Source organism: Pseudophryne corroboree, chromosome 8 (genome assembly GCF_028390025.1).
Source record: "Pseudophryne corroboree isolate aPseCor3 chromosome 8, aPseCor3.hap2, whole genome shotgun sequence".
NCBI classification, from domain to species: domain Eukaryota; kingdom Metazoa; phylum Chordata; class Amphibia; order Anura; family Myobatrachidae; genus Pseudophryne; species Pseudophryne corroboree.
The window spans coordinates 222194375-222266463 of NC_086451.1; the positions used below are offsets into that span (position 1 = coordinate 222194375).

The 72089-nt window shown below is 43.3% G+C and overlaps 1 long non-coding RNA gene and 1 pseudogene across 1 annotated transcript; both read right to left on the bottom strand.

The window, feature by feature from the left end:
• Positions 1-4727: 4727 nt before the first annotated feature.
• Positions 4728-35001, bottom strand: LOC134947634 (uncharacterized). Its single transcript, XR_010182667.1, has 3 exons — positions 34852-35001; positions 5771-5875; positions 4728-5254 (listed from the first exon to the last, which is right to left on the bottom strand). It is a non-coding gene; the product is annotated as an uncharacterized LOC134947634 (long non-coding RNA).
• A 34327-nt stretch (positions 35002-69328) lies between these two features.
• On the bottom strand, positions 69329-69445 carry LOC134951485 (5S ribosomal RNA; annotated as a pseudogene).
• Between the last annotated feature and the right edge of the window lie 2644 nt (positions 69446-72089).

Below are 72089 nucleotides of genomic sequence, written 5' to 3' on the forward strand. Positions count from 1 at the left end.
GTGCTGCATCAGTCCAGTCACAGTGTTGGTGTCCTCAGCTGCCATATGTCCAGTGCTGCTGTATAGGGTGCTGTGTTGTGCTGCATCAGTTCAGTGGTGGTGTATTGTGCTGCATCAGTCCAGTGGTAGTGTCCTGTGCATCAGCCATCAGTCATTCCAGTGACCAGTCACAGTGCTATACTCTGCTGCCATATGTCCAGTGCTGCTGTATAATAATAACAAGTCCCTTACAGTGTTGCTGTGTTGTCCTGCATCAGACCAGTGGTAGTGTCCTGTGCATCAGCCATCAGTCATTCCAGTGATCAGTCACAGTGGTATCCTCTGCTGTCATATGTACAGTGTCCTGTGCTGCATATTGTGTTATAAATCTCCAGAAAAATAATGGAGAACAAAAATTTGGAGGATAAAATAGGGAAAGATCAAGGACCACTTCTTCCTAGCGCTGAAGCTGCTGCCACTAGCCATGACATAGACAATGAAATGCCATCAACGATGCCCAATGTGATAGTAGAGGGCATGTAAAATCCAAAAAGCCAAAGTTCAGTAAAAAGACCCAAAAAAAGAAATTCAAATGGTCTGAGGAGAAATGTAAACTTGCCAATATGCCATTTACGACACGGAGTGGCAAGGAACGGCTAAGGTCCTGGCCTATGTTCATGACTAGTGGTTCAGCTTCACATGACGATGGAAGCCCTCATCCTCCCGCTAGAAAAATTAAAAGAGTTAAGCTGGAAAAAGCACAGAAAAGAACTGTGCATTCTGAGATGGTATCACAAATCCCCAAGGAGAGTCCAATTGTGTCGGCGGTTGCAATGCCTGACCTTCCCAACACTGGACGGGAAGAGGTGGCTCCTTCCACCATTTGCACGCCCCCTGCAAGTGCTGGAAGGAGCACCGACAGTCCAGTTTCTGATACTCAAATTGAAGATGTCACTGTTGAAGTACACCAGGATGAGGATATGGGTGTTGCTGGCTCTGAGGAGAAAGTTGACGATGAGGATTCTGATGGTGATGTGGTTTGTTTAAATGAGGCACCGGAGGAGAAACCTGTTGTCCATGGGATGAACAAGCCCATTGTGATGCCTAGGCAAAATACCAAAAACGCCACCTCTTCGGTGTGGAATTATTTCTCCACAAATCTGGACAACAGGTGTCAAGCCGTGTGTTGCCTCTGTCAATCTGTAATAAGTAGGGGTAAGGATGTTAACCACCTAGGAACATCCTCCCTTACACGTCACCTGCAGCGCATTCATCAGAAGTCAGTGTCAAGTTGTGAAACTTTGGGTAAGAGTGTAAGCAGTCCACTGACACCTAAATCCCTTCTTTCTGTTGTACCCAAGCTCCTGCAAGCCACACCACCAACTCCCTCAATGTCAACTTCCTCCTCAGCCATGAACGTCAGTAGTCCTGCAGGCCATGTCCCTGGCAAGACTGACAAGTCCTCTCCTAACCAGGATTCCTCCAGAGGATCCTTGAGTGGTATACCTGTTGTTGCTGCCACTGCTGTTGTTGCTGATGGGAGTCGATTGTCATCCCAGAGGGGAAGTCGGAAGACGACTTGCACTACTTCAACTAAGCAATTGACTGTCCAACAGTCCTTTGTGAGGAATATGAAATATGACAGCAGTCATCCTGTTGCAAAGCGGATTACTGAGGCCTTGACACTTATGTTGGTGTTAGACGTGCATCTGGTATCCGCCATTAGTGCATTGGGATTTAGATAATTGATCGAGGTATTGGGTCCCCGGTACCAAATCCCATCTAGGTTCTACTTCACTAGGCAGGCAATACCGAGAATGTACACAGACGTCAGAAAAAGTGTCGCCAGTGTCCTAAAAAATGTGGTTGTATCCAGTGTCCACTTAACCACGGACATGTGGACAAGTGGAACAGGGCAGACTCAGGACTATATGACTGTGTGAGCCCACTGGGTAGATGTATTGCCTCCTGCAGCAACAGCAGCAGCGGCACCAGTAGCAGCATCTCGCAAATCCGAACTCGTTTCTAGGCAGGCTACGCTCTGTATCACCGTTTTCCTTAAGAGGCACACCACTGACAACCTCTTACGGAAACTGAGGGACATAATCGCGCATTGGCTTACCCCATTTAGACTCTCCTGGGGATTATTGATATCGGACAACACCACCAATATTGTGCGTGCATTACAACTGGGCAAATTCCAGCAAGTCCCATGTTTTGCACATATAATTAAGTTGGTGGTGCAGAATGTTTTGAAAAATGACAGGGGTGTACAGGAGATGCTGTCGGTGGCCCGAAGAATTGCGGGCCACTTTTGACATTCTGCCACTGCGTGCCGAAGACTGGAGCGCCAGCAAACACTCCTGAACCTGTCCTGCCATCAACTGAAGCAAGAGGTGGTAACGAGGTGGAATTCAACACTCTATGCTTTAGAGGATGGAGGAGCAGCAAAAGGCCATTAAAGCCTATACATCCACCTACGATATAGGCAAAGGAGGGGAATGCACCTGACTCAAGCACAGTGGAGAATGATTTCCATTTCCATCTTGTGCAAGGTTCTCTAACCCTTTGAACTTGCCACACGTGAAGTCAGTTCAGACACTGCCAGTTTGAGTCAGGTCATTCCCCTCATCAGGCTTTTGCAGAAGCAGCTGGAGAAATTAAAGGAGGAGCTAAGACGGAGCGATTCCGCTAAGTATGGGGGACTTGTGGATGGAGCCCTTCATTTGCTTTGCTAGGATTCAAGGGTGGTCAATCTGTTGAAATCAGAGCACTACATTTTGGCCACCGTGCTCGATCCTAGGTTTAAAGCCTACGTTGTATCTCTCTTTCCGGCAGACACAAGTGTGCAGAGGTGCAAAGACTTGCTGGTGAGTAAATTGTCAACTCAAGCGGAATGTGACCCGTCAACAGCTCCTCCTTCAATTTCTGCCACCACTGGGGCTGCAAGGAAAAGGATAAGATTTCCTAGCCCACCCGCTGGTGGTCATGCAGGGCAGTCAGGAGCGAAAGCTGACATCTGATCTGGACTGAAGGACCTGCCAACAATTGCACAAACTGGCTTTATTTTACCTAAGTTGCCCCCTCTCCAGTGTGTACTCCGCAAGAGTGTTTAGTGCAGCCGGTAACCTTGTCAGCGATCAGCGTAGGAGGTTACATCCACAAATTGTGGAGAAGATGATGTTCATCAAAATGAATTATAAATTCCTCCGGGAAGACCTTGACCAGCAATTGTCTCCGGAAAGTACACAGGGACCTGTGATGGTGGATTCCAGTGGGGACGAATTAATACTCTGTGAGGAGGAGGATGTGCACAGTGAAAGGCGTGAGGAATCGAAGGATGAGGATGAGGTCGACATCTTGCCTCTGTAGAGCCAGTTTGTGCACAGAGAGATTGATTGCTTCTTTTTTGGTGGGGGCCCAAACAAACCAGTCATTTCAGCCACAGTCGTGTGGCAGACCCTGTCGCTGAAATGATTGGTTTGTTAAAGTGTGCATGTCCTGTTTATACAACATAAGGGTGGGTGGGAGGGCCCAAGGACAATTCCATCTTGCACCACTTTTTCTTCTTTGCACCATGTGCTGTTTGTGGACTATTTTTTTAAAATGCCATCCTGTCTGACACTTCCGTATATGTCCAGTGGTACTGCCATATAATTCCAGTGATACTGCCGTATATGTCCAGTGGTACTGCCATATAATTCCAGTGATATTGCCGTATAATTCCAGTGATATTGCTGTATAATTCCAATGGGAATCGTTTGTGTCGCTTGGCTTAGTCATACAGCTACGTCATTGCACCTCTTCTACATCTTTGCATGAGGTGCTGTTTGGGGCCTAGTTTTTGAAAAGTGCCATCCTGTTTGCCACTGCAGTGCCACTCCTAGATGGGCCAATTGTTTGTGTCGCTTGGCTTAGTCATACAGCTACCTCATTGCACATCTTTTACATCTTTGCATGATGTGCTGTTTGGGGCCTTTTTTTTATATCTGCCCTTTTGTCTGACACTGCAGTGCCACTCCTAGATGGGCCAGGTGTTTGTGTTGTCCACTTGTGTCGCTTAGCTTAGTCATCCAGCAACCTCGGTTCAACCTTTTGGCCTTAAAACAATATTGTGAGGTGTGAGGTGTTCAGAATAGACTGTAAATGAGTGGAAATGAATGTTATTGAGGTTAATAATACCGTAGGATCAAAATTACCCCCAATTCTGTGATTTTAGCCATTTTTATGTTTTTTTGCAAAAATCATTCAGATCCAAAACCAAAACATGAAAGGGTGGTTTTTGCAAAACCAAGCCAAAACCAAAACATGAAAGTGGAATTAGAACCAAAACCAAAACACAAAACATGAAAAGTGCCAGCCGCACATCTCTAGTTATAACTAACAAAAACTAATAATTGCAATATATAGTGACACTAATATATATATTTTAGTGTCACTACATATAGTGTGAGATATATATATATATATATATATATATATATATATAATATTTATTATAAAACATGGAAAGGTGGACTATATCTTGGCTGAGGTTGAAATTATAGAGATAAACCCAAACACCTCTTAGACATCCCCCCCTCACCCCCTCATCCCCCCCCCCCCCCCAAAAAAAAAAAAAAACACATACAAGCAAGCTGCAGTGTAGTTGACCATTGACTTTGGAAGACTATACAGAGGTATGCAGATTATCAACGCAAATACAGAATTTAAAGTAACACTGTTTCCATAAAACATTTTGATTGACAAACTGTTATACTTTTGGTTGTATGCATCAATAACGGTTTTGCTCTCTAACTCAGTCTTCAGAGGTTTGACGCTTACTGCATATGTATCGCTTGGATGTGCTGGGTTTCTTTGGATTTCACCCCTAAGAAAGATCCCATTGAATCCCACCCAGCATCCCCTGCAGCATGTGCACCAGCCAACGCATATGCAGACAAGACTCAGGGCCATAAACCCGGAAGTCCTGTCATCACAAAGGACAGCTCTTATTGGGAGAGCTGTCTCTTGTGATTTACTTCAAGCATACAGCGTTAATAAAAGCCATTATGCTTGCGAAGAGTATGATATACTTTGTTGTTTATTATCATTTTGTTACAGTTTTCCATGCTGTTCATGGGAGTTTCACATTTTCCCTTGATGTCTTCATCCTTATGCCATATTCGGATAAGTTCTTCTATGAGGCCAGTCTTGGTGGTGATCATCTTCTTCTTGTGTTTTTTCTTTACAACTGCCAAAAGAATCTCAATTGGATTTGCATCTGTGCTGTTACCTGGCCAGAGAAGGACATTTAAATGTACAAGGCTGCCACCTTCAAAAAAAAATAAAAAATTCCCTACCAATGTTTTTTTTTTTTAATAGAGGAGCTAGAATCTTAGGTAACACATGAAAAAAAGCTCATTGCACTGCAAAACAGTTTTGTAGCCAGTAAGTAATGAAAATTATGACACTGTAAAAAACTGGCATTGAGTCTAATTTACACACCTCTGGGAGTACTGTGTACTGTATATTAATTGTGATTAGGAACGGAAGGAAAAGTACACATATAATGCAAGAGGCTCACATGATGAAAAGTGTATGCAATTCTGAGAACAGCCAAGAGTCCACGTTAGGCTCCCTAACTACTCTGGACATTGATATAAGCAACACAATCTTTCTTAACAAACCAATTATGTGATTGCAGCCATTCTTTCTTTGTGTGGATATGGCTGCATCGTGCAGTCATTATTTGTAAGGTGTTTTCACTTAAGTATTACATCATATAAAAAGGGAAGGTATTATACGTTACCATTGTTGTGGAATTATCAGTGATTGTTTGACTCTACTTCCAAAACAAAGTCCTGATGACTCCTTGGTATTGTGATTCATCATCCATCTTTTTATCATTAGCGACCTGTCATGAGTAAAGACATATTTAGGGTTCAGTTGATCCACTAAATAAACAAGGCACATGATACACAGCGTTTCAGATTTCTTCAAGAAAAATGTTTACAATAATTACCTTTGCATGTTTTTGCTATCACTGTCCCTCTTTTGCCTATTGTATCTTATTTCTCATTGTAAATGTTTATTACATATTTGATATGAGCACACTTTGCTTGTGATTGCAGCCATCACTGTCCCACTTTCCACTGCACCCAGGGAAAACTGGGACATAGTTATCTGAACTTTCTGGGAAGCTTGGCAGCAGAGGCAATTTCCAATCAGCATATCTCAGTAAAGTGTTCTCTAAATAATATATATAAGTGGAAACAGAAACATACACTCTGAAAAGACATAAAGAAATGATATCTGGCAGTACTTCGTACAATAAGGGAGCTCTGATGGTTGATATTATCTGTTCAGAACATTTATTCATCACTAAATAAAATCTCACAAATGGGCTGGAGTGGTTCCATGCTCACTGTGTAGATGTATTGCGATAGCAGTTCATAAATCAGTAGTGATGAGCGGGTTCGGATCCTCGGGATCCGAACCCGCCCGAACTTCACCTTTTTTTTTCACGGGTCCGAGCGACTCGGATCCTCCCGCCTTGCTCGGTTAACCCGAGTGCGCCCGAACGTCATCATCCCGCTGTCGGATTCTCGCGGGATTCGGAATCTATATAAGGAGCCGCGCGTCGCCGCCATTTTTCACTTGTGCATTGGAAATGATAGTGAGAGGACGTGGCTGGCGTCCTCTCACTTTGTTTCAGGGGGCTGCAAATATATTTATTCTGGGGACCAGCAGTATTATAGGATGAGTACAGTGCAGAGTTTTGCTGACCAGTGACCACCAGTATTATATGTTCTCTGCCTGAAAAACGCTCCATATCTGTGCTCAGTGTGCTGCATATATCTGTGCTCACACTGCTTTATTGTGGGGACTGAGGACCACCAGTATTATATAGGAGGAGTAAAGTGCAGAGTTTTGCTAACCAGTGACCACCAGTATTATACGTTCTCTGCCTGAAAAACGCTCCATATCTGTGCTCAGTGTGCTGCATATATCTGTGCTCACACTGCTTTATTGTGGGGACTGGGGACCACCAGTATATTATATAGGAGGAGTACAGTGCAGAGTTTTGCTGACCAGTGACCACCAGTATTATACGTTCTCTGCCTGAAAAACACTCCATATCTGTGCTCAGTGTGCTGCATATATCTGTGCTCACACTGCTTTATTGTGGGGACTGGGGACCACCAGTATTATATAGGAGGAGTACAGTGCAGAGTTTTGCTGACCAGTGACCAGTGACCACCATTATTATACGTTCTCTGCCTGAAAAATGCTCCATATGTGTGGTCAGTGTGCTGCATGTATCTGTGCTCACACTGCTTTATTGTGGGGACTGGGGACCACCAGTATATTATATAGGAGGAGTACAGTGCAGAGTATTGCTGACCAGTGACCACCAGTATTATACGTTCTCTGCCTGAAAAACGCTCCATATCTGTGCTCAGTGTGCTGCATATATCTGTGCTCACACTGCTTTATTGTGGGGACTGGTGACCACCAGTATATTATATAGGAGGAGTACAGTGCAGAGTTTTGCTGACCAGTGACCACCAGTATTATACGTTCTCTGCCTGAAAAACGCTTCATATCTGTGCTTAGTGTGCTGCATATATCTGTGCTCACACTGCTTTATTGTGGGGACTGGGGACCACCAGTATTATATAGGAGGAGTACAGTGCAGAGTTTTGCTGACCAGTGACCAGTGACCACCAGTATTATACGTTCTGTGCCTGAAAAACGCTCCATATCTGTGCTCAGTGTGCTGCATATATCTGTGCTCACACTGCTTTATTGTGGGGACTGGGGACCACCAGTATATTATATAGGAGGAGTACAGTGCAGAGTTTTGCTGACCAGTGACCACCAGTATTATACGTTCTCTGCCTGAAAAACGCTCCATATCTGTGCTCAGTGTGCTGCATATATCTGTGCTCACACTGCTTTATTGTGGGGACTGGGGACCACCAGTATTATATAGGAGGAGTACAGTGCAGAGTTTTGCTGACCAGTGACCACCAGTATTATATGTTCTCTGCCTGAAAAATGCTCCATATCTGTGCTCAGTGTGCTGCATATATCTGTGCTCACACTGCTTTATTGTGGGTACTGGGGACCACCAGATTATTATATAGGAGGAGTACAGTGCAGAGTTTTGCTGACCAGTGACCACCAGTATTATACGTTGATCTATTACTGGCATATAATTCCACACATTAAAAAATGGAGAACAAAAATGTGGAGGGTAAAATAGGGAAAGATCAAGATCCACTTCCACCTCGTGCTGAAGCTGCTGCCACTAGTCATGGCCGAGACAATGAAATGCCATCAACGTCGTATGCCAAGGCCGATGCACAATGTCATAGTAGAGAGCATGTAAAATCCAAAAAAATAAAGATCAGTAAAATGACCCAAAAATCTAAATCAAAATCATCTGAGGAGAAGCGTAAACTTGCCAATGTGCCATTTACGACACGGAGTGGCAAGGAACGGCTGAGGCCCTGGCCTATGTTCAAGGCTAGTGGTTCAGCTTCACCTGAGGATGGAAGCAGTCATCCTCCTGCTAGAAAACTTAAAAGAGTTAAGATGGCAAAAGCACAGCAAATAACTGTGCGTTCTTCTAAATCACAAATCCCCAAGGAGAGTCCAATTGTGTCGGTTACAATTCCTGACCTTCCCAACACTGGACGGGAAGAGGTTGCGCCTTCCACCATTTGCACGTTCCCTGCAATTGCTGGAAGGAGCACCCGCAGTCCAGTTCCTGATAGTCAAATTGAAGATGTCACTGTTGAAGTACACCAGGATGAGGATATGGGTGTTGCTGGCGCTGGGGAGGAAATTGACAAGGAGGATTCTGATGGTGAGGTGGTTTGTTTAAGTCAGGCACCCGGGGAGACACCTGTTGTCCGTGGGACGAATATGGCCATTGACATGCCTGATCAAAATACAAAAAAAAAAATCACCTCTTCGGTGTGGAATTATTTCAACAGAAATGCGAACAACTGGTGTCAAGCCGTGTGTTGCCTTTGTCAAGCTGTAATAAGTAGGGGTAAGGACGTTAACCACCTAGGAACATCCTCCCTTATACGTCACCTGGACCGCATTCATCAGAAGTCAGTGACAAGTTCAAAAACTTTGGATGACAGCGGAAGCAGTCCACTGACCACTTAATCCCTTCCTCTTGTAAATAAGCTCCTGCAAACCACACCACCAACTACCTCAGTGTCAATTTCCTCCTTATACAGGAAAGCCAATAGTCCTGCAGGCCATGTCACTGTCAAGTCTGACGAGTCCTCTCCTGCCTGGGATTCCTCCAATGCATCCTTGAGTGTAACGCCTACTGCTGCTGGCGCTGCTGAGGTTGCTGCTGGGAGTCGATCGTCATCTCAGAGGGGAAGTCGGAAGACCACTTGTAAAACTTCCAGTAAGCAATTGACTGTCCAACAGTCCTTTGCGAGGAAGATGAAATATCACAGCAGTCATCCTGCTGCAAAGCGGACAACTCAGGCCGTGGCAGCCTGGGCAGTGAGAAACGTGTGTCCGGTTTCCACCGTTTTTTCACAGGCAACTAGAGACTTGATTGAGGTACTGTGTCCCCGGTGCCAAATACCATCTAGGTTCCATTTCCCTAGGCAGGCGATGCCGAAAATGTACATAGACGTCAGAAAAAGAGTCACCAGTGTCCTAAAAAATGCAGTTGTACCCAATGTCCACTTAACCACGGACATGTGGACAAGTGGAGCAGGGCAGACTCAGGACTATATGACTGTGACTGCCCACTGGGTAGATATATTGCCTCCCACAGCAAGAACAGCAGCGGCGGCACCAGTAGCAGCATCTCGCAAACGCCAACTCGTTCCTAGGCAGGCTACGCTTTGTATCACCGCTTTCCATAAGAGGCACACAGCTGACAACCTCTTACGGAAACTGAGGAACATCATCGCAGAATGGCTTATCCCAATTGGACTCTCCTGCGGATTTGTGACATCGGACAACGCCACCAATATTGTGCGTGCATTACATCTGGGCAAATTCCAGCACGTCCCATGTTTTGCACATACATTGAATTTGGTGGTGCAGAATTATTTAAAAACGACAGGGGCGTGCAAGAGATGCTGTCGGTGGCCCAATGAATTGCGGGCCACTTTCGGCATTCAGCCACCGCGTGCCGAAGACTGGAGCACCAGCAAACAGTCCTGAACCTGCCCTGCCATCATCTGAAGCAAGAGGTGGTAACGAGGTGGAATTCAACCCTCTATATGCTTCAGAGGATGGAGGAGTAGCAAAAGGCCATTCAAGCCTATACATCTGCCTACGATATAGGCAAAGGAGGGGGAATGCACCTGACTCAAGCGCAGTGGAGAATGATTTCAACGTTGTGCAGGGTTCTGCAACCCTTTGAACTTGCCACACGTGAAGTCAGTTCAGACACTGCCAGCCTGAGTCAGGTCATTCCCCTCATCAGGCTTTTGCAGAAGAAGCTGGAGACATTGAAGGAGGAGCTAAAACAGAGCGATTCCGCTAGGCATGTGGGACTTGTGGATGGAGCCCTTAATTCGCTTAACAAGGATTCACGGGTGGTCAATCTGTTGAAATCAGAGCACTACATTTTGGCCACCGTGCTCGATCCTAGATTTAAAACCTACGTTGTATCTCTCTTTCCGGCAGACACAAGTCTGCAGAGGTTCAAAGACCTGCTGGTGAGAAAATTGTCAAGTCAAGCGGAACGTAACATGTCAACAGCTCCTCCTTCACATACTCCCGCAACTGGGGGTGCGAGGAAAAGGCTAAGAATTCAGAGCCCACCCACTGGCGGTGATGCAGGGCAATCTGGAGCGAGTGCTGACATCTGGTCCGGACTGAAGGACCTGCCAACGATTACTGACATGCCGTCTACTGTCACTGCATATGATTCTGTCACCATTGAAAGAATGGTGGAGGTTTATATGAGTGACCGCATCCAAGTAGGCACGTCAGACAGTCCGTACGTATACTGGCAGGAAAAAGAGGCAATTTGGAGGGCCTTGCAGAAACTGGCTTTATTTTACCTAAATTGCCCCCCCTCCAGTGTGTACTCCGAAAGAGTGTTTAGTGCAGCCGCTCACCTTGTCAGCAATCGGCGTACGAGGTTACTTCCAGAAAATGTGGAGAAGATGATGTTCATCAAAATGAATTATAATCAATTCCTCCGTGGAGACATTCACCAGCAATTGTCTCCAGAAAGTACACAGGGACCTGAGATGGTGGATTCCAGTGGGGACGAATTAATAATCTGTGAGGAGGGGGATGTACACAGTGAAAGGGGTGAGGAATCGGACGATGAGGAGGAGGTGGACATCTTGCCTCTGTAGAGCCAGTTTGTGCAAGGAGAGATAAATTGCTTCTTTTTTGGTGGGGGCCCAAACCAACCAGTCATTTCAGTCACAGTTGTGTGGCAGACCCTGTCGCTGAAATGATGGGTTTGTTAAAGTGTGCATGTCCTGTTTATACAACATAAGGGTGGGTGGGAGAGCCCAAGGACAATTCCATCTTGCACCTCTTTTTTCTTTCATTTTTCTTTGCACCATGTGCTGTTTGGGGACAATTTTTTTGAAGTGCCATCCTGCCTGACACTGCAGTGCCACTCCTAGATGGGCCAGGTCTTTGTGTCGGCCACTTGGGTCGCTTAGCTTAGTCACACAGCTACCTCATTGCGCCTCTTTTTTTCTTTGCATCATGTGCAGTTTGGGGACAATTTTTTTAATCTGCCATCCTGTCTGACACTGCAGTGCCACTCCTAGATGGGCCAGGTGCTTGTGTCGGCCACTTGGGTCGCTTAGCTTAGTCACACAGCTTCCTCATTGCGCCTCTTTTTTTCTTTGCATCATGTGCTGTTTGGGGACAATTTTTTTAATCTGTCATCCTGTCTGACACTGCAGTGCCACTCCTAGATGGGCCAGGTGTTTGTGTCGGCCACTTGGGTCGCTTAGCTTAGTCACACAGCTACCTCATTGCGCCTCTTTTTTCTTTGCATCATGTGCTGTTTGGGGACAATTTTTTTAATCTGTCATCCTGTCTGACACTGCAGTGACACTCCTAGATGGGCCAGGTGTTTGTGTCGGCTACTTGGGTCGCTTAGCTTAGTCACACAGCTACCTCATTGCGCCTCTTTTTTTCTTTGCATCATGTGCTGTTTGGGGATTATTTTTTTAATCTGCCATCCTGTCTGACACTGCAGTGCCACTCCTAGATGGGCCAGGTGTTTGTGTCGGCCACTTGGGTCGCTTAGCTTAGTCACACAGCTACCTCATTGTGCCTCTTTTTTTCTTTGCATCATGTGCTGTTTGGGGACTATTTTTTTAATCTGCCATCCTGTCTGACACTGCAGTGCCACTCCTAGATGGGCCAGGTTTTTGTGTTGGCCACTTGGGTCGCTTAGCTTAGTCACACAGCTACCTCATTGCGCCTCTTTTTTTCTTTGCATCATGTGCTGTTTGGGGACAATTTTTTTAATCTGCCATCCTGTCTGACACTGCAGTGCCACTCCTAGATGGGCCAGGTGTTTGTGTCGGCCACTTGGGTCGCTTAGCTTAGTCACACAGCTACCTCATTGCGCCTCTTTTTTCTTTGCATCATGTGCTGTTTGGGGACAATTTTTTTAATCTGCCATCCTGTCTGACACTGCAGTGCCACTCCTAGATGGGCCAGGTGTTTGTGTCGGTCACTTGGGTCGCTTAGCTTAGTCACACAGCTACCTCATTGCACCTCTTTTTTTTTTCTTTGCATCATGTGCTGTTTGGGGACTATTTTTTTGAAGTGCCATCCTGTCTGACACTGCAGTGCCACTCCTAGATGGGCCAGGTGTTTGTGTCGGCCACTTGGGTCGCTTAGCTTAGTCATCAAGCGACCTCGGTGCAAATTTTAGGACTAAAAATAATATTGTGAGGTGTGAGGTGTTCAGAATAGACTGGAAATGAGTGGAAATTATGGTTATTGAGGTTAATAATACTGTTGGATCAAAATGACCCCCAAATTCTATGATTTAAGCTGTTTTTGAGTTTTTTTTGTAAAAAACTTCCGAATCCAAAACACGGCCGCGGAACCTAATTTTAAAAACAAAACACAAAACCCGAAAAATGTCCGGTGCACATCACTATAAATCAGCATTATTCATAAAAATAAATTGTCTCGCTTTAATGACCAAATAAGAGCAAATTACTGTACCTGAAATAAAGTTTGTGATACTTATACAAAACTTCTGAGCACAATAATATGTAAACTGTGCTGGCTGCTGCAACATGGACACAAACTATATGTGGCGAAAGCTCTTCTCTGCATTTTGATTTGTTTATTGTGTTTATTATGAAATTTTTTAGTAGTCTGATAAATCTCTGAATTCAAATATTGTGATTGTTTGACATTTTCTCCTGCTTTATCCTTTTCTGCCATCAAAATAAACATGGAAATGTTATTGGGTACTCAGTACTGTAATTACCTCATGGCCGTCTGGATAAGAGATTAGAACAATTTTCAAAACTGTTCTTATGAAATTTCACATCATTCCACTTTCAGCCTCAATATTTTGTACAATTCTACAGCACCGTTTGGTCTGAAGTGTTTGCAGTCCTAACCTTACCACACTACATGGCAGTGATAATGGATTGTCGCCGCCCCCAGCTCTATTCATAGAAAACAAATGGGATGTAGTTAATATCCCGCCGGTCGGGATCCTGGCGGTCACAATACCGACGCTGGGTTCCTGACCGCTCAGAACACCAAAAGCTGCGCCATGACACCCATAGAGTGGGAATAGAACATGTGGCAAACGATGCAAGCAACTGAGCCCGCAGTATGGCGAGCTCTCAAGGGGCTTTCTAGCGCTTGGCCTGTTGCCGGAATTCTGGAGGCCGGAATCTGGGTCTCAGTATTCTGACCACTGGGATCCCGGCCGTTGGGATTCCATCTCCAGCCCAAACAAATTATAATATAGAGCAAAATAGCATTCGCAGAATGGCAACTAAAAGTGGCATTCGGAGGCTGTACTGTGGGAACTTTATACAGTACTTCAATGACATCGAAAGTTCCTTTGTGCTATTCGGTACAGTAGGTGTTACATTTATCTTAAGCTTTGGTTATCTTTCCTATGCCTATAAAAAGCTCACTATGATTTAAGGGGACCTCCAACCGGAAAAAAAACTTGCCCCTCCCTGATTATCTATCCTACCAAATAGTAGAACTGATGAGCCATGGGGTAATAAATATGCATGGGCATATAAAGAAAGGAGGGAACCCTTATGCCGTCTCTGTCTCAGTCCCCTAGTCTCTAGCAAGCAGCGCTAGCACCACTGACAGTAATTCTGAGCACAAGGTGGTGCTCAGGTCTCCGGGAAAATGGCCACCGCACCATTTTCCCATAAACCTGTGCACCAACTAGTGCTCAGAATCACTGTCACTGACACAGCCGCTGGACTCTGGAGATGTAAGCATAGAATTAATGAGTGCAGGGTGTGATGTGTGGTCCCCTCTGGACCCAGGGGCCTGTGTGACCTGCACACACAGCACCCATTATAGATACACCATATACGCATTCCAACTAGCACCTACCCTTCATTGAAACTCTAGACTCATGGCCTGGAAAATCTTAAAAGTTTGCAATTAGACGCATTTTGTTACTATAGCTGAACATATTGACACATAAACATGTAGCCTGCATTACACCATTGTGGCTTGAAGCTGTTAGCAGTAAGTGCTAAAATTACTCAATCTTTTCACAGTAAAATGATGTAACAGAGGCCCAATGTAATTTTTCAAACACAGCCTGAGACATGGCAGTTAGGAAGCTGATTGGCTGGTCATTTATCACTTTTTATCTGTTTCCACTTTATCTCTTGTTAAAGCTTAATACATTTTGGCCAGAGTGTCTTATACATACAATACAATAGAGTTTGGCCAGTGTTATTAGTAAATGGGAAAGACTCATTTCCCAAATGTCATTATAGTGGGGTACTCCATGGCTATTTTGCTTTGGACAAGCAACTAAGAGTATGTCTGGGATAACCAGCAAAGACTGCCATAACTAGAGGACATAGTAACATATATCCCATTCAGGCAAATATCCACTTATATAATATTTAAGGTTTATTAAAAGAAGGCACTAGCAGGGATAAGGGTAAATACAAACACAGCAATGATAATACTATGGGTAAAAGTATAAAAAAAGTCACACTGCGGTAAATATAACAGGAACATACAGTATACGATTACAGTATGATACTGATCTATTAGTGACCACCCCTAGGCTTGAATCAATACTGTTTTGGCTCTTCCCCTATACTTCCAGCAAGGCAGTATTCCAGTTTCACTGTTACTCCACCTTAGGGGACACATAGATCCACCAGACCCAACAGAGACCCTGATGAAGGAAGAAAACTTGACTACTGTATGATCACAGTTCTTCAGCAGCCCTTTAATTCTCCACTCACTCCTGTGGGGGCAGTATACTCTCAATACAGCTCACAAACACCCAGGAATCCAAGAAGGAACACGTCAATACAGCAACATGTGCTCTTTATATAGAACTAAAGCAATAGTCCACACACCTGTCAAAATTCAAGGCAGCATTTGAATTGCTTAACTAAACGTAATGGGTGTTTTGAGGAGGTGGACTGTACTGAGCCAAGCAATCAGTACTACATTTGACTGAACCAATGGAGAGAGCAGACATTGCTTCTTAAGACAAAATAAATTTCACCCCTGGATATTACATATTAATTATTGAGCATCAGGTGGCTAAGCACAGAACAGGACAAATTAAGTTATCTAAAATTAAGATTTAAGCACAATTTACAGCAATCTATGATCTTTTAAATATTTTCTAATAAACTTTTTTTTTTTCAATACAATTTTTATTGTTTAAAGATAAAGGTATATACAATACAAAAACAGTATCGTCATGAAATCAGAACGTAAGAATCCAAATGTATAGAAGCGATCCTTGTGTTGTTGTAGACAGTAACCTATAACATAGGCCAATAGAAAACAACAACAAAGAAATTGCATGTTAGGTTACAGCTGAGGACTCAAGCATAATAAATTCTCTAAAACAATAATGACAGCAATAATGAAAACAATAGGGACAGAAGAGTGACGAGGGAGGGCTGGAAGGGAAAGGGAGATGTCTGATCTTAAATAAGAGAAGGGTATCCTTTGTAATATAGAAAGGCACAGAAAAACTTATCGAGTGAGTCAAAGTGAAAGTGCATGTGGTATTAAAACATAGCGAGAATGCGTAATAAGTGCCATTCTGTATTTTCATATACTTTCATAATACGATCCTGAGTAGGCAAATCTAGGGATTGTATAAAAGGAGACCATTTATCATAAAACTTTTCAACATGTTTACCAATATCAGGGAAAGTATTATTTCTATCAAAGTAGAGGTGTCGAAGTAGCTTTAGTTTAAGTTCTTGTAAGGTTGGGGAAGAGGGAGATATCCAATGTATAAGAATAATTTTCTTTGCAAGTGTCACAATGGTCACCAACAACGGTAAATGGAGGGAAAGGTTCTGATTGGGGAGCCAATTTTTCTAGTTTGCACATAGGCAAGCTAATGGATCAGGAAGTACGTGTGTGGAAAATAAAGAGTTTAAATGAACAGTTACCTTGTTCCAGAAGCGCCTTATCTTACCACATTCCCAAAAACAATGGAAAAAAGTAGCGTGAGAAAAGCGACATTTTAAACATGCATCAGATGTGTTTGATGACATATGATGTCTTTGTGCTGGGGAAATGTAAGCTCTGTGTATGGTTTTCCAATGCACTTCTTGAAGATATGAGGATTTCAAATATTTAAGAGTCTTATGACAGTGTTTAGTGAGTACCAGGGTGGAATCAATGTCAGGGATATCAGTATGCCATGTTAACGCTAGTGATTGCCATGTTTTTGTAGTAGAGGTAGGCAAAAGCATAGAATAAAGAAGTTTGGTACAATAGGGGATACTGTTGAGAAGGCGTAGAAGGGAATTAATAGAATCAGTAGAATGTAAATTCCTAGTACTAGAATCTAAAGAAAGAACATAATGTCGCGCTTGTAAAAACATGAAGAAATTAGAAGTGTGTAAAGAGTATTGTGGTTGAAGGGTGGAAAAAGTGAGTATATTGCCTCCAGGATCAAAGACCTGTGAGATGAGAGATAGACCTTTGTCTTTCCATGTGAGGAAAATTGGGTTGTAAAGTGAAGGAGAAAACGAAGGGTTTCCCCAAAGTGTGTTGTATGGAGAAGAAGATGGTTTTCTCGCTAGTTTTTTATTAATAGTCAGCCAAGCTTAGTAAGTGTCTTGAAATAAAATATGATGTAGAATATGGGTGGGAATGTCAGATTTCTTGGAATGAAGAAGGGCACTAGGAGAGTATGGACTAAAGAGTAGTGATGAGCGGATTCGGTTTTACTCGGTTTTACTCGGTTCTCAAAACCGAATCTTATTGGCTATCCAAAACACGTGACATCAGTGAGTCAATAAGATTCGGTTTTGAGAACCGAGTAAAACCGAGTAAAACCGAATCCGCTCATCACTACTAAAGAGTGCTGTATCTAAAGTGTAAGAAGTGTAAGAGGATTTAGAGAGTAACCAGTCGGAAATGTATCTAAAATGAGTGGCTAGAGTATCAAGTTTTAGATTTGGAAGGGACATACCTCCGTGAGATCTATGAGTTTGTAGTTTATGAAAAGCAATTCTAGGGCGCTTATTTAGCCATAAAAACTTTGAGGTAAGTTGATCAAAACGTTTCAGATCCGAGATAGAAAGACTAATCGGCAACATTTGTAATAGAAAATTTTCGGGAAGATGACGCTCTTAACAATTGCTATTCTACCTAGGATAGATAATGTGAAGTTAAGCCAAGAATCATAAAGTGAAAATATTTTCGAGAGAGTTGGAGTATAATTGAGTCTATATAGAGAAGAAAGATCAGAGGGAATACGTAAACCTAAATATTTAATATCTGTTTTGAGTGAAGGTAAAGATAAAGAGTCAGAGGGAAGCAGTGTGGTGGTATCTGGATCGCTAATTGTTAGAATTTCCGATTTAGAGGTATTTATCTTAAATCCTGCTTGGGCGCCAAAATTGGATATTAAGGAGAATAGTGAGGGTAGGGAGGTAGAAGGGTTGGTCAAAAACAGTAATAAGTAATCTGCGTAAAGGACAATTTTTAATGTGACATCACCGATTGAAATACCTTGAATATTAGGGGAGTTCCTGATAGAGATTGCCAAAGGCTCGATAGCTATAGCAAAAAGTAAAGGAGAGAGGGGGCAACCTTGACGTGTACCTCGAGAAACAGTAAAAGGAGTTGATAATTGGCCATTGCAGTAAAGCTGAGAAACAGGTGAGGTGTATAAAGTTTGAATAATTGAAATAAAAGATGAAGAGTAACCAAAAAGCAGCATAGATTTAAAAAGATGGGACCAAGTCAAGAGATCAAAAGCTTTTTCTGCGTCTAAAGCTAGTATGATATTATGAGCAGGTGAGGGAAGCGGGTTTAAGTGTAGAATCACAGAAATCACTTTGCGTACATTAGTTACAGAGTGAGGGCCCCAAATAAAACCAGATTGGTCTGGGTGGATTATGTGAGGGAGGGAAAATTTAAGACGATCGGCTATAATTTTTGTAAGGATTTTGTAATCTAAATTTAAAAGCGAAATTGGGCGATAAGAACTTGGAAGAGAGGAATCACGGCCAGGTTTTAGGAGAACCTTTATTATAGCGCTATTAAAATATAGGGGGAGGGTCCCAGACTGGATTATGGAGTTGTACAATGCCAGAAGGTGGTTATCAATTTTGTCTAGTAACAACTTGTAAAATTCACTAGAAAAACAGTCTGGCCCAGGGGCTTTATTGGGTTTTAAGTGGTTAACTGCGAAGCGAACCTCCTCTAATGTAATAGGTTCGGTGAGAGAATCCAGAAAGTTAGAAGGTATTTGAGGGAGATGGGGGAAAGACTAAGGTTGGAGAGACTCATTATGGGGAGGTGTACAGTCAGAATAAAGAGATTCGTAGAATGACTTCATGATTTTAGCTATACATTGATGATCAGTAGTTAGGGAGCCATCAAGGAGTTTCAAGGGATGTACCATCATGGGAGGAGAAGTACCTTTTAAAATATTAGTAAGGAGTTTAGCTATTTTATTTCCAAATTTATGAAAACGAAAGTCAACTTTGAATTTGTATTTATCTCCCATTGCAGAGAGAAACTCATTAAATTGGAGTTTTATTGTGGAATACGCAGATTTCGTGAGTGGTGAGGGGTGGGTTTTGAAAGCTTGTTAAGCTTCAGAAAGGGAATGTTGCAACTCTAAGTAAGATTGAGCATACTTTTTTTTTAGAGCAGTGGAGTATGAGATAATGTCCCCACGGAGTACTGATTTAGCTGTTTGCCAAAATAAGGGAGGGTCTGTTTCGGAGTGTAGTTTATTTGCGAAATAAAAGGAATCCCAAGCCCCTTGTAAGAAGTCACAAAACTTCGTAGAATTAGATAAATGAGATGGAAATCTCCATTGAGGAGTCGATGTGTATTTAGGTTGTAATATGAAAGAAAACCAAATCAATGCGTGGTCAGAAATAAAAATGGGTTCGATGGCCGATTCTGTTACTGTTGGGAATAGATGTTGTGAAATAAGAATATAGTCTATTCTAGAGAATGTATCATGAGCGGAGGAGTGGCAAGAAAATTCTCTTTCAATAGGATGAAGTGCACGCCATATATCAATTAGTTGTAAGTTTTCAGAGAAAAGAGGTATCCCGAGTTTAGGAAGGTGTTGGGGTGTCTTGAAAGTATTGGAGTGGTCTAAGTAGGCAGAGGAGATTACGTTGAAATCACCACAAACCAGAAGGTTATCATTGGCGTAAGGAGTTAATTTAACTAGGAGCGTCTGAAAAAAGGATTTGTTGTATATATTTGGGGCATATATATTGCAAAAGATGAAGACACGTGAATTAATGGATAATTTGACAATTAGAAAACGACCGTTAGGGTCTATATCAGAAGAAAGAACTTGTATGTTTAGGTTACGCTTTGCTATGAGAACAACTCCTCTAGATTTGGAGTTGTACGGGGCTGCCGCTATGAGGGACCAATGTGACATCTGCAATTTCAAAGACTCCTGTTGTGTCAAGTGAGTTTCCTGTAGAAAAGCAATATTAATATTTATTTTGGATAAATACAAGAGTATTTTACGGCGTTTAGCCGGGGAATTAATACCACCAACATTTAGCGTACCAATTTTAAGGTCATCCATTCACAAACCAGAAAAGGGTAGAAATTAGAAATAGTGTGTCGTTAATAGTTTCGTTAAAGATCAGAATCAGAAAAGTGGAAATGGGGATAGGAGGGGGAGGGGCAGAGGAACAATACATGGAAACATAGTGAAGTGTGATAAATGTTTGACAAGCAAACAAACTTCCGAACAGTAAATAAAGTAAGAAAACCAAGATTAGACTCTGCATATATTCTAATCCGGTGCAGTACTCCAGATAACTCCCCGACAGTGGTATCTGGGTAATTAAACATAATAATATAATGGAGGAATGCCAATACGTTATAAAGAGAAAGTTGTAGGATGGTATGTAAAATACAGCATAGAAAGATATATACCTCTAGGTTAATATAATTGTTAAAAAGACAAAAGAGTGTTAGTACAATGAGAAAGCCCGCATAGGTAACCATGCACTCTAGATATCATATTTAACTAAATAGAACTTGAGGGATTCCATCACAAGTACCCTGTTTAAACAGGGGAAATCAGAGAGTGAAATCATACTTATATTCCCATTATCAAATAGAGCAAAACAAAGAACAAAACCATAACTTCTAGAATATAACAAAAAAATTAGGTGTCCACGGTAGTGATGACATCTGTGATGTCGGTGTGATCTTCTGTGGACTCTTCACGAAGGTACGCAGCTGCATCTTCCGGACTGGTAAAATCTAGATGCTTGTCTCCATCATAAATCCGAAGTTTAGCCATGTAGAGCATGGAGAATCTGCGTTTAACGGATACTAATTTTGTGCAGATTGGGTTGAAGGCCTTTCGAGCTCTCATCAGCTCGGCAGAAAATCTTGAAATATAAGCAATCTGTTGTTTTCCCATTGAAGGGATCGAAGTTTTCTAGACGCTGTCCAGAAAGCAACTTTGTGAAGATAATTAAGGCATCTAAACAAGGTGACCCGTGGATGGCCGGAAGGAGAACGAGGAGGTGGACCCACATGGTGTACACGTTCAATTACTAAGTCTTTACAAGATTCAGTGATACCAAGTAAAGTGGGTAAAGTAGATCGTACAAACTGGACGAGGTCATCTCCCTTGACAGTTTCTGTTAAACCAACCAGCCTAATATTATTTCTTCTGGACCTATTTTCTGCGTCGTCCAGCTTCATCCAAAGCTGATCATTTTCCTTTTCAAGACGTTTAATGCTGCCTTGCACATCTGCCATATCATGACAAAGACCTCCGATCCTGTTCTCATTAACGGAGACTTTATGTGAGAGATGTTGTAATTGAAGTGAAATATCCGACACTGCTTTGGATAATAATGGTGACATAGCTTGTGTTATGGCTTCTGTCAGATCTGCGTATGTTATTGGCGAATCAGGAGACCGATCAGTTGACGGTGTGCAAGAAAGGGATTGTGACGCTATCAGCTTTTTGGGAGCTGGAGACGAAGGAGGAGTAGTGATGCCTGGTGCCATAATTGTATTGGCCCTCCTTTTCTCTTGTCTAATAGGGAGGGAAGAAGCAGGGACTTTAACTGAAGAGTTGGGGGACAGGAATCGGTCCATTAGTAGCTATAGGTATTGAAGAGAAGGAGATACGTGTGGTTTCGAATTGTCTCTGTGTTCAATGCAGGGAGTGTTATAAGTATGCTGAATGGTGTTTGGAGACACTTAGAGAGAGGCCTCTATTGGATAGCAGATGCGTAGAACAACTCAGCGGTAGGGCTGTGTAAAATATATTAGAAGCACTGTACCTTATGTAAGTAGCGCCACTGAGGAGTATAATCAGCTGCCAGACGGCTATTCACACTGGCCGTTTCATACTATGTCCCTGCAGCCACGACAGGGTGCTCTGAAGCACTGAGAATGAGAGCGGCTGTGCTGGTAAGATGATATCCGGCTCCCGCACCCGCTAGCAGGATCGAGAACTCTGCTGGTGGGACGTGCTGGCAGACGGGGTCACTCGTCTGTAAGGGCACGGCTCCACGGAGTCGCCGCCTCCCGCTGATAGCTCCGGGCAGACCGCTACTGTGACGTGCAGACAGACGTAGGCCTCTGGATGTTGGGCAGCGGCTCGATGCAGCAGTCTTCCTCCGGCGGAGCTTAAATCACCGCTACCGCTGAGGGCTGTGAGGGTTAGTTGTGCAGGGGAGACTGAAAAACAGTCGAGATAGCAATATTTCTGCCGGGGGTTAGCGGAGCTCTGCTGCGATGCGACTTCACAGCATGAGACCAGAACCGGAAGTCTTCTAATGAACTTTAATCTTTTTGAAAGTAGTGTTGGCAATTATAATATCAAAAGCAGGTTCTGCCAATATGTCAAATTCGAGTTTCAGTAGACACAATGATAGATGAAGTAGGAGACTGTTTTAAGCCAGAAGAAAACGTTCTAATGTTTCAGATGAAAATGATGATAGTACCTTACAAGGTAGTCAAGGCTGTGCAAAAGTGTTAAAGAAACTACAAATAACTTTCAAAAAGTTGTAGAGAATAATTTTTTTTTTTTACTTAATGAAATGCTTCTGACAGTTACTGTATACTATTGAGTTGAAAATATATTGTATACAATTTTATATTATTTTCATATGTGTAAAATTTAAACTTAAATTATATTAAATAGATTGTTAAGTGTCTATTTTAAGTATTAAGATCTAAGTAAGATATCTATTTTAGCATATTTGTTGAAAATAAGATGAGTTAAACTTCTGTGTGGTTGATTATTTTTTACTAGACATGTAAAAAATTGTTTAAGTCATGATAGATTGGTCTGAGTACTATTTTTAAAAGTTTTTTCTATGATGTTCTATATTACGTCTGTATTTCAATATTGTGTTTTTGTATTATAATCATAATGTTGCTATTTTTTTTTACATAAGCATAAATACTCTGTCTATCTACATTTTATTATTTTCAATTTAATAAGTTTAAATGAAACAAAAAGTACACTTTTTTTCCCTCAAATGTTAAAGCATTTATTTGAATATTGTTCAAATGTTTTTATAAAAAAAAATATTTCTTTTTTTCTTTTTTAAAAACATAAAAAATATTAAAAACAATTTAAACGATACAAAAATCCATTCTTGAATCTATCAGTATTTAAAGATGAATTGGTACACAAAACCTCAAATGAATTACTTAAATGAATACTTGTAAAGTGATTAGTTATTTAGAAAACTTAACTTAGGCATTTTGGAGGATAACAATTTGTTTCAGGTGTCCCATGCTAGGCGTCATAAAAAATGGGCAACTTACAATAAAATAGTTCCTGTGATGGAACGCCCATTAATATTTAGCGCATCATGAACTGATGGTTTATTTGGTAAAAATGGCTAAACCTGTAAAAAGTTCCATTTGGTTGTTCTACTGTCCTGGTTTTTCACTTTGGGACCCCAAACTACTGATTTATAAACAGCTTTTTCAATAACCCCGTAGGCTGTGTGAAAAAATATGTCTGCCACGGCTTATGGGTGTCTGACCAGAAATTAATTCGATATCAAGTGTTTTTGTGATAACCCTGTGAGACATATTACAGTATATTTAAATCTCACAAACAAATATAGGTATTTGGGCATAATATTCCTATTTACCTTATCATTATTTCAAAAATGTAAATGTAAACACCATACATATAGAGGATTCTTTAAAGGCCATCTTTACTTAAACAGTTTACATTAATGAAAAAAATATCAATACTATTGCTACATTGGCGGTTACATACATAAACTAACATTATTCCTGTATTATACAAACATCATAGCAAAGGACATTTAAAAAATGTTGTAATTTAACAGGGATGTTGTCATTTTTCATATATAATGGTAGATGCTCAATCAGCTTAATGATATCATTCAGGTGCTCAAAAGGGAGGGGTATTTCTAAGCAAGAAAAAAAGAGAGACATTGGGGTAAATTTACTAAGATGGGAGTTCTATTTAAGATGGGATGTTGCCCGTAGCAACCAATCAGATTCCAGGTATTATCTTCTAGAAGGTGCTAGATAAATGAGAAGTAGAAGCTGATTGGTTGCTATGGGCAACATCCCATCTAAAATAGAACTCCCATCTTAGTAAATTTACCACATTGTTTCCCCCAGCACCCTGAATGATAACAGTAACCAGATATAAATCCCACATAATATTAGAATTCAGAGATCTTGGTTACACATATTTGCGCAAATGTGTGAATAAGCCCCAAAGCCGCATCAAGGCGTCTCTGTATATTTGGGGTCCCTAGTGCTATATCTAGGTGCAGGGTGTGGCACCCCAAAACACCAGCATAAGCCAGAAAGCCCAGAGCAACATACCAGTGAAAAAAACTATAGTGTTAATAAATTAGTATTTAGGAAGCTGAAGCTATAAAGAAGGTGATACAAAAATTAAATGTAATTAAAATAGAGAGATAGTGTTAAAAATTAATAAGTGAAAAGTGTTAATAGAATGTAAAGATATGCCACACTGAAGCCATCCAGCTCAGCCAGTCCAGAGGCACCACGCCCCACACCTCCATTATCCCAATCTGGGTCTAAGATTAACCAGCAAGGAGCCACATGATAATGGCTCCTTACTACAATATGTCTAAGCTAAGAGCTACCTACCTTGGAGCAACCCCATAATGCTCCATGTGGCATGTCAGGGCCTGCACCTCCTCCTAATGCAGGAACCTCTCTGCCTCTCACAACAGACATATAATGGTAGATGCTCAATCAGCTTAATGATATCATTCAGGTGCTCGAAAGGGAGGGGTATTTCTAAGCAAGAAAAAAAGAGAGACATTGTTTCCCCCAGCACCCTGAATGATAAAAGTAACCAGATATAAATCCCACATAATATTAGAAGTCAGAGATCTTGGTTACACATATTTGCGCAAATGTGTGAATAAGCCCCAAAGCTGCATGTTGTCATATTTAACTACTATTTGTCAACATGGTTTGTAATCCAAACCAGGGGGCCCTATTTTTCTAATTCCACATTACTTTTCACTTTATAAATACTTATATTTTGTCATTTACTCTAAAAGACAAAATAGCAACATTGCTGTTAAATCTAACTAGTTTTGCTAGACACATTATTTTTGTTGTAATAAATACCTTACAGTAACCATCTCAAAATAAAAAGTACAGTAAACAGTGAACAACTTGTGATTTCCATATATCAACCTTAAAAAAAAGAAGAAATATTGGGTTAAGTGTACAAAAAAAAAAAGTTTTAACACAAAAAATATAGATTTTTGTTAGATAATCCTATATTATTTTATGTTCATAAATTGTATATAAAATATTTAGTTTAAAATTGTAATATTAATAAAAACAAACGGGTATAGAATATATTAAAAATGTTTAGACTACATTTTAGATGTGTTCCCATATGTGGATAAGTGGAAAGATACCTATTGGTTAAAAAAAAAAAAAAAAAAACAAGAGGAGGTGAGTGTAAAATAATAATAAAGAAATTACATTGTTCCCAAAGGTATAAGTTGGTTCTAAACACAGGGTGGGTTTGAAATATAAAGGACATAAGAGGTGGGATGTAAAAATGGCAGATATTGACATTTTGGGTTTTTTATGAGTATTCTAATTTTCAACAAACTGGAAAGCATCAACAAATTTTATTCGATAACGCATTCTCCAAATGGTGTTACCCCTTAGAAATGTATGCGTTTATAAAAGATTTGTTACAAGGATCCAATCAGAAACCTCACTGCACCCACATGATGCATGCATAATGTGGCGCATCCACAAATGGACCTCAGCACCAAAGCACATCATCGGTGCTGCTATGAGTGACACAATAGTTCACCACTCACAGCAGAGATTGAGTTGAAACTAATCACCTTCTATTGGGTAACACTGGTCTCAGATAACAATACTTTCCATTTATAAGCTACATAATGAATTTCAATCCTGAGGTAGGAACATAATATTTTTTAAAAACATAATTTTTAAATTATTAAAACCATGCTAAAAAAAATCCCTTGTTTACCTTAAAATATTCTCAATCATTATCATCAAAAAATGTCTGTGGCTTTTTTAACAAGTGTTTAGGACTGGCTTGTTGGTGGATGTCATCATTTCCAACCTCAGTAAAACATTCTTCATCCTGGTACTGTTTTTTCATAGCATTTCCATCTCCATCTTGTTCTGCACAACTATGTGGATTTTGATTGGGTTCCACAAAAATCTTTTTTTTCCCTTGAGGTTCAGGAGAAACTCCTATTGAACCTTTATATTTTCCTATACGTTTTTAGAAGTTTCTATAAAATACTTTTTGAAGAACCTCAAATTCTGTGCTAACAACACGTTTGTTGACATCCAAAGCAGCATGTATCAGACTGTTGATTTCCAAAGTCGATGGCAGTGACTGTGTCATAGTTTTTTCACCTTTGGCATTGGGTTTTTACACACTGGTAATAGGGGAGGACTCTGTGGGAATACAAAGTACCACAAAGATTGGTGATGTTGTGGTGAAGTACTGCCCCATAAATATCCAGATGAAGTAAATCAGAAATAGAGTGATGAGATATTGGATATCGTGAATGGAAATTCTGCCTTGTAAAGGTAGAAACAATATGTTTTTGGGCAATGTTCCCTTACACAAGATGGCGGATTCAGCCTCATGAGGGACAGAACACTACCAGAAGCAAATCAAGAATGATCATCATATAAGGACACTAGAGGCGGACTTCCCCATGTTTTATTAGAACCAAAAAGATCATCATGTTTTGTGCAATACTGGTTGCAATGCACTACGGGGATGGAATCAGATGGAGTGAAGGGAAGTGACATATTGCGTCATTGACTGGAAGTGACGTATCGCTCCAGTCACCGCGAACCAGGAAATACACACAGTGGAATGCATATTGGATGAGCTTTGGGATGCACATGCAACTTCCGGGAATGACCCTTTGAAGTAGGAAGTGACGGACTCATCATACAGCAATTAACCAATTTAGATGGGTATAATAGACCCATCAGCCACACAGCTTGTCATCCACTACTTTAAAAAGGTCATTTAGGTGGCCGAAACAGGTTGAACTTTGGATGACATGCTGTGAGGATTTCACCTTAACGCCAGTGACCACGTGTCGAGGCTAAAGCTCTGTCCGGTGGTGCCCGGCTCTGCAGCCTGGGACCAATAATCAGCTTTTTAAGCTAAGCCCACCGCACCTCCTCTTTTGGGTGAGAGATCACTTCTCCAAGCACCAGTCACTTTACAGTTTTTATCAGTTTCATGTGTATATATATGTAAGTCATTTTATGTTGTGTTTGGAGTGGAATAAAGTGTGTTTACATTTTGCCTAGAACCATAGTTGCTACATTATTCAGACTGTGTTTTAAAAAAAATGGCTAATTGTGAATAGCAATCACTTTCACTCTACCCATTGATACGCATCTTGTGCACTCAGCACCAGTGTTTTTCCACTCTATCATCTTTCATTGTTATTTGAGGGAATGTGTTTGTCCCCCCTTTTGTGGCAAAACAAGGCTGTTAGGTGCACTTTATTGTGCAGACAAGGTGTGGGTCTCCTTCTCTCATTGGGTTTTTAACTAGATATGTAGGCTCTAGGTCAGCATTTGAAGTATTGATTTGGTCTGTGGCTGAAGTTTGGCGAGCTTGACTGTAAGCTTCTGTTTCAAATTGAGATGATTCATGAATTTCATGTGTAACTGTTATTTTCCTGAACTGAGTTGTCTGAATCTTCCATTTCAAGATTTGTAATGTATTGGGTTGTGGTTCTCTTCTGAATATCTATGATTATTTAATAAATGATTAGTTCATACACTAGAGACAAAAACAGTGTATTATTAATTAATGAATTACAACATTGTTGTATTTTTTACATGAACAAACAATATTCTACAAATGCCAAAGTTTTCTCAGAGGACTTGCCTTTTTTTTTTCTAAATGTTTTTTATTGGAGCATATGCATCCAGACAACTTACACAAGCAGATAATAAGCCTCATACAGAGTTGACATTTTTTTTACAATAAACATGAGAATGCTACTCAGATAAATTTTACATAACACAAAGTGATAGATACACATATAGAAGATGCATAAAGATTATGTGGTCAATATAAGCTGATATAAAAATGCATTGCTCCTACAGTAACACTCTAGTTTTTTTTTCAATTTTCCTTACCATGACAGGAAGAACACGAGCTGCAGCCACAGTCCACATTCAAAGGATAAAATGCATACTACCATAATATATTCATCTTAACAAATGTCTGTGTGGGTACCAAAACATTGATATTCTGTGATATTTCTATGCCTGGTGAGTGCACCCCCTGCTTGGCTTCTGTGTCTATGGATCTATTTTTGATTTCCTAATATGGGTAGCTACCCAAGCATGTACTACTAAATGGTGAGAGTGTCGACCATTCGGACATTCTTAATATATTCTAAGGTATAAATGAGGGAACCCAATCCCGGGCCATTTTTTTAATCCTGGGTATCAGGATTGAAAAATGGCCAATCCCGGGATTCCCGAGATACCCGTGATTGGCTTTTAACAATGTCACCGCCCCCTCTCCCCACCCCGCCCCACACACATAACTAACCGTATACCGCGGGCGGGCAGGTGGGGAACTCCACATTCTCTCTCCACAGCGGCGGCTGACAGCGCAGCGTGACCTCATGCTGTGCCGGGGGAGCCAGAAGGAGCAAGTCAGGCAGCGTCTGAGCGTCCTGTGGACGCTCAACGCTGATCCCTCAATCCCCGGGATTGGAGCTTTCAATCCCGGGATTGAATCCCGGCCGTTTTTGGCCCTAAATCCCGGTATCCCGCCGATCCCGGGATTGGCCACCATAGTATGAATACAATTGTTGACTATAGAGCAGTGAAGGCATAAATGAATATGGAAAGACTTAAGGCCCATACACACTGGGAGATTTTGAGCTGAAAGCAGCTCACTTTTGGTCTTCTAAGCTGCTTTCAGCATGCCCCGGTGATGTGCGATGAGCGCTGGTGCACGCTCCCGCTTCATCGCTGGCAGCCGCCGTTCATCTACTGGTATCACCAGCAGATGAACGGCGGGGTGGATAGCTTTTCATAGCGTCCTGCTATGGAAAGCCGCTCACCCCCCTGATATTGCTGGGCAGGGGGGAAAATAGCTCAGTGTGTATGCACTGAGCGATTTTCAGCCCAGCGATGTCAGCGATCATCGCTGTGCATACACACTGGGCAAAAATGCCCAGTGTGTATGCACCTTTAGACGTTTAATATAAGCAGAAGTTGTATTTTAAGTATGCACCAACAGGGACTAAGAGATAATAAGGAAGTAAAACAATAGGTGCATTAAGGCAAGAGGGAAAGAAGACCTATAGAAGCATTATGTTTAAATGGTCCTAAAAAAAAAGATAACAGTCTAATAGAGAACTAACAATAAGCATAACGGAGAAAAACAATGAAAAAACTGTGTAAAAACTTCTCTCAGTAGAAAAGGTTGCTGATTAATCACATAACAAAAAAACTGTCAGTGTCATACAAATACAGTTTGCAGGAGAGACGCAAGAAGACACAAATTGTTAACCACTCTTCATGTAATTACCCCTGAAAGGCTGGAAAACAGAAACAAAATAAACATGGTGGAGGTATGATGCCATGTAAATAATAACCAATTGGGGTTAAACTAAATTGCCAGGTGAGCAGTGGCATAATTTCAACAGCAATGGAACAAAAGTTTAAGCAGAGTCTATCCAGACTTTGTCATATAGAATGCCATGGTGAGAAAGCGGATTGGAGGGATGAAAAGTGATTCCATCCAAATGCATTTGTGAACTTCTAGCATATTACCTGCTACCTCCCTCACAGGAGCAGCGTTTTAGGATAAAGAACCAGGAGAATCCACAATAGGGTTGCAATGGCCTGATGGGTACTGAAACCCACTACCCAGATGGTGAGATATTCCTAGTACAGCAGGCAGATATCTACTATTAGGTTAAAGTGAAAAACATAAGAAAATAAAACCTATATATACATATACCTCTCATTATACTGTACTTCTCAGCAATCTAGAACAATTCCTAATTGCAAATACCTGTGAATCTTGAGCATGACCAGGCCAGCTGATAAAGACATCTGTGAAACTGAACAGTACACATATTTGCTGTGTTTAACAATGCACATCAAGGGCATAGTATATCACTCACATTAAAATACAACATAATACTTATCAATACTTGTGGTCCACTACAGCCTGCAGGATGATAGAGTGCCAGCCTTTGGGGTTACATCTGCTGGGTTGTCTTTAGGGGCAATAATGGGTATGTGGGTCCCATCTATGGCTCCAGCACACTGAGAATATCCACGTCGCAGGAAACCTTTTACAGTGTCATCCAGCCGGTCATCTTGTGGTAAGGAGATGAAGCAGTGGCAAAGGGTTTCTAACAATACCAGCATCACTTCACACACTAGCACACATAGTTGATATGCCAACACCGAACAAGCAGGAGATATTGCAATATTCCCCCTGGGGTTGCATACCACCACAACACAATCGACAGTCTCAATGGTTTTGCGGTAGTTGGTGCTTCCCTTAGTGAGTGCTGAGAAGTTCCAGCAGGTAGTCAAATGCAGTGGCGTGCTGTGAGGTCAGTGGCTGGTGAGGCACTGCAGCCATAATGTCTGTCGAATCCTGCTGATGACCCCTACCGCCGCTGCCGCCAATGCCAGCTGCCTGCCTGCTCATTATACTTGTGATATATTGTACATTTTCATAGAAAAAAAAAAATAATAATTAGTGTTTGGGACTGAGAAGGGAGTGGGTGGAGGACATGAATGCAATTTTGTTGGCCAGGGCTTCCATTAACTTAATAGCACCGTGGATGCGGCGCTATTAAGTTAATGAAAGTCCTGGACAACAAAATAGCTAGCAGTGGGTGACAGGTAGAAGGTGACGCCAGAGAGAGGGTGACAGCAGTGGGTGACGCCAGAGAGAGGGTGACAGCAGTGGGTGACAGGTAGAGGGTGACGCCAGAGAGAGGATGACAGCAGTGGGTGACAGGTAGAGGGTGACGCCAGAGAGAGGGTGACAGCAGTGGGTGACGCCAGAGAGAGGGTGACAGCAGTGGGTGACAGGTAGAGGGTGACGCCAGAGAGAGGATGACAGCAGTGGGTGACAGGTAGAGGGTGACGCCAAAGAGAGGGTGACAGCAGTGGGTGACGCCAGAGAGAGGGTGACAGCAGTGGGTGACAGGTAGAGGGTGACGCCAGAGAGAGGATGACAGCAGTGGGTGACAGGTAGAGGGTGACGCCAGAGAGAGGGTGACAGCAGTGGGTGACAGGGAGTGGGTGACACCAGGGAGAGGATGACAGGAAAAACATGACTCCAGGGAGAGTGTCACCAGGGAGAGGGTGGCAGCAGTGGGTGATGCCAGGGAGAGGGTGATGGGGAGGGTGACGCCAGGGAGGGGGTGACAACAGGGAGAGGGTGACGGGGAGGGTGACGCCAGAGAGAGGGTGACAGCAGTGGGTGATACCAGGGAGAGGGTGACGCCAGGGAGGGGGTGACATCAGTGGGTGACACCACGGAGAGGGTGGTAGCAGTGGGTGATGCCAGGAAGAAGGTGACACCAGGAAGAGGGTGACAGCAGTGGGTGATGCCGGGGAAAAGGGTTGTTGGATGTTCTATTTCTTAAAACTATGTGATTTCGGGAAGAGAGAGCAGTGATTGTGACGAGCGAAAAAATGTGTGGGTCCCAGGGACCCATTACGTTAAAAAGTTGGGGTGCTACTCCACAGTTTCTGGGTCACAACACTGATTGTGGGGGGAGAGGTAGGAAAAAGCTGATTAGAGTGGGTAAGGGCAGGCAGTGTTGGAGGTAGAGAGGGAGTAAGTACAGCAGACAGTACTCGGGGTAAGGAGGAGGAGGCAGCCCTGGCCTCTGTTGGGGAGCGGGGGGCAGAGGAGTGTGTATTACTGTAATGTAGTGTGTCTACACTATCTGACCCCAGGGACTCACCACCACCTCGGCTGTAGTGTCTGTAGCAGCTCCTAGTCGGTATGAATGGAGCACAGGCAGGGGAGTTACAGCGGGATGCAGCCCACCTCGTCACCGGAGACCAGCAGGAGCAGTCAGGACGTCTGCACTAACGGGCATCATGATCACAGCAGCACCTCATCCACGTCGGAGTCCCGTCGACAGCACTCCACTCTGGACGGCAGATGCAGGAAGACTCCGGTCCCCAGCTCACGGCAGCATTATAGATGCCGCCGCGCCCCCTGCAAATTCGAGGTCCCGGCATATTGCAGGGCTGTAGGCCACACCCCCTGGCTCCGCAATCTACACTGCCACTAGAGGTAGGGGAGGGGAGGGAGGGGTCACCACGTCCTCCTCAGCCAGCTGACAGCTACAGGTTTAATGAATGATGTCTCTGCAGCGGACAAGGGAGACATCATTCATTAAACTTACAGCCAATCCAAGTGGAGCCCGTCCCCGGGAACACACCCTTTTTAAAAAACCGAGTGCCTGGTCCTCAAGATCGAGGTTACCGGGCCGGGGGACAAAGTGACACAGGAGGGGGAGGAGGAAGTCTCCGCACGGCGCACATGAAGGTGGAACCCGCCAGAGTAACGGAGGACGTGGAGGAGAGGGAGGTGAGCACGCATGCTGCATCATGGGTGATTGGACCAGCGAATCCAGCCCTGGATCCGCTGTCCAATCACATCTGCCCCTGTCAAAGCGGCACTTATACTAGTGCCGCTTTGACGAGTTTTTTCAATGGGCTTTTACAGCCCCATGCTTGGCCCCGCCCCCCGCTTGATTCTCATTCCCAGTCACAACAGGCGGCACTGATATCAGTGCCTCCTAAACTCTTTTTATGTCTCACAATGAATACAATAATATAACGAAGATACTTATGACACAGAATCTGTGTCATAAGTATCTTCCTTGTATTATTTGACTCATTAATGACAGGGGAGGCACTGCCTCCCCTGCCTCCCCTGACTACACGTCCCTGGTCAAATGTAGGCTGTGACATCCAAAAGTGTGCCATCCACTGCTCCAGCTGAAAAGCTTCCAAGGTCATCCAAAAGCTTCTTCATGCCAGCGGTCTCTGGTCCAATTTTATGTTCTTGTAAATGTCAGTATGGACGTGATGCTGGCCATAGTTAGGGCTCTCCTGGTGCAAATACTGGCATCAAGTATTAACCCTTTCCGCCAGAAATTGCACACTTCTTCTCCTGGTATAAGGCTAAGCCAGGTAGCACTGTGTAAGAAATTACATCAGGCTCTCATTAGCTGTGTAAAACACCAAAAAACTGCAAGAACTCAGGAACACACAGCATGTTGCAGGGCTGACCCAGGTTCAGTGGGAAAGGGGTCGACCTGGGAATAACCCGGTTCCAATGTGCTGTGTGAAAGGGGTAGGAGCTTTTCGTCCCTGCCCTGCAGTCCATCAGCACCTGCAGTCTCAGTGCTGTTTCCAGCACACAGTGTGGACAGGACATCATGCTGCTGCATCACCTGAGGTCACAGCCCAGCCACGTCAGAGCCACAGGACAATGCCAGCACTGTTCAGGCCGAAATTAGAACTGGCGGTGTGACTGGCTGTGCAGCACCTCAAGACTTTATTGGCCAGGTGGCATGGTAGTGAATGCACTGGGGCACTGGTCATCAAGCTGGTCTTACTCCAAAGTAACCCGCTTAAATGCTGGCGCCCAGAATACAATGCCTTCATTGCTTCTGGAGTTCCGTCACTGGCTCCATCCTCTCCACTCAGTCCTGCCCTCACTAGCACAATAAAGATTTTTTCAAAAATGTGTCCAAAATTGTGGATTTGCTTAATTAACAAATTGTTTAAATAATAGATATTGAAACTTCATTCTACATTTTTGTTAAAAAATGTATACTGAATCTGGTTTAAATAGCTCTTATTTACATAATTTGATTATAAAAAAACAACAATTATGGGGGGATTTTTGGAAAAAATATTAGCCAGTCAAGTGGTAAAGAAAAGTAACAACGAAGAAATGGGGATCGAGGGCTGCGCTTATTGCCTCACTTGATAAGTTTAAAGCTGCTATGGAGGGATGAAAGGATTCCACGTTCCTCTCAATTTATACACATAAAATGGTGGGGGTACCTCCCAGCGCTAGTTTCATCAAGTGAAATGTTAATACTAAACACTGCAACACATAAGTGCCTAAAAATTAGTCTAGTACAAATAAATATTTAAAATTGATATATTTCTTTTATTAGAATACAGTAGTAAGATTATTGCAGAAATGGGTTTCTTTCCCCTCTCCTACTCAATTATACATGTAAAATGAATAACTAATAGTGAGTCCTAATACCAGTATACTTTAACAAATACATAACATACACACATAAAACATATAATGGCCCGTGATACGCCCGTCGGCGAATTACTCACTATGGTATCACTAATTTAATCCATAATTAAGATCAATTGAATGTCTGGTTGCCAAAATTGTAATATAACAGATTCCTGTATAAATAACAGTGGACAGTGTCCTAAAAGGGCTTCTATTATGTACAAGTCCAGAATCACTCTTGAATGGTGTAACCAAAGTTGTAATAGGCAGTATCCTTGCAGGGCTTCTAATAATAAAGTCCAAAGTTGCCCTTATTCCATACAGGCATATTAGCTGAAAAAACTTACTTCAGTAACTGGAAGCATAAAACATCTGGTGTCTGCCGGCAGACGTTGTTAGTGCCTCTGCGATCAACTAGTTTCGCCTGTCTAAGCAGGCTTCATCAGGATGGCTGAGTGCACCTTCTAACCCGTTTTTTATGCTCCTATTTGCTGCCTGTTGTCATGGTCACTTGATCCGTGTATACACTTCCGTCCCGGCGTCATGTCACTTCCGACCCTCCTCTTTTCTGGCCTCATTACCACCCCAACCAGCGTCGCAATGGTTACTCAGGTCGTCATGGTTACTCAGGTGTTGTTTCCTTAGCGCCGCGTCACTTCCGCTCCAACGTCTGACTGCTGGCCCTGATACCTTGGATTCCTTTGCGTCGCGTCACTTCTGCCTCCAGCCTCTCACTGCGGCTACAGTCATTACAGTGGCGCTATACTTCTTCCTCCCTTACTGGGGATATCCTTCCGTTCTCACCATAGATGTTGTCTCTAGTCGTCATGGAAACCCAGCATCGTAACTTCTAGTGGGGAATGTTCCTGTCATCATTTTTCCCTCTGTTTCAGACAGTTTAATTTTTATGCTATTCCCAGACTTATTTCCAGAATTGGTGGAGCTTTTAAATATATTTTTCACAGTGCTACTTGCAAATAGCTTCTGTCTAACTTTCAGTTTCATCTCATCTTTATAGTAATCCATTATAAATTATTATATTGATCTTACATACATACATACATACACTCATACATACACACATACATACAACGTACATAAAACATAGTGAAACTTAAAAATAAAATTAATAAATAAATATCTATTAACAATATTCATATACTTGTGCTTTATTTCCCCAATAGTAATTAAAATTCCTTACTAAAATATTAATTTACCTACAGTATTTAGACCTACACTTAATTCTTATTAGTAATCAGCTTGTAATATAGACCATAGGTTCTCAAACTCGGTCCTCAGGACCCCACACAGTGCATGTTTTGCAGGTCACCCAGCACATGCACAGGTGTATTAATTACTCATTGACACATTTTAAAAGGTCCAAAGGTGAAGCTAATTATTTCACTTGTGATTCTGTGAGGAGACCTGCAAAACATGCACTGTGTGGGGTCCTGAGGACCGAGTTTGAGAACCTGTGATATAGACAATTGATATTCATAATTACTTATTCATCCTTCCTTCAGGAAGAGATGGAGCTCCCAATCTTTATTCAACCCTTCGGCATTAGAGTCCCCAATTCAAAAATAATTATTGCTTCTTCTTTCAGCAATGCACTATCCAAATCTCCTACTCTCCATGATTTCTGTATCAGGTTAATTCCTATGAAATTTAAAACTGAAGGGTCACTCTTATGAATTTTAGTGAAATTTTCTGGGATACTATGGTTATCTTTATTTGCTCTTATATTATTGAAATGCTCATTTATTCTAGTATGAAGGCAACGGTAAGTCTTCCCTACATACTGAAGTCCACAAGGGCATGTTATCACATAAACCACTCCCTTAGAATTACAGGTAATCTTGTCTTTTATTTTGTATTCTTTTCCTGTACTATTAGTTTTATTCTTCACAGTGGGTTTTGTTGATAATTTCTTTGTTTTTCTGCAGACTGTGCAATTATTGCATCTGTAGAATCCAGGCTCCAGATCCTTCAACCAAGTCGCTCTCCCTTTCTTGTCATTTTTACAATAGCTTCTTACTATGTTGCTCTTAATTGTGGGTGCTCTTCTATAAACTATCTTAGGTTTTTCAGGTAAAATGTCTCTTAGATCATCATCTGTAGTGAGGATGTGCCAATGTTTATATATACTCTGTTCTAAGAGCATCTGCTGGCTAGAATAACTTGTCAAAAACATCACATCTTCTCCCTTACTCTTGTTTCTTTCCTTATATTGAAGAAGGTTGATTCTGTCCACTTTGTCCACCTCACCTTTATTCTTTTCAAGATCACTTTTTTGTAGTTCTTTTCTTCGAATTGTTTCATAAGATCTGCTGTTTGTACTTCATAATCCACTTTCTTCAAACAATTTCTCCTAATTCTTTTCATCTGCCCTTTGGGAATGTTAGACAACCATTTTGGATGGTGGTTACTCCGAGAGTCCAAATAGCTGTTACAGTCTACTTCCTTACTATAAGTTTTTGTTTCAATTTTATTGTTCTCAATAAAGATGGTTAGGTCTAGGAAGTTTATACTGGTATCACTAACTTCTCTTGTGAACTCCAGATTAAATACATTATTATTAGTCTTTGTAATGAAGTGTTCAAAGTCTTCTTTTGCTCCATTACAAATGATAATCACATCATTTATATACCTTGCCCATAATACAAGATTAGATAGATATTCATTATTGGTCCATATGAATACGTTCTCCCACTGGGCAAGAAAGAGATTAGTGTACAAGTGTGCAAAATTTGTACCCATCGCTGTTCCCTGGGTCTGTCTATAATATTGATCACCATACCAGAAAAAATTGTGGTTTAATGTAAATTTGATACCGTCTAGAATGAAGCCAATTTGATCTTATTTCATTATAGATTCGTTTGTGATGATTTTTCGAACATTTTCCATTCCCTGTTCATGTTGAATTGAAGTATACAGCGACTTGACATCACAAGTAGCCAGCAAAAAACCTTCTTTCCATGTGATCCCACTAAGTATATTCAGAATTTTTTGTTGTATCTTTGATGTAACTGCATTGCTCAGTTACCAGTTTTTTAAGGAAGGTATCAATATAGCATGACAGGTGTGATATTAATGATTGAATCCCTGCCACTATTGGCCTTCCACAGAGAGAGAAAGAATATGAACCATGGACGAAGGACAATAGACAATATCAGGTGGAAACAGAGAAAAATAGGAAAGATCCAGTGAAGAAGTACAATAAGGATGAATATCTCACCACGGAAACCCTAATTAAAAGTTATAAAAGTGGAAGGGAGGACCACCAAGAAGTCCTCGATCTATCGGCTTGAACTCTCATGGAACGTTTAAATAATAGGGGAAGAAAAGAACATAAGATGGAAGATAAACATCGGATAGCAGAGGAGGAGGAGTTTGATGATACAGAAGCCTTTTTGGATGCTTTTTTAGAACTGGCACAAAAGAACAACTCAACACAAAATCTTGGAGCAATCCCCCAAAAAAACCCAGATTCAGAAACAAGAAGAAGGAGGAGACAAAAAAGAAGCTCGGTATCCACAAACGGGGAAAGCGGGGAGGAGCTAAGAACCGGCCAAAAGAAAAAACAAAAGAAAAACAAAAAAGGTCCATCGCAGGGGATATTCAACATAAGCAATTATGAATTGAATGCCTTTGAAGTAAAAGTCCTTGAAAAAGGGACTAAAATTTGCTCCGACAAATCCCCTTAATAAATTTGATACCTTCGTTGACCTCCAAAAATTTATTAGGGAGATTACATTGAGGAAATTTTTCTAACGAAGGGAACAAGAGAACATTGCGGAAAGAGAAATAGGATCAGATTTTTTTGAACATTCAGTTCTAAAAGAAAAATCCACATTCTACCCCTCTCACCTTAAAGGCCATTTACTTAATACATTTCAGAAATTAGTAGAAGAAGACATCACGAGGATCCCTGAGAATATTGGACCAACAGGAAAATGGAATCTCAGCAAAAAAGAAAAAGAGTCATTGAAGAACTTGAATCGGAATGAAGAAATTATTATTAAACAAGCAGATAAAGGGGGTGGAATCGTTATTATGGATAAAGTGAAATATGACAATGAATCCATTAGGTTATTGGGAGATAAAAAAAACATACCACCTACTGCAAAAGAATCCCATGGAATAATATAAGAAGGAGCTAGAGGGGCGTGGCCTGGGGGCTAACTAGAGCAGCAGCACAAACAGGGAGCTCTGCAACCCCTGAGAAGAATATCCCCCTGTTTTCCTCCCCCTACTCCCTGAAAGCCTCACAATATCACCCACTGCACCAGCGAGGCCCCCTCACATCCGTGGACCTGTGCTGAGTCGGGAAGCCGGTATACCGGCTTCTGCGGATTGCGGCCTGCCCACCCACCTAAAGCCGGGGCCTCGATTTCGGATCTCGGACCGGCGCTGCTTATTGCGGGGGGCGTCCGCCCCTGGAGACCCCGGAGTGCCTGCTCGAGACCCCGGTCCTGGACCCCTGCGGCCGGACCCCCCTTACCTGGCTGCTGGGATCGGCGGCGCTGCCGGAGGAGGGAGAGCCCGGCTGGACGCGGCTGCATGAGGCCCGGAGTCCCGGCGGCGGCGGCCATCTTGGATCTCGGGATCCGGGGACATACGCGGAGGATGTGCGGCCCGGGGATCCCCCCGTCGGAGAGGTGAGCCGCTACTCTTAGCTTGATCTCCCGGCGGTGGTCCCCTCCTCTGGGCTCCAGCACATACTGCCCGCGGACGACCGCTGCCGGTGGCCCTGACCTGCTGAAGAGGCTGGACGCAGCTCCACCCCCCCCCCCTCCTGTGCGCTCACCCCTGTGACTGTGTGGATCTGCTCCACCTCAGTCTATTCTCTGGAGCCCCCGCACATTGTCTTCTGGAGCCCCTGGTGCCGCTAAATGCCGGGGTCCTTCCTGAGGAGCACTGGCACGATTCTCCCCCAGCCTCCGGCTACCTGCAGCCTGCTCCAGCGGCGGCCATTTTGGAATCCCCTCTACCTCCAACCACTTAAAACCCGCTGGGGCCTACCAGAGGGCCGTCTTCATAACTGTCCGCGGGCCTCTCTCCCTGCTGGGACCCGGCCGCGGGGCTACCCCGGTCACTGGCTGGTCAGTGCCCGGGGCGCGTCCCCGTGATCCCTGTGCGGCGGAAATCATATACACGGCCCCCCCTCCTGCGACTTCGGATTACCAGCTTCCAATCCGGGGCCGGGTGCCCCCCCCTGCTCTCTTGAGCCTCCCTGGGCGGGCTCCGTCTGCAGGGCTCGGCTAATGACCACACCATGATGCCTCCTTAAAGCCCTCGATTTATCTTCCCTGGTCCTGAGCCTCACTGCGGGGGCGCCACCTCCATTTCCCACCCTGCTTTCCACCCACCCCCCTATGCTCCCAAGATGACCAGGGGTTACAAAAAATCCCAGGGGTCCGACCTCACACCATTCCTAACCAAAAAAAGCACCCCAGCCACGAACAGGCCTGATAATCCCGGGCCCTCCCAGGGTCCCTCCGAATCGGAGGCCGAGGATGACGATCTCACACCCCTCACCCGCAAGGACTTTCTCTCCCTCCTTAAGGAGATGTGGGACATCAAGTCCTCAGTCCAGGCTCTACACTCCCTGAAATCCGATATTGGCGACATCGGCTCCAGAACTGACCAACTTGAACGAAGAGTGGAAGAGGTGGTAAGGTTCCAGCAAACAGTAGAGACCGATCTTCACCAAATCCGTCAAGATGTTGCCCACCTCCGGGAGGAGCATGAAGACCAAGACAATAGAGCAAGGAGAAATAATCTGAGGATCCGGGGTATCCCCGAGGAGGTCGAGGCGATTCATCTTGATCTCTACCTCAAACGCCTCTTCGCACACCTGTCGCCTGACACCCCTGAGGAACATCTCCTCCTGGACCGGGCACACCGAGCCTTGCGGCCTCGCTCTCAGGACTCCTCCCAGCCCAGAGATGTCATTCTCCGACTGCATTACTTCACCGCGAAGGAGGCCGTCATGAGGGAGGCCCGACGGCTAGGATCTGTGACTTTCCAAAACACCCCGCTCCAGATTTTTCAGGATTTATCTCCGCTCACCCTAGCTAAATGCAGGGACTTCAAACCCATCACTTCCCTGCTCTCCCGTCACAAAGTGAAGTACCGATGGGGTTTCCCTTTCCGTATCCTAGTGTGGCACCAAGGAAAGCTCCTCACAGCCAGAGATCAACCAGAGGCCCAAACGCTCCTCTCCAGGTTGGGCATCCCCGCTGCCGACCAAGATGCCCATACTCAACGCCTCCCGCCACGGACACAGCGGGACTCACTTCAATCTCCTCGCTCTGAGTGGTTCACGGTGCAGTCCTCTGCGGCCTCCCAAGCCCCACCTCCAGTTTCCTGAGAACTTTCACCTCTCTACGCTAACGCTTTCTACACAGAATGGGGGCGATCACTCCTGGTCGCATTCCCCCATCAGAGTAACTACGTTACTTTAGGTTCCCCGTAACCTGATCACTTGATCCCTTAGTTGCTTCACAACTGCCTGGTTGTTACCCTCTGTTGAAATGTTTCAATGTCTATAAGTTTAAATGCTTAAATGCTTAAATGCCTAAATACTCAAATGTCACCTTGCTGATATGTTTTCATGCTGACACCTGATCTATTCCCTTCCATCCTCCCCCCCCCCCACCCTTCTCCTTCGCCCCTTGGGGCTGGCGCTCCAGCTGTCTTCTCTCCCTGTCTCCTCTCCAGCTTTCTCCCTCAGGTACCCCCAGGGGAGGCTTGCCTCCTGTCCTTTCCCGAGCGGCTCGTGATCCGCGATCTGGGCCCCATGCCGCGCCCCCACAGGGCCCCGTGCCCTACCGCTGACCTAGGTGCCCCCCCGACGCCTAGTACTCCTTCCCCTTGTCAGCTTCACCGGTCCTGGCCTCTACTGCCAGACGACCAACCACCCTCCCACCCCTCCCGGTCTTCTTTCCCTCCCCCCCTCCTCTGACCACACTCTCTCTTACTTCATATATCTCCGTTCTGTCTCCCCCTCCCCCCTCTCCACCTTCAACCACCTCCGCTCTTTCTAATCTGCCTACCTCGCTGTTACTTACCCATGGGTCTCCGGGTACTCTCTCATAACGTGAAGGGCCTGAATAGCCCTCAAAAAGAGAGGTAAGCTCTTTGCTTCCCTTAAACACCATAGAGGCGATCTGATCTTCCTACAGGAAACTCACTTCGTGCATGACTCTCACCCTACCCTGCAATGTAAACCATTCCCTGTTTCCTTTCATGCCTGCGACCACTTAGCCAAAAAACGAGGAGTAGCAATCTTATTTGCCCGCCACCTCACCTTTGAACTCCTCGACTCTCATGCCGACAAAGACGGCCGATTCCTTGTCCTGGTGGGGAAACTCAATAACAACCTATGCACCCTGGTTAACGTTTACACCCCTAACCAGCGACAGGAACGGTTCTTTACAAGGCTAGATAATCTCCTCACTCGAGTCCGGCAGGGCGACCTCATACTTGCAGGGGACTTTAACTCCGTCCTCAACCCACAGCTAGATCGCTCTACCTCCTCCCTTACTCCTTCCCCATCGGACTCCCTCCGCTCTAGATCCCTCCTCCGTCTCATGCGGTCCCAACTCCTCTACGACTCCTGGAGGATAAAAGATCCCTCTGCCCACGACTATACCTTCTACTCTGCCCCTCATAACTCCTACTCCCGCATTGATATGGTCCTGCTCAGTCATGATCTTGCTTTGAATCTCCGCGCTGCCCATATTCACCCATTAATTTGGTCCGACCACGCCCCCATCTCCTGCGACTTGGCAGGTTTGGTGTCCCGTCCTCGCCCTATGACACGGCGCCTCAACGACTCCCTCCTACACAACCCCGAGATAAGGTCCCATCTTCAGGATAAGATCTTAGACTGCTTCACCTTAAATGACTCCCCCGATATCTCCAGGTCCACCTTCTGGCTGGGGCACAAGGCTGTCCTTCGAGGACACCTCATCAGCCTAGCCTCAAAAGCTAAAAAACAATCCCTTTCCCAATACAATAAGCTCTCCGTTAAACTCCACGCACTTGAGACCCAGCACAAGGCGTCCTCCGACCAGACGGTCTTGTCCAAACTTCGCACCATCAATGCGGAACTTGATCTCCTTCTCACTACACGGGTGGCCAAGCGTCTTAAGTGGCTTCGCCAGTCCTTTTATGAGAGGGGTGACAAGGCGGACAAGATCCTGGCGGCACGACTCCACTCCACGAGAGCCAAAACCAACATTGTCACTATCAGGAACTCCCTCAATCAATTTGTTCAGGATCCCATTGCCATTAGAGCCGCCTTCCAATCCTAATACACTGACCTATACAACCTTCCGCCCCCTCCACCGGGCTCTTCCCCCCAACCCCAATCCGACCTCATCTCCCACTTTCTCTCTGCTTCTAAATTACCCAGACTACCCCAGGACGCCTTGGACCTTCTTAACAGTGAGATTATGGTGGAAGAAATCACCCAGACCATACTCATGCAAAAAATTGGCAAATCCCCCGGCCTGGACGGGTTCACGGCTCTCTATTACAAAAATTTTCTGCCCTTCTCTCCCCCACCTTCACTCCCTGTTCAATAGGATTGTCCAAGGCGACCCCTTTCCCCCCGAGATGCTTGAGGCTAGAATTGTGGTGATCCCCAAAGAAGGCAAGGATCCCCTTAACTGCACTAGCTATCGCCCCATATCTCTCCTGAACTTAGACCTGAAAATCTTTGCTAAGATCCTGGCCAATCGTCTTAACCCATACCTCCCTTTCCTTGTTCACTATGACCAAGTAGGATTTATCCCGGGCCGCCAGGCGAGAGACAACACCAGGCGTGCTATTGACCTTATACATATCTCGAACTCCAGGAGATCCCCCACTATCATGCTCTCCTTAGATGCCGAAAAAGCCTTTGACCGGAACTCCTGGGGATTCCTGAGACCCGCCTTGGAAGCCTATGGCCTGTTCGGTGGCTTTCTCACTAGCATCCTAGCATTATACTCCACCCCCACTGCCACCGTCCTTATCAATGGTATCCCATCCGCTCCACTTAATATTTCCAATGGAACACGTCAGGGCTGCCCCCTCTCCCCCTTAATATTTGCCCTCATCATAGAACCCCTTGCCTCTCAAATTAGAGCACATCCGGACATACACGGAATACAGGTAGGCCCCACAGATCCTAAAATCTCCCTCTTCGCAGATGACATCCTACTTTCCCTGACCCAGCCATTCATCTCACTCCCAAACTTATTCTCAGTTCTACAAGCCTATAGCCTTATATCAGGCTATAAGATCAACTACTCCAAATCTGAGGCCATGATATTTCATATCCCCCAACATGAGGCGGAGTCCCTTCGCGCCAACTTTAATTTTAAATGGCAGCCGACGAAGATTAAATACCTAGGGATATACCTAACCCCTCGTTACGACTCCCTCTTCCGGGAAAACTTTCCACCCCTCCTTACCAACACACTAGCCGACCTGACCTCTTGGAATAGTCTCTTTATCTCGTGGCTGGGCAGGATCATAGCAGTTAAAATGACCATAATCCCCAAATGGCTCTATCTTTTTCAGACCCTCCCAGTGGCGGTCCCGGCCTCCGATCTCCGCACTATCCAACGAGCCCTTATACGCTTTATTTGGAACCACAGACCTCCCCGCATTGCTGCCAACACTCTGAAAAGACCAACCTCTGCGGGTGGCAGAGGTTTTCCCGATGTCAAACTATACTACCTAGCCTCCCATTTATCCCACGTTGTCACTTCATATGCTCCTCCAGGATCGGTGTCCTGGTTGGACATCGAGGCAGCCTTCATTGGCATCCCAGACCTGACCCCCTTATGGGGCCTCCCCTCCACCTCCCGACCCCCAACCTCTAAACTTCTCCCCACCATTAAATTCAACCTCAAAACCTGGGACACCCTCTCTCTGAAGTGGGGTCTCACTACTACTCCCTCACCCTTGACCCCCATCTGGCAGAATCCTATGTTTCCCTCAGGACTCTCATTTACGAGATCCCGGACGTGGATAGCACTGGTCCTTAAATTCCCAACCAACTTTGCCGATCGAGGCCAATGGTTGTCCCTCCCTGACCTCCAGCAGAAAATCCCCTCACAACCACTTAATCCCTTTCAATTCCTACAAATACGCCACTTTCTAACCTCCCTCCCTCCCACTGCCTTACTTCGTGCCCTCACTCCCTTTGAAAGCCTATGTGTCAACTCCCACTCCTCCAAAGGCATAATCTCCCAACTTTACTCTCTCCTACTAGAATCCTCCCTTCCCCTATCCCGGCCCCATGAACTCGCATGGGAACGGGATCTCGGGCCTCCCCCAGAAACTGAAGATTGGGAGGACATGAGACTAGGGATTACTAAATGCTCCATTGCCACCGCTTTTAAGGAAACGGCCTACAAAGTTTACTACCGCTGGTACTACACCCCCGACCGACTTAACAAATTTTTCCCGTCCTCCTCTCTGGCTTGCTGGAGGAACTGTGGAGCTAGAGGCACTATGCTCCACATATGGTGGACCTGCCCGGTTATCGTGCCCTTCTGGGACTTGGTCCACTCCCTCCTCAACTCACTCCTAGAATCCCCTGTACTGAAAGATCCTTGGATCTCCTTACTGTGTTATCCCCCCCCACGCCTCAATAAATTCTCCCAAAAGCTGACCTCACACATTCTAGCGGCAGCAAAATCACTGATCGCCCTCAACTGGAAGAGCCCCTCACCACCTTCCCTACTATCCCTTAAAGCTAAAATTTGGCACATCGCCTCAATGGAAAAGATCACATACTACCTCCATGACCGGGGCCACGTCTTCGAGCAGGTCTGGGCTCCCTGGCTCGCCGCCGAACGTAGTTAGCCGTTCCCCTCCATCTGCTCCTGGTCCCCCCCATAGACCCATGGGCACCTCCCACCATTTTTCTCTCTGACATTCCTCTTTATTCCAGCTCCTCTCTTTCTCTATCTTCTCATTTCCCTTTGCCTTCTCTGTCTTCGTCTCCTTTCTGATTCCCCTCCCTCCCTTTATTCTGATCTTGTTGTTCTCACGATATATATTATATATGGATACTAATGTGGTTCTCCCCCCCCCCCCGTTCCTCTCCTCCTCCCTCCCCCCCCTTGAACCCCATGTTTGAACTCGATTGTTCTTCCCTCACTGATTAACCTTGTTATTTATCTGAAAATTTGTGGTCTATCTTGGACACTGGCTATGTTGGCCGCCTGTCCCATGTATTTCTATAATGCCTTCTCTATGTATCTGACCACGTACAAATAAAGAATTAAAAAAAAAAAAAAAGAAGGAGCTAGAAAGAATCCTAAAGAATGCTTTGAAAAAGGGAATCCTTACCAAAGACGAATATAAGTTCATATATCCGGAACATCCAAAGGTGGCTGTCTTTTATCATCTGCTGAAAATCCATAAGGAAGCGAACACCCCCCTCCCCCCCCGGGAAGGCCAATAGTGGCAGGGATTCAATCATTAACATCACACCTGTCATGCTATATTGATACCTTCCTTAAAAAACTGGTAACTGCGCAAAGCAGTTACATCAAAGATACAACACAAATTCTGAATATACTTAGTGGGATCACATGGAAAAAAGGTTTTTTGCTGGCTACTTGTGATGTCAAGTCGCTGTATACTTCAATTCAACATGAACAGGGAATGGAAAATGTTCGAAAAATCATCACGAACGAATCTATAATGAAAGAAGATCAAATTGGCTTCATTCTAGAGGGTATCAAATTTACGTTAAACTACAATTTTTTTCTGGTATGGTAATTAATATTATAGACAGACCCAGGGAACAGCGATGGGTACAAATTTTGCACACTCGTACGCTAATCTCTTTCTTGCCCAGTGGGAGAACGAATTCATATGGACCAATAATGAATATCTATCTAATCTTGTCTTATGGGCAAAGTATATAGATGATGTGATTATCATTTGGAATGGAGCAAAAGAAGACTTTGAACACTTCATTACAAAGATTAATAATAATGTATTTAATCTGGAGTTCACAAGAGAAGTTAGTGATACCAGAATAAACTTCCTAGACCTAACCATCTTTATTGAGAACAATAAAATTGAAACGAAAACGTATAGTAAGGAAGTAGTCTGCAACAGCTACTTGGACTCTCGGAGTAACCACCATCCGAAATGGTTGTCTAACATTCCCAAAGGACAGATGAAAAGAATTAGGAGAAATTGTTAGAGGAAAGTGGATTATGAAGTACAAACAGCAAATCTTATGAAACAAGTCGAAGAAAAGAACTATAAAAAAAGTGATCTTGAAAAGAATAAAGATGAGGTGGACAAAGTGGACAGAATCAACCTACTTCAATACAAGGAAAGAAACAAGAGTAAGGGAGAAGATGTGATGTTTTTGACAAGTTATTCTAGCCAGCAGATGCTCTTAGAATAGAGTATATATAAACATTGGCACATCCTCACTACAGATGATGATCTAAGAGACATTTTACCTGAAAAACCTAAGATAGTTTATAGAAGAGCACCCACAATTAAGAGCAACATAGTAAGAAGCTATTGTAAAAATGACAAGAAAGGGAGAGCGACTTGGTTGAAGGATCTGGAGCCTGGATTCTACAGATGCAATAATTGCACAGTCTGCAGAAAAACAAAGAAATTATCAACAAAACCCAATGTGAAGTATAAATCTAATAGTACAGGAAAAGAATACAAAATAAAAGACAAGATTACCTGTAATTCTAAGGGAGTGATTTATCTGATAACATGCCCTTGTGGACTTCAGTATGTAGGGAAGACTTACAGTTGCCTTCATACTAGAAAAAACTAGCATTTAAATAATATAAGAACAAATAAAGATAACCATAGTATCCCAGAAAATTTCCCTAAAATTCATGAGTGACCCTTCAGTTTTAAATTTCATAGGAATTAAGCTGATACAGAAATCATGGAGAGGAGGAGATTGGGATAGTGCGCTGCTGAAAGAAGAAGCAATAACTATTTTTGAATTGGGGACTCTAATGCCGAAGGGTTGAATAAAGATTGGGAACTCCATACCTTCCTGAAGGAAGGATGAATAAGTAATTATGAATATCAATTGTCTATAATACAAGCTGATTACTAATAAGAATTAAGTGTAGGTCTAAATACTGTAGGTAAATTAATATTTTAGTAAGGAATTTGAATTACTATGGGGAAAATAAAGCACAAGTATATGAATATTGTTAATAGATATTTATTTATTAATTTTATTTTTAAGTTTTACTATGTTTTATGTACGTTGTATGTATGTATGTATGTATGTATGTGAGATCAATATAATAATTTATAATGGATTACTATAAAGATGAGATGAAACTGAAAGTTAGACAGAAGCTATTTGCTAGTAGCACTGTGAAAAAATAAGAATTTACTTACCGATAATTCTATTTCTCGTAGTCCGTAGTGGATGCTGGGAACTCCGTAAGGACCATGGGGAATAGCGGCTCCGCAGGAGACTGGGCACAAAAGTAAAGCTTTAGGACTACCTGGTGTGCACTGGCTCCTCCCCCTATGACCCTCCTCCAAGCCTCAGTTAGGATACTGTGCCCGGACGAGTGTACACAATAAGGAAGGATTTTGAATCCCGGGTAAGACTCATACCAGCCACACCAATCACACCGTACAACTTGTGATCTGAACCCAGTTAACAGCATGATAACAGAGGAGCCTCTGGAAAGATGGCTCACAACAACAATAACCCGATTTAGTTAACAATAACTATGTACAAGTATTGCAGACAATCCGCACTTGGGATGGGCGCCCAGCATCCACTACGGACTACGAGAAATAGAATTATCGGTAAGTAAATTCTTATTTTCTCTGACGTCCTAGTGGATGCTGGGAACTCCGTAAGGACCATGGGGATTATACCAAAGCTCCCAAACGGGCGGGAGAGTGCGGATGACTCTGCAGCACCGAATGAGAGAACTCCAGGTCCTCCTCAGCCAGAGTATCAAATTTGTAGAATTTAGCAAACGTGTTTGCCCCTGACCAAGTAGCTGCTCGGCAAAGTTGTAAAGCCGAGACCCCTCGGGCAGCCGCCCAAGATGAGCCCCCTTCCTTGTGGAATGGGCTTTTACAGATTTTGGCTGTGGCAGGCCTGCCACAGAATGTGCAAGCTGAATTGTACTACAAATCCAACGAGCAATAGTCTGCTTAGAAGCAGGAGCACCCAGCTTGTTGGGTGCATACAGGATAAACAGGGAGTCAGATTTTCTGACTCCAGCCGTCCTGGAAACATATATTTTCAGGGCCCTGACAACGTCCAGCAACTTGGAGTCCTCCAAGTCCCTAGTAGCCGCAGGTACCACAATAGGCTGGTTCAGGTGAAACGCTGAAACCACCTTAGGGAGAAATTGTGGACGAGTCCTCAATTCTGCCCTATCCGTATGAAAAAACAGGTAAGGGCTTTTATAAGATAAAGCCGCCAATTCTGACACGCGCCTGGCCGAAGCCAGGGCCAACAGCATGACCACTTTCCATGTGAGATATTTCAAATCCACAGATTTAAGTGGTTCAAACCAATGTGATTTTAGGAACCCCAAAACTACATTGAGATCCCAAGGTGCCACTGGAGGCACAAAAGGAGGCTGTATATGCAGCACCCCCTTGACAACGTCTGAAACTTCAGGAACTGAAGCCAGTTCTTTCTGGAAGAAGATCGACAGGGCCGAAATCTGAACCTTAATGGATCCTAATTTTAGGCCCATAGACACTCCTGTTTGCAGGAAATGCAGGAATCGACCCAGTTGAAATTCCTCCGTTGGGGCCTTCCTGGCCTCGCACCACGCAACATATTTCCGCCAAATGCGGTGATAATGCTTTGCGGTCACATCCTTCCTGGCTTTGATCAGGGTAGGAATGACTTCTTCCGGAATGCCTTTTTCCTTCAGGATCCGGCGTTCACCATGCCGTCAAACGCAGCCGCGGTAAGTCTTGGAACAGACAGGGTCCTTGCTGGATCAGGTCCCTTCTTAGAGGTAGAGGCCACGGGTCCTCTGTGAGCATCTCTTGAAGTTCCGGGTACCAAGTCCTTCTTGGCCAATCCGGAGCCCCGAGTATAGTTCTTACTCCTCTCCGTCTTATAATTCTCAGTACCTTGGGTATGAGAGGCAGAGGAGGGAAACACATACACAGACTGGTACACCCATGGTGTTACCAGAGCGTCCACAGCTATTGCCTGAGGGTCCCTTGACCTGGCGCAATACCTGTCCAATTTTTTGTTGAGGCGGGGCGCCATCATGTCCACCTTTGGTTTGTTCCAACGGTTTACAATCATGTGGAAGACTTCTGGGTGAAGTCCCCACTCTCCCGGGTGGAGGTCGTGCCTGCTGAGGAAATCTGCTTCCCAGTTGTCCACTCCCGGAATGAACACTGCTGACAGTGCTATCACATGATTTTCCGCCCAGCGAAGAATCCTTGCAGCTTCTGCCATTGCCCTCCTGCTTCTTGTGCCGCCCTGTCTGTTCACGTGGGCGACTGCCGTGATGTTGTCCGACTGGATCAGCACCGGCTGACCTTGAAGCAGAGGTCTTGCTTGGCTTAGGGTATTGTAAATGGCCCTCAGCTCCAGGATATTTATGTGAAGTGATGTCTCCAGGCTTGACCACAAGCCCTGGAAATTTCTTCCCTGTGTGACTGCTCCCCTGCCTCGCAGGCTGGCATCCGTGGTCACCAGGACCCAGTCCTGAATGCCGAATCTGCGGCCCTCTAGAAGATGAGCACTCTGCAACCACCACAGGAGAGACACCCTTGTCTTTGGTGACAGGGTTATCCGCTGATGCATCTGAAGATGCGATCCGGACCATTTGTCCAGCAGGTCCCACTGGAAAGTTCTTGCGTGGAATCTGCCGAAAGGGATTGCTTCGTAGGAAGCCACCATTTTTCCCAGGACCCTTGTGCATTGATGCACTGACACTTGGCCTGGTTTTAGGAGGTTTCTGACTAGTTCGGATAACTCCCTGGCTTTCTTCTCCGGGAGACACACCTTTTTCTGGACTGTGTCCAGGATCATCCCTAGGAATAGAAGACGTGTCGTCGGGATCAGCTGCGATTTTGGAATATTGAGAATCCAACCGTGCTGCTGCAACACTACTTGAGATAGTGCTACCCCGACTACCAATTGTTCCCTGGATCTTGCCCTTATCAGGAGATCGTCCAAGTACGGGATAACTAAAACTCCCTTCCTTCGAAGGAGTATCATCATTTCGGCCATTACCTTGGTAAAGACCCGGGGTGCCGTGGACAAACCAAACGGCAGCGTCTGAAACTGATAGTGACAGTTCTGTACCACAAACCTGAGGTATCCTTGGTGAGAAGGGTAAATTGGGACATGGAGGTAAGCCTCCTTGATGTCCAAAGACACCATATAATCCCCTTCTTCCAAGTTCGCAATCACCGCTCTGAGTGACTCCATCTTGAATTTGAACCTGTGTATGTAAGTGTTCAAGGATTTCAGATTTAAAATAGGTCTCACCGAGCCGTCCGGCTTCGGTACCACAAACAGCGTGGAATAATACCCCTGTCCCTGTTGCAGGAGGGGTATCTTGATTATCACCTGCTGGGAATACAGCTTGTGAATGGCTTCCAATACCGCCTCCCTGTCGGAGGGAGACGTCGGTAAAGCAGACTTTAGGGCAGTGCCTGAGTCCGCTTGTAAAGCCCCAGCGTCATGCTGAGGACTTGGCAGAAACGGGAGAGGGAGTCTGTTCCTGGGAACTGGCTGTTTGCTGCAGCCTTTTTCCTCTCCCTCTGCCACGGGGCAGAAATGAGGAGCCTTTTGCCCGCTTGCCCTTATGGGGCCGAAAGGACTGCGCCTGATAATACGGCGTCTTCTTATGTTGAGAGGCTACCTGAGGTAAAAATGTGGATTTCCCAGCAGTTGCCGTGGCCACCAGGTCTGATAGACCTACCCCAAATAACGCCTCCCCTTTGTAAGGCAATACTTCCATATGCCTTTTGGAATCAGCATCACCTGACCACTGCCTCGTCCATAACCCTCTTCTGGCAGAAATGGACAGCGCACTTACTCTTGATGCCAGTCGGCAAATATCCCTCTGTGCATCCCGCATATATAGAAATGCATCTTTCAAATGCTCTATAGTCAGTAATATACTGTCCCTATCCAGGGTATCAATATTGTCAGTCAGGGAATCCGACCAAGCCACCCCAGCACTGCACATCCAGGCTGAGGCGATTGCTGGTCGCAGTATAACACCCGTGTGAGTGTATATACATTTTAGGATATTCTCCTGCTTTCTGTCAGCAGGTTCCTTAAGGGCGGCCCTATCAGGAGACGGTAGTGCCACCTGTTTTGACAAACGTGTGAGCGCTTTATCCACCTTAGGGGGTGTTTCCCAACGTGCCCTATCCTCTGGCGGGAAGGGGTATGATGCTAATAACCTTTTAGGAATTATCAGTATTTTATCGGGGGAAACCCACGCTTCATCACACACTTCATTTAATTCCTCAGATGCAGGAAAAACTACAGGCAGTTTTTTCTCACCAAACATAATACCCTTTTTAGTGGTACTTGTATTATCAGAAATATGTAAAACATTTTTCATAGCATCAATCATGTAACGTGTGGCCCTATTTGGAAGTCACATTCGTCTCTTCATCGTCGACACTGGAGTCAGTATCCGTGTCGGCGTCTGTATCTGCCATCTGAGGTAACGGGCGTTTTAGAGCCCCTGATGGCTTTTGAGACGCCTAGACAGGCACGAGCTGAGTAGCCGGCTGTCTCATGTCATCAACCGTCTTTTGTAAAGAGCTGACACTGTCACGTAATTCCTTCCATAAGCTCAGCCACTCAGGTGTCGACTCCCTAGGGGGTGACATCTCCATTACAGGCAATTGCTCCACCTCCACACCATTTTCCTCCTCATACATGTCGACACAATCGTACCGACACACAGCATACACACAGGGAATGCTCTGATAGAGGACAGGACCCCACTAGCCCTTTGGGGAGACAGAGGGAGAGTATGCCAGCACACACCAGAGCGCTATATATATACAGGGATAACCTTATAGAAGTGTTTTTCCCATTATAGCTGCTGTTTTATTTATACTGCGCCTAATTAGTGCCCCCCTCTCTTGTTTTACCCTTTTCTGTAGTGCAGGACTGCAGGGGAGAGTCAGGGAGACGTCCTTCCAGCGAAGCTGTGTGGGAAAATGGCGCCCGTGTGCTGAGGAGATAGGCTCCGCCCCCTTCTCGGCAGACTTTTCTCCTGCTTTTTGCTGTATTCTGGCAGGGGTTAAAATACATCCATATAGCCCTGGGGGTTATATGTGATGTATTTTCGCCAGCCAAGGTGTTTCTATTGCTGCTCAGGGCGCCCCCCCCCCCCAGCGCCCTGCACCCTCAGTGACCGGAGTGTGAAGTGTGCCTGAGGAGCAATGGCGCACAGCTGCAGTGCTGTGCGCTACCTTGGTGAAGACTGATGTCTTCTGCCGCCGATTTTCCGGACCTCTTCTTGCTTCTGGCTCTGTAAGGGGGCCGGCGGCGCGGCTCTGGGACCGGACTCCGAGGCTGGGCCTGTGTTCGGTCCCTCTGGAGCTAATGGTGTCCAGTAGCCAAGAAGCCCAAGCTGGCTGCAAGCAGGCAGGTTCGCTTCTTCTCCCCTTAGTCCCTCGATGCCGTGAGCCTGTTGCCAGCAGGTCTCACTGAAAATAAAAAACCTAAAACTAAACTTTTACTAAGAAACTCAGGAGAGCCTCCTAGAATGCACCCTTCTCGGCCGGGCACAAAAATCTAACTGAGGCTTGGAGGAGGGTCATAGGGGGAGGAGCCAGTGCACACCAGGTAGTCCTAAAGCTTTACTTTTGTGCCCAGTCTCCTGCGGAGCCGCTATTCCCCATGGTCCTTACGGAGTTCCCAGCATCCACTAGGACATCAGAGAAATATATTTAAAAGCTCCACCAATTCTGGAAATAAGTCTGGGAATAGCATAAAAATTAAACTGTCTGAAACAGAGGGAAAAATGATGACAGGAACATTCCCCACTAGAAGTTACGATGCTGGGTTTCCATGATGACTAGAGACAACATCTATGGTGAGAACGAAAGGATATCCCCAGTAAGGGTGGAAGGAGTATAGCGCCACTGTAAAGACTGTAGCCGCAGTGAGAGGCTGGAGGCGGAAGTGACTCCAAAGGAATCCAAGGTATCAGGGCCAGCAGTAAGACGTTGGAGTGGAAGTGACGCGGCGCTAAGGAAACAACACCTGAGTAACCATGACGACCTGAGTAACCATCGCGACACTGGTTGGGGTGGTAATGAAGCCAGAAAAGAGGAGGGTCGGAAGTGACATGATGCCGGGACGGAAGTCTATACACGGATCCAGTGATCATGACAACAGGCAGCAAATAGGAGCATAAAAAACGGGTTAGAAGGTGCACTCAGCCATCCTGATGAAGCCTGCTTAGACAGGCGAAACTAGTTGATCGCAGAGGCACTAACAACGTCTGTCGGCAGACACCCGATGTTTTATGCTTCCAGTTACTGAAGTAAGTTTTTTCAGCTAATATGCCTGTATGGAATAAGGGCAACTTTGGACTTTATTATTAGAAGCCCTGCAAGGATACTGCCTATTACAACTTTGGTTACACCATTCAAGGGTAATTCTGGACTTGTACATAATAGAAGCGCTTTTAGGACACTGTCCACTGTTATTTATACAGGAATCTGTTATATTACAATTTTGGCAACCAGACATTCAATTGATCCTAATTATGGATTAAATTAGTGATACCATAGTGAGTAATTTGCCGACGGGCGTATCACGGGCCATTATATGTTTTATGTGTGTATGTTATGTATTTGTTAAAGTATACCGGTATTAGGACTCACTATTAGTTATTGAATTTACATGTATAATTGAGTAGGAGAGGGGAAAGAAACCCATTTCTGCAATAATCTTACTACTGTATTCTAATAAAAGAAATATATAAATTTTAAATATTTATTTGTACTAGACTCATTTTTAGGCACTTATGTGTTACAGTGGTTAGTATTAACATTTCACTTGATGAAACTAGCACTCGGAGGTATCCCCGCCATTTTATTTGTAAAGAAAAGTAAGACAATGGTATAAAGGGATGTAGTTATGTGTCCGTCACAACACCTCCACCTACATCCCGCCCGCTCACTATCCCGACAGTCAGCATGCCGACCAACAGGGACTATTCCCACTCGTGGGAATAGTTCCTGTAGAGTGGAAATAGAGTGGGAATAGAACCCGCAAAGAGGCTTGACGAGCTCGACCAGGGGGCTGGCTTTCTGCGGCTTCGGGATGCTGACCGCTAGGATCCCGGCCGCCTGTAACCCGATGCACACCAAGTATAAAAGTAAGACAATGGTGTAACTGTATTATGGAGCTGTATTAAGCTGCCATATTCTGTATATCCCATCTAGTGGGGTGGAGTTTATAAACTGAAACTGCTGTTGATATTCGGCAATGTGCAGTGGGCTTAAAACTCTTAAATCACATGTACCAAGAGAAGAAAAGTGTAGGTTTGTAGCTATAAAAATCACAACACTACAATAAATATTAGAAAGCCCCCCAAGAAAACCAGGACCAATGCTAAGTAGCAAAGCAACTCAATGAAAGGAAGGGATGGGTTTTTTTTAGATTCATTTATTTATGTTTTCATACACGACAGAAAACATATGTACATATGCCACAATCACTTCTTTTCCTGGTGGGTTTTCCTGCAATTTCTGACTTTGCATCTTTGTAAATCTGTCTTTTTATTCATTCTGTACCTTAATGAAAATTGGGACAGCAATTTGTAACTTGGTGCTTTTGTAAATGGCATTTATCCAGTAGGTTTTCCTGCAGATTTTTCCTAAACTGACACAAAAATGCTCCAAATTGGAGTTTATTGTGAAATAAATTAAGAACCTTTGACTTTTATGACCCTACTGCTAAAATGACAAATACAAATAAAAAAATATTTCAAATTAGCAGAATCTTTTATACTGTGTAGTACAATTAGACACTGAGTAAATGATAATAAAATCTAACAATAAGTGCAAGTATTTTCCAATACTGATATTTGATTTATTGATTTTGTCTAGCAGTTCAATACTATAATGAGATTATCAAATAATATTTACATTTTTATCAAGTATGGCAACATAATAATCTGCAAACTTGTTTAAGTTAAGTGTGACTAATTACCAATTTTTCCCTGGATATGAAATACAGCGTTCTTTTAAGATGGTAATTTTAAGAGGTGCTGAAACTGTGGATTCATCAAAATATATGCATGAGTCCTGGCCAATGAAATGTTTATATTTGTGTCACACAAAGGAGATGTATTGTCCATTATACCAAAATGTCATTTGAAACCTTCAAACAAGTGCAAGATTATGTTGTTTCATCTCCTATAAAGACATGAAATTGCTCTGCAGACATCAGTAAAGACTAAAATTCTACTAGAGAACACAATCATATTCTATGAACATGTATCATTTAGGATAAATTATATTTGCTATACTTATGATATATGATATTCATTATTTGGATATTTCATGCGCAGTTTTACAGACATCCAGGGTTGGACTCACCCACAGGGGTACAGGGGAAACCTCCAGTGGACCCAACTGACATTGGCCCCCTCCAACTCTTCTAGGGATCAGGTTCCAGACTGTGCTCCTGAATTATACATTATACGTGTTACTTTACACTGCACAGGACTATGGTGTGTTTTCTACAGTGCATTGCTGTTATTAATCTGGTACAGTATCATGCATGCATCTTTGACATTATCATACATGCACTAGCAGTATTTATTACATATATTTGTCAAGGGGCCCAGACCATGCACTCTCTATTGGTTAGCCAAATCTCTTTGGTGGCTGGCCACACCCCCTCTGGAGACTTTCCACACCCCTAAACATGGGTCCCTACCATTGTATTCTCCAAGTGGGTCTTTCCTGTCCCCCTACTAGAAACACCTTTATAATGAGATTGAAATATGATGGACACATCTATAATATGTATCTATAATGGGTACAGGGTGTGTGGTGCACAGAGTTCCAGGTGGGCCCACACCACATAACCTGCACCCATGTTCAATACTTACTTCTCTGAAGTCCTGTGTCAGCGCTGCAGCAGCATAAATCACCGGGAAAATGTAGAGTCCATTTTCCTAGACATTTGCACATGTGCAGTAGAGAAGTCTCTAGGAACAAGGTGCAACGCCATGTTCCCGGAGACCCGTAGATTCTGTGCCAATGCCAAAGTTAATGCATCGCAGAGAGGAGGCCAATGTGGAGTCTGTCCATCAACCCCTGTATGGATAAATTATATTTACCATTATCTTATAATAAATAATAATAAATATGTTGAGTACAGACGATTAGATAATAAATGCACATGTATGTGGAAGAGAGTATCTCATACTTAGAAGACTAATTATTAAGGATGCACAAGCCAATATTTTGCTGAGTACTTTTTACAATTCATTACACTGAAATCTTGTGCGCTATTTAACAAGCATTAAAATTCTCCACTGACAATTAATATCATTGCAGATCACACTGATGACCAGGGTGGAGTGGATATACCTAATGTATATTGCTTATAATAGGGATGGCAACTTTACCAACTTTTGGTTGCTTGGTGAAAATGGGAAGTAGGACCACTATAGAAAATATAAATAAAAATAAATAAATTACACATTAAAAAATAAAATAAAAAACTGTTTATTTAATAAATTACATGCTACTATCTCATTAAAACAATCTTGTCTAGACCAATCACTAACTTTCATTTCCCTCCCAGCAAAACCTCCTGCTCAATGTAATCTCTCTACTTAGCATAGTCCTAAGGGAGATTTAAAAAAGCTAAGATCTGAAAGAACGTTGCAAAAAAAAAAAAAAAAAAATCAATAAATGAAAACAAGTCTGCTAGACCAACCAAAAAGAGGGGCATACATAGGATTCTATTTATTTTTTTAACTGCAAATTTTTATTAGAAGTTTTGAAAATGCAGTCAATATCGGCTATGATACGATAAACAGAAAATTACAAAACAGTATAGAAAAAATAATAATACAAAAACAGAAGCACAGATATATCAACATATCAATATCAACATCGGTACAATGCAAATGCAGGATTTTAGAGGGGGATTTCCGAATGCTTCGTTTTAGAGTGAGTGTGTCTATACCATGAAGAGTTCATAATTAGCACTTAACAAGCTCATATGTCCCAACTGTCTTGATTTAGTCTGAACAGTCCCGTTTTTCGGGTACTGTCCCACCGTCCACCCATGAGGAAAAGTAGGGAGCCCCTACTCTCTATGTTTTTTGCCTCACCCCTCCCCGCATTGTAGTGCCATCAGCCCCTGATCCCCCACTTGCCTTGACTCTGCCTCCCTCCATGCCTCTGCCTCTTCCCTCATCCAGCTCTTACCTCTTTGTTGTGTCCCATCCCATGCTGTCAGTATGTGGTTGCTGGAGCGGGTCCTGCAATTGCTGTTCCCTCCATGGGCTCTCTGTGTCTGGCAGCTCAGCTTCAGGCAGGAAGTGAAAGTACTGTAAGCACTTTTTGTCTAGGCTGAGCAGAGCATGGAGGTTAGTGTGGGGTTGCATCCATCCTTGATTGCTCCTCTCGTGCAGGGCTGCAGATCCTATCCCCATCGCGGGTTACATACGTTTTACCGGCAGACGGGATGCCAGCTGTCAATATCCCGACAGCGGCATCTTGCCGGCCAGAATGCCAGCAGCAGGCTAGCGCTAAGAATCTACTTGCGGGCTCGCTGCGCTTGCCACAGGATCTATTCCCACTCTGTGGGTGTCGTTGACACCCATTAGTAGGAATAGCCCTGGTGTGCTGGGATTCTGTCTGTTGGCATTGTCGGCTGTCAGGATTTTGACATTGGTATCCTGAACGCCGGGTTCTCGACAGCTGGCATTTAAACTGCAACAGTCCGTCGCATCTGGACTTGCGTATGGGGTTTAGTTTAAGCTTTGCTAGGCAGCGGGAGACTCCACTGTCCTTCCTCTTGTGCCCTTGATCTTGTAAATTGATAAATATGAGCCCAAAGTTTAATAAGCTACTGTAGTAAGATGCTCATTCTTCACTTGAGATGTCCTGTGTTCATGACTACAGATGCAGAAGCAATCCAGCAATGGTAACTTTATATGTTGACTTTATAAGCTAAACCTTTGAAAATGATCTACAATTAAAGTTATATGGTAATGAAAAACATTTATACTGTACTGTATAACATTTAAAGCCAGATCATCCATTATACAACCTAGGGGCCCACCTACAGCACAGATGTGCCTAGATAACCCTGTTGTTTCTTTTTTTAATAACAATGTTGGGAAGGGAGCCCAAACCAGTATGTTGCCTAGGGTCCTATGAGGCACAGTTGTCCCATAAAAAATATAAACTTTCCCACAAATAACGTAAACATGAACCGTATGTATGAGATGGTCAGGGATGTTACAGAACAGTCTTTACCTGCCATAAATTCATTTTCAAAATATGAGGCTCTATGTATGAAAATGTAAAAGGCCTTATTTCCTGAGAAAACCCTACTTACTCTGATTGACCCTAAGTAGATGAGGTTAACGCCAGCAATAACTTAGCAGAGCTCCAGAGCAATAAGTAATCTAACTAAATAAGTTCTTTATTTTTTGTCATGGCAGCTTACAAACAGATTAATGATAAATTACGGCTATAAGAAATGTTTTGATTTCCACAATAAGCAGCGATACAGATTTACATTTTACCCAAATAACTGGAATTATGATAAATAGAGCCCACAGTCCTCATTTGAGTAATGGGTGAGTTTGGGGATGTCTGGATGTAGAGTTATATCGTCTGCAGCTTCTGTTTATGAAAAGACAGAAAGTATAAGCCTCTTTTCAAAATCTATCCTGCTATGTTAGCTAATACAGAGACCCATACACTGTACAAGTTGATACACTTGGATACATGAGAAATTACTGTAGGAACAGTTTCAAAACTGTTCAGTGAAATATTTGCCTCGTGCAATATTTCACCATGAAATTTCATGTTTCAGTGGATTTTAGCTTTAAGTTTTCCCAGTCCTACCCCAACTACAGTACACCAGACAGCAGAATGACTTGATCACATTGTCCCAGCTCAATTCATAGACTATACATTCCATAAAATGCAAATTTTTATATACAGAGCAGAATAACAGAGCAAAAACATAACTTGAAATTAGTATCGCTAAAACAAGTGCCAGGATGACTGACTGTGAAATTTGATTTTCTCAAATGTTTTCTGTAACTCCTTAAAGGTTGATGTAACAAGAAGTGAAAAGAGTGAAGAAGAGTACCAGTGGAGAAGTTACCCATATCAACCAATCAGATTGTACCTATGATTTTATAGACTTTTCTTGATAGCTACCTCGAACCTGATTGGTTGGGCACCTTCTCCACTGGTCCACTTCCCCACTCTTTTCACTGCTTGATACATCAACCCTGTCTCTAACCATAGTTATGCCATTTCATTTACTCAGGAGAAGATTTATCAAAGCTTGGAGGGGGATAAAGTGGAGAAAGATAAAGTACCAACCAATCAGCTTACTGTCATTTTTCAAACTCAGCCTGTCAAATTATTGAAGCCTATTGGTTGGTACTTTGAGGAATATGTAATAAGAATTGGAGAATGATAAAGTGGAGACAATAAAGTAACTGCCATTTTTCAAAAACAGCCTGTATCATTACAGTTAGGAGCTGATTGACTTGTACTTTGTCTCTCCTCACTTTATCTTCCTGCAATGCTTAATAAATAGACCCCTTTATCTCTGTCATAGCTTTGATAAATCTGACCCTCAGATACATACTGTATATTTGCCTATTTAACCAATGGCCAAGCTACAGTTTCTAGGTAGTAGTAGTAGTAATAATAATAATAATAATAATATTACAATTACTAAAGAAAGAGATAGCTCACATGGGCTGACTTTAGCTTCATTTGTATCAACTTGAATAATTACAGAATATTGTCGTTTTCTATATTTTATCAGCTATAGCTGTAGTTTCCATAAAGCTTTTAGTGTCAGTTTATATATTTTCAATCTCTTGCATGTCACATGGGATGCCAAAGGTCTCCACTTTATCAGCTTTGAGTAACCAGTCATCATTATTATTATTATTTTTTAATGTAATCTTGGTTTATTCCAAAAACAAGGCTTTTGTACAATGTCAAATAAAAAAGAACTCTTGAACATTTTTCCCCCATATATAATAAACAAAAGGGAAAAAAGTATCTAACAAACCGCAACCATTATATTAATGAGAACACAAATAGGAATAGCAAGGAGGAAAGGACAATAGGGGACAAGGGTCAGGGAATTTCACTACAATTAAGTAAACATTTTTGTATCAATGATGTTCGTGAGTATAATGATTATTTTCCAAGTGTCTCCCATTCTGGAGGACTGTTAATAGCAATATATTATACATTGGCAACTTACTAAAGATTAAAACATTGAGAGGTAAAGGAATAACTTTTGTAGCTTGCCGAGACTTTATATTCCAACCAGTATAGCCAATTGGCTGAGAGTTGTTGTACTTTGCCAAGGAAGCAGTCTTTTATTAGCATATAAAACTCAGTCCACTTAAACCAATATAAAATGTTTGAGGGGAGTCAGAGGATTTCCCATTGATTACTGTCAGATCACTTTACGGTTGAGTAAGGTATTTGTTCAGTACATCATTTACCATCCTGGGTTCAGTATCAAGTATTCTATCAGTGTTGGAGATTATTTATTGTATTGGATTATTTTTAGGATTTAATGAGAGACCCCTTCTCTCCTCAGCTTGCAGGTTAGGGAACACACCCCTTGGCGCCGTTCTCACTGTTGTTCTCAAGTTTTAATTATGATATCTTATATTTTGAGAGTGGAGTACAGATGGAGCCTCACTCATCTAGGCTTCTCTGTTGCACCTAGGTGCACCAAGGTTTATTAGCATAAACCTTTCATCTATTGTTCTCAGCTGCAATACAATACAGAGAGAACAATACAGCAGGGGATTAAGTATTAAAGGGTTAGATGAGGAGGGCTCCATCTGTATGTTTGAGATTCAAAAGCCAAAAGTCTGAGATCAGTAGGAGTGATTCACCTGTGGCCTCCTCTGAGATGTGCTTCATTTTGTGCCAGAATTCCAGAAGTTTTTTGCAATGCAGATGTGAGTACTAGAATAGAAGCCTCGTTGCATCTCCAACATTGGTCTGAGAGTCCAGGAAATGTATTATTGAGAATGCTCAGACACCTGTACATCGGCAATTTTATATGATCAGCAATTCGACCATCTGAAATACTGTATAACAAATCTAATTTGAAAATATGCCCAAATATCACTCTCTACAAGTTGTTGGGGAATTTAAATTCTTCAAATTATCTAAATTCCCTTGTGTGCCCCAGATGACAGATCTGAAGAGGATTAATTTCTGACCCACTCATTATTACAAGTAACCACAGTCACATAGGGTAAGTATACCTTTTTGCACCAGAAACAAAAGTGTTTTAGAATTTATATTTCTCATTGCTTAATCCACACAACATGTCTCTCTTTCAAAACGGAACTGTCTGTGCTAGTCCCAACTGCAATAAGTTTTATTTAATGTTTGGTGCAACAGGATCTCCTGTATAGAACAGAGTGTTGCATACAAAACACAAAGGATAAGAAGAAAAGATACAGCCTCATAATCGTTTGACCCTCTTGGGCACATTCACATTTACTTGAGTTTATTATTCTTGCACAAAGAACATTCACAGTGATTTCAGAATGCAAATATGGACTTTGTAGAGTAGCCTGTATTGTTCTGAAAGCAGATTCTGTGTTTGCACTCTGTCACAGTCTTGTATCCACAGCTTCCTTGCAAAGGAATGCTGCACCCCCATCTTGGACGGTTCATGTGGTCCTCTGGGTGCGGAGATGGGTCAGAGGTGCTGGCCAGAGCTGCCAGAACAAACAAGTGGTGTAGAATATACAAGAAAAGGCTCTTTATGCAGTGAGTACAACAAGGGAAGGATATGTATGTGCCCGTACATCTGTAATGATTCTCACCCTTCCCTTTGGTTTGTCTCAGGGAATTGCTCTTCATCTCAAATTTTAATTATTTTCCTGTTGGAGCTTTATAGATATACACGTTTGCTGGGTGTCGTGTTTTTATTAAAGGATTGTTATGGCCTAATAAAGGTTTGTTATGTTTAAAATGTATGTGGTCAAATGCTTCTCAAAAATAAACATTCGTTATATATAGTATAATACATTTACTAATCTGTATATATATAGATATATATATATATATATATATAGATATATATATATACAGCGACCGGACGGCTCTCTGTGTTAAATTGCAGCTCCCATGGTTCTCACAACAGGATGAATAGCAAACAGATCAGGGCACTCAGTGGTTTTGTATTAAAAAAATTACTCAGCATACAAAAGAATTTGCAACGTTTCGGGCTTTTAATGCCCGTCGTCAGGCAGCAATAACAAACAGAAAAAGGTACTTAGAAAAAGGTACCTTATAAGTCCTGCAGAGACAGTGCTGTACACGCTGGTCCGTCATGCTCCCCCGCTGTCCCGGCCGGAAGTTCGGGAAAAAACGCGACTTCCTGTCTCCGTGTCAGACAGGGTTGCCATGGCGACCCAGCCCTTCAGCGCACTGCAGTATAAAACACACAGAATCACCAATGTAAATTGTGCAAAACTACAGTACCGTGAGTATAAACAATGAAAACACAATGATGACCATGTCAGTGCACATATTAAAAACAGAAAACTGCATATCTTGTGTATCCAACGCTTGAAAACAGTATATATGCAAATAACATTATATGCAAGAAGAAAATCTTACATCCTACTAAGACAACTGTAATAGACACACAGTATAGACATAATATACTAGATCTGTCATAATCTGGTGTTGGATCAATACTAAAGATGGTATAAATCAATATGGAACTACTTATATCTGTGGTTACTGGTAGTATTTAATGAAAGACACTGAGATTCAGTTGTTCATTTAAGCCCCGAGGGCTAACCGTGTCCAGAATATGGATCCATTTGGATTCCAAACGCAAAAGCTTCTTGTGATGGTCACCACATCCCCCGTCATCTGGAACTTGGTCTATTATCATGTATCTCAGATTGGACATATTATGACGGAGCTCAGCAAAGTGTTTGGCTACAGGTTGGTCGGAGCTTTTGCCATTAATGGCTGCTCGGATCGCTGTCCTATGTAGGGCCATACGTTCTTTAAATGGTCTAATTGTTTTCCCTACGTAACAAAGTCCGCAGGGACATTTGATTAAATAAACTACATATGAACTCGAGCAAGTCAATGGGTGTCTTATCGTGTATTTATGTCCTGAATGTGGGTGATTGAAAAATTGACCGACTATCATGTGTCTGCAGGTAGTACAGTTCGGACATTGGTAACAACCATTCTTCTTCCTTTGAATGCCATTGAAAACTCTCATCTGTTGGGTAATATCTGAATGGACTGTCCAGTCCCTAATATTTTTACCTCTCTTATAACAGGGCATTATTCTGGTGTTTCTCAGACTTTTGAGTTCTTGATCTCCTTGTATAATTGTCCAAAATGACTTGGTTGTATTCTGTATGGTTCTTTGTCCAGTATTACATTTTTGGACCCAATGTATGACGTCCTTTTTGGCTAGGAGGATAGTGTTTCTATCTGTTGGCTTGGTGTAAATTTTTGTGGCTATTCTGCCATTCTTTAAGCTCAATGTAACATCCATAAACGGTAATTCCTCAAGGCTCATCTGGAAGGTAAACTTGATGGGCATGTCTTGAGCGTTAATGTGTTCCATGAGCAGATGAAATTCCTCATGGCTCCCCTTCCATTATAATAGGACGTCATCTATGTATCTTGTATAATACAACACTTTGTCACAAACATCTCTGGTGAAAAATAATTCTTTCTCTAGAAGGGCCATATATGCATTCGTGTATGTCGGTGTGACAGGTGACACCATCGCACATCCCAATAACTGTATGTAATACTGATTGTTAAAATAGAAATAATTTCTATGAAGTACCAATTCTAGTAATTTTAAATACAAGGACAAGTCTGGGCCCTTGTATAGATCACTGTCAGTCAAAAGAACTGAAACTGCTGAAAGTCCTCCCCTGTGTGGTATACCAGTATAAAGACTGGTTATATTTAAGGTGCATAACCAGGTATTGGGGGGCAAATCATCCAATTCATCCAGTTGTAATAACAGATCTGTGGTGTCTTTAAGGTAAGTTTTTCCAGCTTGTACGCATGGCTGTAGGTAATAGTGGAGGTAGGTCGAGATGTTACTGTACAATGAGTCACGGGCTGAGATGATCAGTCTACCCAGAGGATCTGTACGGCACTTGTGGACCTTAGGAAGCGTATATAGGATATGTATCCTGGGATGATCTACTTTTAAGAAGGAACATGTAGGTTTATCAATTTGACCAATTCTGCATGCTTCATCCAGTATCTTATCAATCTCCAGCTTTTACCTGTCCGTGGGATCTTGTTGCAATAACTTGTAAACAGTGTCCACTGATAGTTGTTTGTATATCTCTGTACAGTATTTATTCACGTCCATCACTACTACCCCACCCCCTTTGTCAGAGGGTCTGATAACAATGTCAGGGTAGCTACCTAGTTGTTTCAAAGCACACCATTCCACTTGTGTTAGGTTGTTTCTATATTTATCTGGGTGTTTTTGTTTGGCTGAAACTTGTACGTCCAATGCTCTCATGAATCCATTTATTGAAGAATTAAATGACTGTGGTTCAAATGTTGACTTTGGCTTAAATGGAGTCATATTCCCACTTGATGTAGTCGACTCCTTGCCTTCAAAGAACTCTCTTAATTTCAATTTGCGGAAGAGATGACATTGGTCTATCTTCCAGTCAAGTGTGTTAAATTTATTGGTGGGAAGAAATCCCAGGCCTTTGTTCAATATATCAATTTCTACGGTGGTTAAAGTACGACTAGACAGGTTGAATACCAAATCTACTTCTGGCGTCCTCTGCCTCTCTTTTTTCCTGCGGCACTGGCTTCCTCCCTTGTTGGTGCCCTCCCGCACCGTATCAGGTGTGGGTTCAAACCCCTAAAGGGGGTTTCTGTCCTGATGTGGAGGATGCTGAAGTACTGGCAGAGTCCTCCCCTGAGGATGATAGTGCCTCATTGGATGACCAGTTTCCTTTTGGCCTCCTATGTCTTGTATCAGGACCCCGGAATCTCTGATCGGTGTTACCCGTCAGCCATCTATACATCTTAGATTCTTCATAGTCTTTATTGACCATGTTGAATTTTCTTTTTTTGAATGCAGTTAACTCTTTGTTGTATGTGAGGATCTGCTGGTTTAATTTCTCTGTCAGGTTCGGGTCTTGTCCCTGAGACAGGTGGCTGCTGTGGATCTCTGAGAAATCTTGTATCTTTTGTGCTAGCTCGCGTGCTGCTTCCTCAATCACTAATGTCATCAGGTCCAGCGAGCATTTGTTTAGCAAGGCGATCCAACGTCATACGAACTCTTTGTTGTAACGGCCAATTGTTGGGAAGTTCCTCACCCGAAAGCCCCTCTGAATTTTTTTCACTCTTACATATTCTGCTAAAGTCACGCCATGGAGTAGGAAGTCTGTCTCCTTCTTTTTAAATTTAAGCAAGGTGTTGTAAACTTCATCGTCCGTCATCTCGCTCTCAGGACCTCCTAGGCGTTCTTTAAACAAGAGTGCCTCCATCTCACTTTCGGAGAAGCTGAGTACTTACCTTATGGGCACATCAATCCACGTCCTATTATAGAAGCGGAGCCATGAGGAATTTCATCTGCTCATGGAACACATTAACGCTTAAGACACGCCCATCAAGTTTACCTTCCAGATGAGCCTTGAGGAATTACCGTTTCTGGATGTTACATTGAGCTTAAACAATGGCAGAATAGCCACAAAAATGTACACCAAGCCAACGGACAAAACACTATCCTCTGAGCCGATAGTTTCCATCCGCAAGCTACTATCAGAAGTTTACCCTTCTCACACCTAGTTAAAGCGAAGAGAATTACCAGCAATGATGAAGAACTTGAAACCGTTATGGAGACAATGGTATCCAAATTTCGTAATAGAGGATACTATAATACGCTGCTCCAAACAGCAAAAAAGAAGGTAGAGTCTATCACTAGAATTGAGACGTTGAAATCAAAAGCCACTTCACAAGAAATGGACATCATACATTGGGTCCAAAAATTTAATACTTGACAAAGAACCATACAGAATACATCCAAGTCACTTTGGACAATAATACAAGGAGATAAAGACCTCAAAAGTCTGAGAAAGACCAGAATATTGCCCTGTTATAAGAGAGGTAAAAATATTAGGGACTGGGCAGTCCATTCAGATATTACCCAACAGATGACAGTTTTCAATGACATTCAAAGAAAGAATAGTTGTTACCAATGTCCGAACTGTACTACCTGCAGACACATGATAGTCAGTCAATTTTTCAATCACCCACATTCAGGACATAAATACACGATAAGACACCCATTGACTTGCTCGAGTTCATAAGTAGTTTATTTGATCAAATGTCCCTGCAGACTTTGTTACGTAGGAAAAACAATTAGACCATTTAAAAAACGTATGGCCCTACATAGTACAGCGATCTGAACAGCCATTAATGGCAAAAGCTGTGACCAACCTGTAGCCAGACACTTTGCTGAGCTCCGTCATAATATGTCCAATCTGAGACACATGATAATAGACCAAGTTCCAGATGACGGGGGACGTGGTGACCGTCACAAGAAGCTTTTGCTTTTGGAATCTAAATGGATCCATATTCTGAACACGGTTAGTCCTCGGGGCTTAAATGAACAACTGAATCTCAGTGTCTTTCATTAAATACTACCAGTAACCACAGATATAAGTAGTTCCATATTGATTTATACCATCTTTAGTACTGATCCAAAACCAGATTATGACAAATCTAGTATATTATGTCTATACTGATTGTCTATTACAGTTGTCTTAGTAGGATGTAAGATTTTCTTCTTGCATATAATGTTATTTGCATATATACTGTTTTCAAGCGTTGGATACACAAGATATGCAGTTTTCTGTTTTTAATATGTGCACTGACATGGTCATCATTGTATTTTTATTGTTTATACTCACGGTACTGTAGTTTTGTACAATTTACATTGGTGATTCTGTGTGTTTTGTACTTCATTGCGATGAAGCGCTGGGTCGCCATGGCAACCCTGTCTGACACGCAGACAGGAAGTCGCATTTTTCCCGAACTTCCGGCCGGGAAAGCGGGGGAGCATGACGGACCAGCGTGTATGACACTGTCTCTGCAGGACTTATAAGGTACCTTTTTGTTATTGCTGCCTGACGACGGGCATTAAAAGCCCAAAATGTTGCAAATTCTTTTGTATGCTGAGTAATTTTTTTAATACAAAACCACTGAGTGCCATGATCTGTTTGATATATATATATATATATATATATATAAATGGACATGTGTATATTTGTATGTATGTTCCAGCATAACCTGGAGCAATTTACCCCAAACATTGTACACATATTACTTACAATCTGTAAAACAATACTGTAGGGTAAGACACACCTAACACCCCTAGGGTTGGGGGTGGGAAGGAGTTGACATTTATAAATCCATAGTTTTTGGAATAACTCTGGAATGCCTGGTGCAATTTACACCAAACTTCGTACACATATGACTTACAATCTGGAAAATAATAATGTGGGAGTAAGACACCACTAGCACCCCTAGGGGTGGGGGTGGGAAGGGGGCGACATGTAAAAATCCATAGTTTTCAGGGTCGTGGAGATGAATAGTGACACTCCTGATGCCGTTTAAGTCCAATTTCAGTCCCCATCAGCATGGGGAGTGAGAATGGGTGAAAAATAAAATGTCCAAAATGACCGACATTAGTGTCAAATTATGCTGGCGTTATAAGCATCAAACTAACAAGTATATAGCCCAGAGGCCCATGACATAGTGTCCCCTGGGGAAACAGCTCCCGCATAGACTACACCCAGCTCGGGCGATGAAACAATGACAGCAGTATGTGCATGGCCTGGGGGCGTGGGATGGGGCAGCCCTGCTGCTGTTGCTGCTTCCACACTTACCCATGTCAACAGACTCTCACACAGATCTGTTGCGTGTACAAGGGAGATGATTCTGCACCAGTCAGGAAAACATGAAAAAAAGTATATAACCAAACATAGACAATCAAAGGGGATGTCCCTAAATAGTGTCACTCTGGTAGTGTACCCTCAGTCAAACAGTAGAACTATTGGAAAAGGGTAGAGAAGAAGCAAGAGTGTGGGTGCACTCTTGAGATTGATATACAATAATCAGGATATGATAAAGAATTTAAAACATACACTTTATTAGATATCATTTAAAACTGAGGTATCCAAAATTCACTGACAAACAACAAACAACATTTAATTTAAAAAAAAAAATTGGTCTGAGGTCGCAATGGTCATATGCAATCACCGAAATACATTCATGAATTGAACTATGGGGACCAAAGCCGCTTCACCTTCAAGCTGATAATTAAAATAATGACCTTGTGGTCAATACAGATGGATTCACATAGAAGTCACATGTGTTGTCAAACAATAGTCAAGTATCAAATAAAAAAGAGTGAATAAGCACCAAACTGACTTATTTAGAATGAAGAAAGCCACGAACAGTGATTCTGCTGTCAGTGTTAGGCATGGAGTCTTGGACTAATATATGGTTCTACTAAACTTGGTATTCCCAGGTGGTCTCCCATCAAGTACTATCCAAGCCCAACACTGTTTAGCTTCCAAGATCAGACGGTATTGGGTGTCTTCAGTGTGTATGATAGTAGATGGTTAAGGACGCAGTCACTCCTTGGATCACTGATGAGAGATCAATGAAAGAAGAAATTGAAGATAAAAGTAGGAAGGAACACAAAGGTGGATCTGCTGTCAATGTTAGGCGGAGGCAATATAGTGATTTGGTGTGTCATACACCCATACTGATCCTCTCGGACGATAGTCTGGGTATACACATTGCACTGAAGTAGAAGGTAATAGTTACACCTCTGGGTATATAGATTGCACTGAAGTAGAAGGTAAGGACATGAAGGATACAAATGTTGGGAGCGTAGCTATAATGGGTGCATCGTGTGTGGTGCACACGGGCCACACACCGCACACCCTGCACCCATTTCTTGAATATTTACCCCTTCGGAGTCCCATGTCAGCAGCAGTAATGCTGCTAATGACCGATAAAATGCAATGGCGGCCATTTTTCAAGCATTTTGCACATACACAGAATGAAAATCATCTGGAAAATGGGCACTGCACCATTTTTGCAGAGATCTGCACATTTCTAGTAGTGACCCTAGTGCTCGGAGACTACTGTGCTGCCAGCTACAGAGGAGAGGACCCAGATGGAGACTGCACATGGGCCCCTCCTCTCTTAATATGTCCCTGAAATGTTGATAAACATAGTTTCACATCAAACAATGTTACATTATATATATATATATATATATATATATATATTGACTAGCTGAATACCAGTGCTTCGCTACGGAATTTCAAGTATTTCTGTTCATATAACTTTCGACTCTGTAGCCCCGCTCTCCTCTGTTCCCCTCCACCGCTCCGAACCCCAACCCTGGCACACCACACTAACATGTTTCTTACAAAAATGCTCACGCTCCGCAGAATGCTCCTAGAGGAAATCTCATTCTCTGCCAGACTTCCTCCATTTCAAGTTTATTCTCTCCTCCTACAGCTCTGCTCTTTCCCTCGCCAAGCAATCCTTTTTCCAAGTACTCATCTCTTCTCTGTCCTCCTGTCCACGCCGTCTCTTTGAAACTTTCAACACTCTCCTTTGCCCCCCTCCTCCTCCCCTCCCATTCTCCCTCGCTGCCATTGACTTTGCCTCCTTCTTCATCTTCAAAATTGAGAACATCCGACACGACATATCCTGCCGTCACCCCTCTGCTACCCCCCTGCCCATTCATCCCTCCCCTCCATCTATCCCACCCTGTCCTCCTTTCATCTCAATTCTGACAAGGAAGTCCACTCCCTCATCTTATCCTCCCCACTCCTCCACCTGCCCCCTAGACCCCCTTCCCTCCCGTCTTTTCCGCTCCCTCTCCCCCACTGCCTGCTCCCACCTCGCTCACCTCTTTAACCTATCGCTCTCTACCGGCATCTTTCCCTCGCCATTAAAACATGCTCTGGTCTCACCTATCCTCAAAAAACCCAACCTCGACCCTTCATCATCCACTAACTACCTCCCCATCTCTCTTCTCCGGTTCGCCTCCAAATTACTTGAACGGCTGGTCTACAGCCGTCTCACAAGCTACCTCTCTGACAACTCCATCCTCGATTCACTACAATCTGGCTTTCGCCCACTCCACACCACTCCACTGAGACTGCCCTGGTGAAAGTCACCAATGACCAGCTTTCGGCCAAATCCAGGGGCCACTATTCTCTGCTTATCACTCTGGACCTCTCTGCAGCCTTTGACACTGTGGATCATCCTATCCTCCGCACATTTCAAAACGCTGGCCTCTCTAGCACTGTCCTTGACTGGTTTTCTTCTTACCTTACTAACCGCTCCTTCTCTGTGTCTGCCTCCGGCACCACCTCACACCCTTCCATCCTTCCTGTTTGTGTCCCTCAGGGTCCTGTCCTTGGCCCCCTTCTGTTCTTCCTTTACACCTCTTCCCTGGGTGGGCTCATTAACTCCTTTGGCCTTCAATACCACCTCTACGCTGATGACACACAACTCTACCTCTCCTCTCCTGATCTGTCCCCCTCTGTCCTCTCTCAGGTATCCATCTGCCTTTCCGCAATCTCCTCCTGGATGTCTGAGCACTCTCTGAAGCTCAACATGGACAAAACTGAACTCATCATCTTTCCCCCATCCAGAGTAACACCCCCGATCAATACCTCTATCATTGTTGACAACACCACCATCTCCCATGTTCCCCAACTCCGCTGCTTGGGCATCACTCTTGACTCCTCCCTCTCCTTTGCACCCCACATTCAAGCTCTGGCACAATCCTGTAGGTTCCAGCTACGCAACATTGCTTGTATCAGGCCATTTCTCTCCCATAGTGCAACTAAATTTATCATCCACTCACTGGTCATCTCACGGCTCGGCTACTGCAACATTGTCCTCACTGGCCTCACTTGCTCCCATCTTGCTCCCCTCCAATCTGTCCTGAACTCCACAGCTAGGCTTATCTTCCTCTCCCGCCGCTCCACATCTGCCACTCCCCTTCGACAAAATCTACACTGGCTCCCATTGTCCTACAGAATCCTCTTCAAACTCCTCACCCTCACATACAAGGCCATCTCTAATTCCACTGCTCACTACATCTCCAACCTCCTCTCCCTTCATACTCCCTTCTGCCCCCTATGCTCAACCAATGACCATCGCCTCTCCACCGCCCTGGTCACTACTTCCCATGCTCGAGTTCAAGACTATGCCCGTGCTGCACCCCTTC